At 44.9% G+C, this 67,500-nt stretch overlaps 4 protein-coding genes and 1 long non-coding RNA gene across 5 annotated transcripts in view; 3 read left to right on the top strand and 2 right to left on the bottom strand.

Annotated features, from left to right (window-relative positions):
• The window catches only part of osbpl3a (oxysterol binding protein-like 3a), a 14,192-nt gene extending 8,386 nt beyond the window's left edge, over positions 1–5,806 (bottom strand). The window contains exons 1-11 of the mRNA XM_080532603.1: positions 5,677–5,806; positions 5,298–5,414; positions 4,507–4,560; positions 4,259–4,372; positions 3,997–4,149; positions 3,781–3,874; positions 3,465–3,568; positions 3,203–3,283; positions 2,049–2,205; positions 395–519; positions 177–302 (exon numbers count right to left, since the gene is read on the bottom strand). Coding sequence (XP_080388729.1) covers positions 177–302; positions 395–519; positions 2,049–2,205; positions 3,203–3,283; positions 3,465–3,568; positions 3,781–3,874; positions 3,997–4,149; positions 4,259–4,372; positions 4,507–4,560; positions 5,298–5,414; positions 5,677–5,736 — 1,185 coding nt within the window. The 5' untranslated portion in view covers positions 5,737–5,806. The remainder of the gene's footprint in view (positions 1–176; positions 303–394; positions 520–2,048; positions 2,206–3,202; positions 3,284–3,464; positions 3,569–3,780; positions 3,875–3,996; positions 4,150–4,258; positions 4,373–4,506; positions 4,561–5,297; positions 5,415–5,676) is intronic.
• Positions 5,807–11,331: 5,525 nt separating this feature from the next.
• Positions 11,332–12,459, top strand: LOC308157144. The gene is made up of 3 exons (XR_013937433.1): positions 11,332–11,402; positions 11,915–12,025; positions 12,324–12,459. It is a non-coding gene; the product is annotated as an uncharacterized lncRNA (long non-coding RNA).
• A 20,225-nt stretch (positions 12,460–32,684) lies between these two features.
• On the top strand, positions 32,685–35,264 carry tril (TLR4 interactor with leucine-rich repeats; the record flags this gene model as incomplete). Its single annotated transcript, XM_080533089.1, has 1 exon — positions 32,685–35,264. The coding sequence occupies one exon, from the start codon at positions 32,685–32,687 to the stop codon at positions 35,262–35,264; it is 2,580 nt and encodes an 859-aa protein (XP_080389215.1).
• Positions 35,265–39,974: 4,710 nt separating this feature from the next.
• LOC308157210 (cyclic AMP-responsive element-binding protein 5-like) lies at positions 39,975–49,381 on the bottom strand (the record flags this gene model as incomplete). Its single annotated transcript, XM_080530720.1, has 9 exons — positions 39,975–40,091; positions 40,299–40,514; positions 40,700–41,041; positions 44,296–44,355; positions 44,624–44,753; positions 46,749–46,945; positions 47,566–47,675; positions 49,076–49,169; positions 49,328–49,381. The coding sequence occupies 9 exons, from the start codon at positions 49,379–49,381 to the stop codon at positions 39,975–39,977; spliced, it is 1,320 nt and encodes a 439-aa protein (XP_080386846.1).
• Positions 49,382–64,039: 14,658 nt separating this feature from the next.
• The window catches only part of LOC308157472 (juxtaposed with another zinc finger protein 1), a gene marked incomplete at both ends in the record, with an annotated part of 12,313 nt that continues 8,852 nt past the window's right edge, over positions 64,040–67,500 (top strand). The window contains one exon of the mRNA XM_080531029.1: positions 64,040–64,154. Coding sequence (XP_080387155.1) covers positions 64,040–64,154 — 115 coding nt within the window. The remainder of the gene's footprint in view (positions 64,155–67,500) is intronic.

Raw genomic sequence — 67,500 nt, 5'->3', positions numbered from 1 at the left:
ATAGAGGACGAGGGTAGCTCAAAACGCACAACAGCCATTTGTTCTTAATTAAAGGTTACAGTTAAATGTATTGTTATTATTGCAAATCCATCTTTTCTATGACCAGACAGTGACAACTGGGCCAGTGCTGGGGGGGGAGTAGCCATGGATACGGAACAGAAAGAGGTGAAAAAAACCTCGGAGGAGCTGGAGGATACCAGGTGCTCCTGAGCGTCAAAGAACTCGGACAGAGAATCCGGGATAGACCCTCGACTCTCATTGGACTCCTGGTGGACCAGGGAGTGGGAGCCATCGGGGGAGTCCTGATTGGATGAAGAGGTGGAGGTCAGCAAACTGTGCTCTTGAGGAATTTATTGAGCCATCTTTTGAAAAGTATACACACACACACACACACCGGGGCATAGGTGGTCTTTAGGCCCATGACCTGTGCTGGTGAAGGGGCTTGCAGGTCGACAGTGTGTTTCAGTCTCTCTCTCTCTGCTGATAGAGAACTGTAGGCCGACTTCAGTGTGGAGTGGACTAGAGAGAGAGAGAGAGAGAGAGAGAGAGAGAGAGAGACAGGGACGGGCACCAAGATAAGAAAGGGAGTTTGTAAACAGCCTTCTTTTAACCACAGAGTACGAAAGAGAATGACAGTATATTGACTTTACAGTATATATTGACTTACAGTATATTGACACATAGGGAACCACCATCTAGCCACCACCATTCCCATTGCTTTCCTCGAATGCAAATTGTAACAGTCTTAAGCCTCTTTCCCTGTAATTTCCATGGAATCCCAAGCTGTGTCGACCGGGCATTTTAGCCGTTTACACGAGCCAAATGCCGGTAGATTCCCGTGTTGCTCCCTTTCACACATGTCGGCAATTCCCTGGTTGCGCGATCTACTTGAATCATTGCATTCAATACATGCATTCAACTGGATGCAGAACTGGGGCGGGACGGGCGCGTGGGACTGCCATGTACCATATATAAATATCTGCCTTATCATACCTCCATTTTATATTGAAAAATTGTGATAAATACATGTGGGACGGAGGTATGATATGTGGCAGATATGTGGTGTGTGGCGGTCTCGTGCGCCTGTCTCGTTCCAGCGAGTCTACTCGTATTACCAGTGCTGACCATCACCAAGTTCGCTGGCCAACTAAAGCACTTGATTACCGTTGATATAATCATACTATACTAGTCCATAAGCACAGAATGGGAGAACTTGATGATAAGCATAAAACGAGTTGACTCAATTAGACTTATTGCTATGCGCTGGGGGCTCACTCTACAGCTGAGGAGACGGTGTGTGTGCACTGCGTCTATATAACAATTTGATAAAAGTAAGCTGGCTAAGTAAGTAATCTAGCTAACTATGATTGGACACGAAGTACTATCCAGTTAGAATTATAGAAGATCTAGTTGTGTTTTCTTGCTGGTCTCGCTGCCTGGGTTTGAACAGACTTTGGGATCAATTACAACGTCTCCATAGGCTACATTAGAACATCGCATCCTTTGAAAGAAATGGTGGGATGTAAGGATCTTGTAACTTCGCAAACAATAGCAGAATTTAAATAGTTTAGTTTATGTTCAACTGGAAAAGGTAGTGCGCAGATTTTCGTGTTTTGACTTTGCTGGGAGTTCGTAAAAAAAGCCTTAAAAAAAAAGCCTTTCCACCAAAGAACTGTGTGTATATATATGGCATATTTCATACGTCTACTATGATTGGAAATTAAGTAGTGTCCAGTTGTCGAATTATAATTAGCAGTAGCAATATTCAGAGTCTGGGGCAGTTCTCCCTGCTGGTTGTGCAATGCAGGATAGCTGTGGAAGGAGACTGACCAGGCAATGTTCAGGCTTCCGTTCACACTTACCGCGACACGGTACTTTCCATGGAATTATACATGGTCTCGACCAGGGTAATTGCCCGCGCGGATTTCCCTGGTCAGTCGCATTCATCCATACGCCGACCCTGGAAATTGCATGGAATCTACTGGGAAGGCTCGTATGTGTGAAAGGGGCTCTAGTGACACAGGACAATGACCAGAGCAGGGACTCACTGTTGTTGGCGAGCCTGCAGAAATCCTCCTGTAGATGGGATGCATCTGTAGGCGAGTCCGGGGATTCGAGGCAGGCCTCCTGGCTGTTGGCCTCACTGGTGAAGAGGTTTGGGTGAGAGGCATGGAGACGAGGTGAACTAGACGATGGGCTTGGTACCTTGGGAAAACAGGGGGAACGGTGAATGAGAGAGATGAGATGGGAAGTTTCCCATAGAGCAGAGTGCTCTAGTCAGTAGATATACTACAATACAAATAGATATTGTAGATACACTACAATACAAACTACAATACATACACAATACATATATATTATAGATATATTACACAACTAGTGTATCAGTAGACAGCAGCACAACAGTCCATCGTGTACCGTATTTTCCGGACTATAAGTCACGCTTTTTTTCATAGTTTGGCTGGTCCTGCGACTTATAGTCAGGTGCGACTTATATATCAATATATATATAATTTCATACTGACTGACATGAACCAAGGAGTAAACATTACCGTCTACAGCCGACAGAGGGCGCTCTGGGCCACTCTGGGCTTGTGACAACTATATGCTGCTGCTATACCACTGAAGAAAAAGTATAGTATAGTGGATAGTGTACATAGCCTTTATTTATGTAAACCAGCTCCAGCTTTTTTTTCTTTCCTAGCACCAGGGGAGCCACCCCTCCTAAATGTCGTTGTTTGGTACCTGTACTATAGCAATGACAATAAAGACCATTCATTCAAGAAAACATTAGCTTGTTGAAGCTAAGCAAACGGTAGCTTGGTGAACTTGCTTACTGGTAACTTGCTTGTTGGACTCGCTGGCTTGTTATGTTCATTTAGCCTATTCAGCCTCCCAGGTATGTTCTTTATGCTATTGTGTTGCTGAATAACTGTTAATGTGTTATGTTAACATACCGGACTTCTATTCAGCCTGTTGTTCTGTGTGCTATTGTGTAGTTGAATAAACTTGCCTTTCCAGATTAAATGTCTGTTCTTGGTCTTGGATTTTGTGAAATATATTTCTAAATAAATGCGACTTATAGTCCAGTGCGACTTATACATGTTTTTTCCTCTTAATGTCGCATTTTTTGACTGGTGCGACTTATAGTCCGGAAAATACGGTATGTTTGAAGGTGGCTGAAAGGCAGTCTAGTCTGTACCTGTAGTGTGGCTTTGCTCTCTTTTTTTCGCCACTTCTTAGGGCCCCTCTTCTCCCTCTTGGGAATGTCGTATGTGGGAGACTGGTATTCCAGAGAGGAAAGGGAGATTAAGACAGAGAGAGAGAGATTTAACATACAAGTCTCAGTATGGTCATGGTAGGGCTGTAGTAAGTGTGTGGGGTCAGGGTTAAGTGAGTTAGAGTTGTGTGTGTGTGTGTGTGTGTGTGTGTGTGTGTGTGTGTGTGTGTGTGTGTGTGTGTACCTGCAGTGCACTGATGGCTGGGGCTGAGTAGGTGCGGTGGAGAACCTCCATACTTTTCAGTAGCAGGTTAAGCTCCAGCAGGTATGACTCACACTCCTCTAAATCTGAGAGAGGATGGAGGGACAGGAGAAGGTGAGGGAAGCCAAAGAGAGAGACAATAAGTCAGGTAAGGCCTCTAGAGGGCAGACACGCAGACACGCAGACAGACAGACAGGCAGACAGGCAGACAGGCAGACAGGCAGGCAGGCAACTAGCCAGAGGAGGCAAACTAGAAAACAGACCAGACTAGACCGACAGACAGACATGTTCTCTTTACCTTTGCAGCACTGGTCCATGTCATCGGAGGAGTGAAGCCAGGCACTGACCTTCGCCTGGTGAACAACAGATGCCTGCTTAGTGAGAGTTGCACGCTGAAAGAGAGAGAGAGAGAAATAATGACATTGTAGACCCATTAAAAAACCAAGCTTATCAAACCACAACATCTGATCCTTCTTCAGTTCATGGTGTGTGATTGGTTGGGGTGAGAACATACCATCCTCATGGAGTCGTTGAGGTTGGGTGAGGGGGAGGAGTGGGTGTGGAACAGGTGTCTCTCATGGGGGTACATGGCGATTTCATTCTGACGGAACACGCGGTGATGTCGCAACTTCGACACCCAATCATCAAACACCGCCCGAGACTTCACCTACGTGCAATACAGAGTGACAGTTAGTGTGTGCGCGTGTATGTGTGTGCATGTATGCGTGTCTCTGTGTGTGTGTGTGTGTGTGAGCAGGCGCACAAGTGGGAGATACCTTGAGGTGATATAAATTGTCCTCTGTATCCAGATCGATGCACATGGCTTTCTTCTTGATTGACATCACAGACAGGCCCACATCAATGCAGCCATGCAGCTTTCCCTTCTTGAGCTGAGAATCAACAAAAGGTTAGAGAGAGTAAGAGAAAGGGTGTGTGTGTGTGTGTGTGTGTGTGTGTGTGTGTGTGTGTGTGTGTATGATGTATATGACTGACAGATAGAGGGCACTCTTGAGTAGATACATACATCTGCTCCATGCTTCGAGTACTTCAGTATGCCTTTCTCCAAAAGGAAGTATCTCTGGATAAAGAAAAGAAGAAGAAAAAAAGACATGTCTGTCCCATTTAATCCCCTTTCCTTCCATGGCAACTGTTGCCATAGTTATTCCTTGCTTTAGGCTAGAGAAAAACACTCACACTCAACATTGGAAACTATGCCGGTGTGGACACACTCGTTTTACACTGATAAGATATCTTCCCTAGAAACTGTCCATTCAAATGTCACCACAACAGCTTAATAAAAGAAGTATCTTATCAGCATATTAGACATTTTAGAACAAGAGTGTCAGGTAGCACATCTCACTTTCTCCTCACGTCATGGTGCTACAGTAAAACTACCCATTTTCCTTTTTCTTAGAGGCATGTATACCGGACAGAATAGATGAACAGAGACTTATCATGAGGCTGTTTTGAATGAAGTACTTATGGTACAGTCAAGGTATGGGCATGCAATATGGGCTGTCAGTTGGACATCAGGGGTGAGGTAGGGAGGGGGCCCGGGGTAAGTGAAGTGCCAACTTTATGCCATCCCTTCATGTGGGACAGGTAAGGGAGGGGTGAGGGAGGTGTAAGGGAGGGGTGAGGGAAGAGCAGGGAGGGGTACGGGCAGTAAAGGAGGGCTGACAGGTAAGGGAAGTGCCCACCTTGTGCCAGCCCTTCATGGGGGAGAGGGGAGGGAGGTGTAAGGGAGGCGTAAGGGAAGTGCAGGGAAGGGTAAGAGCAGTAAAGGAACATGACGTAAGGTAAGGAGGTGCCCACCTTGTGCCAGCCCTTCATGGGCCATTTCCTCCTCTTCAGCAGGAAGCCCTCCTGTCTCTCAGGCTCTTGGATATTCCCAGGTATACCCCGGAGCCCCTCCACAATCTCCCAGCTGTCCTATAGACAGACAGAAGCATGGGATTACACACACACACTTGAAAAATTCATGCAAGTGTCAACATGAACCATGTTGCAAGTGAACCATCCCTTTAACAGTGCTCTTGAGTCAAGGCACATGCATACTGCGAATAACATTTCAATTAAATTTACGTCAACGGACGTTAGTTCCGTTGAGATAAACAACGTTGAAATGCTAATATTAGCTGCAAGCTGTTTAAGAGCTGAATTCATTCAAAACATAATTATGACACACACACACCTGACACCTCTCATGTTTGGACGAGCCACTGCTATCGCTGCAAGTTGGTGATGATGTCATTTTTGGGACTCTGCAGGTCTGGTCTCGATCGTCTCTTCTCCACGGAAACCACAACAGGGGTCACGACAGCGTCACAAGGAACATCACTTAACACTGACCTCAGGCGGGCATCATGACAGAGACAGCTAGAGAGAGAGGAGAGAGAGAGACCAAGAGGAAGGGAAAAATGGCATAGGTGACATGGATCAAGAAAGACAGGTACCACAAACAGGTAAATCGAGAACAATGACAAACCAGAATACCTCTCTGATCTTAATGTAGCTACCTTTGACCACAAGCGGTCTGACAGTGCAGAATACCTCTCTGACACACACAGACAGACACATCACTGTGTGATAAACTGCAGTGCACACTGTAAAACTCACATGATCCCCATCAATGTCCCAACTGCTGACCATCACAGGCACAAACAGTGAGTACACAATAAAGCATTACACAATCATCAGTCCTTCAAAGCAGTGCAGAGGTCTAGCTGTCAGTGCAGAGGTGTAGCAGCATTGGTTGCTAACACTACAGTATCTTGACCGAGGCTTCAGGCCACACTGCACCCCCACTGGGTTACAGGCATTTGTCTTCGGACTGAATCATGGGATGTACCTCTCTACATGTCCACATTCTTATTGCAATTTACAAAACATGTCAACACAGAGTTATCTTGATGTATACAACATGGTTGGTGAAAAAAGTAGTGAAGAATATTGTGTCCCAATTCTTAGTGTAATTGAAAACACATTCCTCTCCTCTCAACGACCGGCATGTCCTAACCTGGTGTGTGTGTGTGTGTGTGTGTGTGTGTGTGTTTTACAGAGCCACTCCGGAAATAAGACAGCGATACTTCATACCTCTGCATAGTGTGTCTTTGAAAATTGATGTCTGGCAGAGCATGTTTTTGTGCAAATACTGTAAGGTAGATGAGCAAGCATGCATAGATCCGTGCACACTTTGGTGTTTCAGTGTGCTCTCTAGTTCCTCTGCAGGATCTACTCACCCTGTGTGTTGTGGTTTGTCTGTGTCTGTGTCTGTGTCTGTGTCTGTGTGTGTGTGTGTGTGTGTGTGTGTGTGTGTGTGTGTGTGTGTGTGTGTGTGTGTGTGTGAGTGTACTGTCTGGCTCCCTAGACTGTATTCAGAGTCAAAGCCATGCCCATGAAGACATGACTCATAAACAGGAAAGAATGTGCCCTCTGCTTAGATACCCTCTACAAAATACAACTACAACGCTAGGCTACAGCAACACTTTAACACTTTATCATCACATTCTAATCCATAGATTAGATTAGTGTCCTCATCTGGACACTAAGACCTCTACTGCACTAAAAGGCATAATAGTGACATTGCATTTCCACAAACTATTCCATAGATATAGTAGATACTATAGATATCTACTTATAACACACTCTGCAGCACCAACTCTGCATTTGCACACCAAACTGTTCCATAGATCACATCTAAATAAAACAGAACTAAAAAAACAGACTTACAAGTGAGAACTACCATTGCCTTACCATATGTACACAGGCTTTGCTATACAGCACAGTCTTTGATCTTGACAGCAATCAGGTAAACTCTTCAAACATCACAGTAAGTTCCCAACTTACCTGTTCTGTACACCGCTGAAGTGTGTCTGGACTGTAGTAGGTGTACAGAAGAGGTGTACATAACTGAATGTTGTAGGGTGGCCTTACATAAAAGTTAATCATTAATGTCACTACACCTTGTCAATGACCTAGTGGGCTAGAGCAGGATCAATGCCAAGCCCAAGCGACTGACGCTAATAATACAAAAGTTAAAAAAGCTATGAAAATGTGTGTCAGTAACAGCATCAGCATTCATGTCAGCTATAGTCCAACCCTTACACAAGAGACAAACGTGAAACCTTCTTATTAAAAAGTATTGTTGAGGGTTAGGCCTACATGAGCATCTGCCTGAGTTTCATCAATCGGGTTGTGTGTACATTTCATTCTTCATTGCTTCTTGTACTGTATGTCTCTAGGCAGCTATCTGTCTGTTCAAAGCACCAGAGTTGAGGTGGGGCAGTGGCATCCCTGCTATGCAAAGCTAGGTAGCTCCACAGCAGATCTATGAACCATATTTGCATAAAACATAGCCATCTCTCTGATACGCATGCCAGGGACATTGTTTAATTCGCATTTTATCCAAAACACTTAGATTAGAAAAGTAATGAGCAGATCGGACATGATTGTGTAGGAAGTGTTAGGCCTAAATAAATAGACGTGACAGTTCTGTAGGCCTACACCCAGTATCCATCTGAAACATGCTCAAGTTACATGAGTAGAAACCATCAAACTAGAAGTTGCCCTTTGGCATATTATACTCATCTAATAAATCTCGATAAACTAACTGGGGGATCAAATAAAACTGACCTTTAACACAGGCACACCCATAGAAATCCAGTGGCCAACTCTGACCAGCTCACTCTCACTGATAACTATGATTCAATTATGAAAGTAATATTACAAAATACCGTTTCTCTGTACAGATGAAAAAAAATGACATCATTAACCCCTGCTCTACATAGTTGCCATGGAGACAATGGATGGAAGGGCGGGAATAGATTCCGTTTGTTTTTGGCTTCAAGGAAAATCTGAGGGCATAAAATATGGGTCTATTTATAGATCCGGCGCCGTTACCGGCTGAAACGTGATTTTTCGTTTGCTCTCGATACCGACTGGGCTGGACTTATAGGGCATATCCTCAATAGTGGTCTCATCATTTTGAGAGACCACACAATGATTTAAAAATGACTAGCCTATCTACAATATCAGTCAAGGAACCAGCAACCAATAAGACCGCTCTGCATTTAGCAATCTTACAGTGGGTGTTTTGTAAAGAGAGGGAGTGAGTGATATATGAGTCATGAGCCATGTTGGAAATTTCCGCACTTTTATGTCTCAATAGAATTTCCCCGAAATTAAATAAATCTGTGTCTGTCTCTACCCTCGACTGACGCCAAACAAAAATATCGTTAGAAAAGTAACTCACAAGAGATCTCTTAACGTTTTATCAAAGTCACCTACTTTGAGCGACCATAATCGCTATTCAATTCCCTAGTCAACCCAAGTTATTTGACAGAACACAAAACATAACTCAGCATCTAGGCCTTCACTGGAATATTTCTGATATCACTCAAAAGTCATGGCTGCGAGCTCACCACGACCTAACGTGCCATTGATAATCATCATCTTCATCATCAAAGACATTTCTGGTGCACAATTAATACAAACAATTGATATGGTTGACAGGCGATTAATATGCTGTTAACAACGATAGAAGCAGCGATAAGATAGTGTATGCGTTTAGAATGTGGAATGTGCAGATCGAATCCCAGTGGACTTCCGTTTGCCAGCAGCATTAGCATACAACTTGTCAGGGCAAAGACAAAATGTTCAGATAAATAGTCCATATGCGCTACAGTTGAAGCACGACCCAGTGCGAATAAAACAGATCCTTCGTAGGCTACCGAAGAACAGACCCAAATCGTTGGACTAGACTGACAGATGACCCTCTGCTGGCGCGCCGTTAGTTAGTCCCATTAATAATTCTATCGACAGATTTTTTCCCCAATGACTTGAATAGACCGAAATCAAGAGAGACGCGACGCGAGCGCTCTACAAACTCATTCGCAGCGTTTCAGATGTAAAATATGACTGTGAATGCAAAGAAAGCAAACCCTTTTGAAATGGTCACATAGTTATGAAAGGAAAGCATGAAGCTTACATGTTTAGATGGAAAACTTCAGTTCATGGAATCCAGAAATAGTTGTGAGAAATTCTATGGCTCCGTGGCCGTGCGTAGTGTGACTGTGGATGCACGCATTGTGGCGAGGGAGGGACGAGGCTAGAGAGCAGGAGCGATAGAAGATTGTCCTAACCAATGACTCGAGTAAGAAAGAGAGAACGTCACTTAACAAAGGTAAGGGGCGGCCACGTGACTTCTAGAACCTTCCAGTGACGTGGTCAAAAAAAAAACTTCCAGGTGAGCTGAAAGCCCACCAAATAGACTGGGGCGAGACTAGCGCAGCAAATGCCCTTGAATTTCCTTTGACAGATATGACAATATTTTTTATAAACCTGGATTGGTGTTGATGTCGCAATTTATTTAGTAATATATTAATCTAGGGATGTCCATCACCTATAGCCTACAATCAAAAAGAGAAATAGGCTAAGAAAAGCACATAAAATAGATAACAGAAGTTGAATTTGAATTAAACAAAGACCATGCACTCACACACAATCACTGACTTTTAGAATTGTCCATGTCATTCCTCCTACATTGGCCAATCATTCTAAACTGATACTTAAGGACACTTGCAAACTGTAATGTTTATTGGTCTGACACCAACTCACACCTATCTTGCCAGAAGGCAAATCTCTCCACAAAGGCTGCACTACCTGATAAGACATGTAGGATAAGCAAACCCATTCATTCACATTTGATAGTGCATGAACCCAATTCCAGAAACTGAACCAAGGACATTTCTAGAAACATATCACTAAACTCCCCTGGGAAAGACTGTCACTTCTTTAGGAAACCAATGGCTAAGAGACAGTGGTGTCCTCACTGTCTCTCTGTGTGTCTGTGTGTCTCTCTGCAGTGTTACATGCAGTGCCATGTTTTACACTCCTAACTTGCTCAGGCAAGTAATTTGAGCCTCCAAAAATGCTGCTTTTGGAAACTCTTCCTATTCAGATGAGGAGGGTTCCCTTCTGCTATTTTCCCGGCAGTGCTTTAGTCAGTTTCGCTACTAGATTTGTTTACACAACTAAACAAATGGCCCTCTTTGCATGGCATGAGAATGATCCTTCCTGCCTCAGCCTATTGCCATGACAACACAGACAGGGAAAAAAACAAAACAAAAAAAGTTTCTTTGAAAGGCGAGCAACTGTTGGGAGGGGCCAGTATAGACTTGCGTAGGCGGATTTGAGCTCCACAAGGAAAATATGTAATTTGCCTGTGTTGTAAGCAGGACTATGCAGAGTTTGCGTGTATTTCTGTGTGTGTGTGTATTTCTGTGTGTGTAAATGGACTGCACTTATATAGCGCCTTTATCCAAAGCACTTTACAACGGCCTGTCATTCACCCATTATACAACAGTTAAGCCCCTTTTCCATTACAGGGCCAGCCCGGGTCGACCCGGGCTGGCCTGCTTCTTTGGCGCTTTTCCATTTGTCGGCCCGGGTCGGGTCGGGTCGGTTCGGGTCGCTTCTTTAGCTACCCTTCTTAACCAGGAACCAAATTTAGACCCGGTGTAAGTACCGGCCTGCGAGGTTTTTCCTCGCAGTAATTTCCGGCCTGCGAGGTTTTTCCGACCCTACCAGATCCGGTCATAGGTTCAGCCCTTTCCGGCCATAGGTAGCGCTATGATTCGCTGACGACGATGATTTCCGATCACATGATGACCGCCATTTTTACCCATCAGTAATTTTGGCTGTTTATAGATCTAATCTCTGTAGCGACCTTAAGATACATGGATGTTGCGCGCGCACCTGCGCGCGACTGAGAGAGTTTAGGTGAAAACAAGATGGAGTTTGAGTTTCATACAGCACTGAAGTTTTACATGATGCATGGTATGTATTTTCCTGGCATACCCAAGGCTGGACACCTTAAATCAAGGATTCTAAAGGCGTCCAAGAATTACTTGATGAAAGGTAAGTCAGTGTGAATAACTATGTTATATCCACTCTTGAAGCCACTGCTTGAAATGGCGAAAATGGCGAAAATGCGTAGGCCTGTATCAAAATTGAGTGTCTCATTAAGCATCTGCTAACTATTGTGTGCATAAAACCTGTGGCTTTATATTTGCACTTCTAAATGAATGCTGTATTTTCCTGCTGCATCAGGTGAGGAGTTGTACTATAAGGACAAATACAAGGACAAACATCGCTTGTTGGTGTGCAACAAGGATGGAGTTCGTGATGTCCTGATGGTAACTTTCTTATCTGACTTGAGTTCTTGTCCATCATCTTTCCCAATTATGACAAGATTATCATTGTTGGAGACCTCAAAACCTACTTATTCAATCTCGCCTTTTAAATGTCTGTCTTTATTGTTGTTTCATCTGTTCTATTGTTGTTTTATCTTATTTGCTCTCTGTGAAGCACATTGTGTCACATTTTTGTGAGAAATGGGCTATACAAATGAAGTTTGATTTGATCTGAAGGAGTGCCACGACAACCATGGGACTGGGGGTCATCCAGGGAGACGCCGAACGCTGGAGAAGGTGACTGCGTCCTACCTCTGGTCCACCTTGCGGGAGGATGTCATAAAATGGGTGAGTTTTTGATGTTATTAGTGCATGATGTGTGAACATTGTAATTTATACACTGCCCATTAGCAATGATCTTTTACTCAAAGATCTCCAACTCTTGTGTAATTCTCATACTGACCACAATCTGATTCTGCACTGGAACACCCAGACCATCATACAGGCCGCAGCCCCTCAACCACAGCGGTTCTGCACCTAAGGCACTAAGCCCAGCAGCTGACCACCACCACCAACATGACGCCTCAACCACATCAAGAATTCTCTGACTCTAGATAATTTCCTCTGAAATGTCACTGTTTTAAAGGTTGATGAGTGCCCCCGCTGTCAACATCATGAGAAAATAAAGACAGTTGCACCTGTACTCCATCCCATCCAAGTGAAAGAGGCATGGAGTGTCCTGGGGATTGATCTCATTGGTCCACTTCCCACCACTGCAAAGGGCAAAAGGTAGCTACTGAATGTTGGGCAGAAGTATGTGTAACCCCTTTTGGTTAAAGCTAGTGAGATAAGCTGACATCATGTATTGGATAAGTCAATAAAAGTTATGAAGCAAGTTTTTGGTGGACCCCATGAGGAATAGCTGCTGCAATGCTGTAGCTAATGGAGAACAATCTGCATTTTTCATTGCAGATACTCTCTGACTGCAACCGACCTCTTCACCAAGTGGGTTGTGGCAAAACCCCTCACCACCAAAACAGCCAATGAGGTGTCCAGGAAGATAGTCAACATTCTTCTTGACTTTGGACTGGTAGAGAGGATCATTACCGACCAAGGACGGGAATTTGTGAATGAGGTACAGTTATCTATATAAGACACAGTGTATGTGATGTGTGACATTTGATAATTGTAATTTAATCAAATTTAATTGCATACACTAATGCACCTGCAGGTCAACCGTGGTGTTTTTGAGGCTCTGGGTGTCAAACACTGCATCACGTCACCCTACCACCCCCAGGCCAATGGACAGGACGAGCGCACAAACCGCAACGTGAAGACTGCGCTTGCCAAGTACTGTGGGGAGGGACAGAACGACACATGCTATATTTCAGTTAACCTACACAATGTTTTTACTTGATTCCAGCTAATTTGTGAATGAATACGTTTTTGTTTGTGTATGGTTAATCCATTTTTATGTAAATATGGTTTCATGCTGTATTGATTTACAATAAATTCATTGCATTTCATTAAATCGTGTTGCTTTACTACAAAAAACACATCTGATTGAGGAAGACTACAAAAGATTGAGAAAGGATTTGGTAAACCAAGTATTTCTTGCGTCATATGGTAAGAAGAGGGGTGTCCATAGTAATTAATACATCTCTACCATTCTCTGAAGAGAAAGTGATAAAAGATAATAGGAGAAGATATGTAATGGTTGACCCTATTACATTAACCATAGCTAAAGGTAATGAATCTTTTTTTCATTTCATACCCTAACTCTAACCCACTCTACCCATAACTAACTCTAACTCTACCCATACTCTAACGAATTAAAATGATTAACAAGCATAATGGCACAGAGAATGCAGAGATGTGTATATATACAAAGGGTTGAAATATATGTTATTATTATTATTACTTTATTATCACATAACAGCTATTTGAAGCAAACTATGGAAAATGTATAACTGAGTAGTGAAATACTCAGAAATAGTGAAATACATTCTTAGAAATGTCTACTGTGTCATGATTACAAAGATACCACTTGAACACACACACTGTGACACATTGGTCACACGCGCGGGCACACACGCGCGCACGCGCGAGGCGCGCGAAACACACACACAACACATAGTTTCAGATCTACTAACGGGTCTTCGTTGTCATCGTTGTCATAGCGAATCATAGCGCTACCTATGGCCAGAAAGGGCTGAACCTATGACCGGATCTGGTAGGGTCGGAAAAACCTCGCAGGCCGGAAATTCCGGTACTTACACCTGAACCTTTTTGCCAGGCTGCGTGTGACGTATGACGCTGCACACCGTTGATTGGTCAATGGATATCGTCACAACATCGTCATCGTTTGTGTTCACTGTACACCTCTAACCGCCATCTTTAAATACCACATTCGCTCTTGGAAAATGTCACTACAGTTTCTGTAATAGCTTATTAATAAAGATTCGAAAAATTATGCTGACCATCGTATTATCTTAGTTTAATGTCATTTAATATCATAGAACTTTTATTTACAACAAGCATAACACAAAAATCGCTATTATGCACCGTCTTTGCCCGTACATACATCTACTGATGCCTCTGGACACATCTTCAGTGATGTTCCTGGAATCATCGGGCGTTTCGGGTCTTTCAACATCATACACCCTCCTCCAGGTGACCCAGCCGGGGCTGATCAGACCCCAGCTTGTGTCCAGATGGCTAACTAGCTACCATGACTCCATGGCTCTCCTCTTTTGAGCCACAGCCATCTAGAGGCTCTCTCTGCCGCATTGGTGGTACTGCGGATGGCTCTCCTCTTTCTCTCTCCATCGATGCCCAAACTGCTGAAGGCTCTGGCCAAGGAACGGGCTGCAAATCCTCTGCAACCAACCTCTACTGGGAAACACCTTGCTCTCCAACCAGCCTGCTGGCAGTCACTGACCAGTCCCGCGTACTTGGAGAGCTTCCTCTCAAAGGCTTCTTCCAAGCGGTCTTCCCACGGGACTGTCAGTTCCAGCAGCACTGCTTGCCTGGTGGACTCAGACAAGAGAACAATGTCTGGTCGCAGGGTGGTGACTACAATGTGGCTGGGGAACTTCAGCTGATGTTCAAGGTCAACCAACAGCTGCCAGTCTCTTGCAGAGGTCAAGATGCCTGCAGATGTTTTCCTGGCAGGGGTTGGCTGCTCCCCAGCTCTGACAAAGGCGATGGTTTTCTTGGAGGGTCGGAACTGCTTTGCCCACACAAGTCCTGCGCTGATGGCTTCATTCATGAATAACACCGGCTGTGAATGTGGTAGAAACACAATACTCCTTTGCTAACTTCACCATCGGTATACGGTCATTTTGAGCCCTTAACCACCGCGCTGACACCCCGAGAAGTTATGCTTTTAACCTTAAACTCAATGAACCGGGAGTTCACCCGCTGCTGCAAGCGTATCAACGCGGAGATTGAATGAGCCCCGCGTCAGTCAGCCTTTCCGTAGAAATACATCGCTCCGTTATATATCTAACGTTACATGTTTTAAGGCTGATCTGTGCATGATAGTGCTGCATTATGTTGATCTATTTATATCGATCTATTCTTGCCAATTCCTTATTACCAGTGGAAAGGGGGAAGGCTAAAACACTTTGAATGGGATAGATAGGACTTTCCGTTCAATGAAGCATTGATACTCACGAGTTCATCTCGCTTTTCCCCCCGTTGATGTATTAAACAATCTAAGCAATCTAATCAGAGCAGTTGTTATTATGTAATATTATTGATGGATGTGCCATTTTTGATGGACAGCAGTGAACGGATGACTTGATGTGAGCATGTATTTGACTAATGCCGATAGTAATAAATCAAGTAGAGATTCCGACCCGTGTTGAACATCTTTTCTTGTCATATTTTCTTGTCATATTTCCTTGTCAAATCGTGTATGCTGTGCACCTAATCTATCCTGAGATGACAACGCATTTAAGATCACAATCCTCAATAGATTGATTCCATCGTTATACCGACAAGAATATTCTACAATCTATCAGCCTTTCCGTAGAAATACATCGCTCCCTGTATAACGATATATATATATAACGTTACATGTTTTAAGGCTGATCTGGGCATGATGGTGCTGCATTTTGACATAATTCTTATCGCATTTCCCCCCATTGTGCTGTGCCGTTCCGTAGTCCAGAGCTTCATCATCCCCCTTCACCCCTTTCCATCCCTGGCGTCATTTTATCAATGAACGTGGTATTATACATATTTACATATTACATATTTGTTGTTATTTATGGAAGTGTCCGGTTGCTGGAGGAACCAGGACGCCGGCTACACTGCACAGTTTAGCCCGAAATAGAGAGAGTGCTGTACACCCCGAGAAGTTATGCTTTTAACCGTAAACTCAATGAACCCGCTGCTGCTCGCAGCACCGCGCCAGCTGGTTGAAACTCCCGTTGACAGCGGGGGGAGAGAAAAGTTTTCCCAAAATAACAGCAGTCGCATAATGATGCTAAAGTACTAGCCACTTGATATGCTGAACATAACAATGATGCTAAAGTAGTAGCCATCTCATATGCTGAACATAACAATGATGCTACATTTTTACATTTTACATTTTTGGCATTTAGCAGACGCCTTATTCCAAAGCGACTTACAATCAATACATTTGAATACTAAGCATGTGAATCAGCAGTCCACCATTCGTTGTAGGAAGAGTACTCTAGCTCGGGCCGGGGGCCACTGATAGAAGGAAAAACCTTTTCCCTATTATCGCCTTCTACTAAAACTTTATTTTTATTTTTATTTTTTTTACTGGAGAAACTGAGAAACAGTACAAGGGGGGCAATAGAAGTTCTAGGGACACAGTAGAGGGGAAAGCGGGTGTCTTTAGGAGACGTAGAGGTGAGGGTCGGAAGATGTCTCAGGAGGAGCAGTTAAGATGTAACCTGAAGAGATGGGTCTTCAGTCTACGACGGAAGATGGGTAGTGACTCTGCCGTTCTGACAGCCGTGGGGAGCTCATTCCACCAGCGGGGAGCCAGTGTTGTGAAGAGACGTGATCGGGCAGCCCGACTTCTGTGTAGAGGAGGAGGGGCCAGTCGGCCAGCCGAGGTGGAGGAGCGGAGTGAGCGGGCAGGGGTTTGGAGGGTTACCATTTCCTTCAGGTAGGCAGGGGCTGTCCCTTTAGCTGCCTGGTATGCAAGCACCAGGGTCTTGAATCTGATGTGAGCTGCTATCGGGAGCCAGTGCAGGGTGCGAAGGAGAGGGGTGACATGCGAGTATTTGGGGAGGTTGAATACCAGCCGGGCAGCAGCATTCTGGATGAGCTGCAGAGGTCTAATGGCTGAAGCGGGGAGCCCCGCCAGGAGTGCATTGCAGTAATCCAGGCGGGAGATGACCAGTGCCTGGATCAAGAGTTGCGCTGCCTCTCTGGTAAGGAATGGTCGTATCCTTCTGATGTTGTAGAGGAGGAATCTGCAGGAGCGAGCCGTTGCTGCAATGTTCTCCGCACAGGATAGTCGGTTATCCAGGATCACTCCAAGGTTCTTGGCTGTCAGGGAGGGGGTTACAGTAGAGTTCTCCACTGTGATGGAGAAGTCTTGGAGAGGGCAGGCTTTCCCGGGGATGAAGAGGAGCTCAGTCTTGTTAAGATTGAGCTTGAGATGGTGGTCAGCCATCCAAGTTGAAATGTCAGCGAGACATGCTGAGATACGGGTTGCCACGTGTACATCAGACGGGGGGAAGGACAGGAAGAGTTGAGTGTCGTCTGCGTAGCTGTGGTAGGAGAGCCCATGTGAAGAGATTACCGAGCCAAGAGACTTGGTGTAGAGGGAGAAGAGTAGGGGCCCTAGGACGGAACCCTGGGGAACTCCAGTGGAGAGGGTTCGTCGATTCTCTCCAGGTCACCTGGTAGGAGCGGCCCGCCAGATAGGAAGAAAACCAGGAGTGTGCGGTGCCAGAGATGCCCAGGTCTGAGAGGATGGAGAGAAGGATCTGGTGATTGACTGTGTCGAAGGCAGCAGACAGGTCAAGGAGAATGAGAACAGAGGAGAGGGAGGAAGCTTGGGCAGAGTGGTACAGTGACCTAAAGTAGTAGCCATCTCATATGCTGAACATAACAATGATGCTACAATGACCTAAAGTAGTAGCCATCTCATATGCTGAACATAACAATGATGCTACAGTTCATAAAGCAGACAAGTGAAGGCAGTGGTTTTAAGGGTTCAAAAAACATGACTTTATTATGTGTCACGACCCAAGAGCAATGTGCGTACATTGATAGTCAATGGGCTCGTTCCCACACAGCGCCGAGGCCGGACACAGGTAGATTAGCTCAGGGTTAGCTGACAGCACTCAGGTAGATGTTTAAGGGGAAATGGCTTACCTGGCCTGGATGTATCGTGGCGTGGTCCGCGGGGATACTGAACAGCCCGCACGTTCGTTCAGTGGGGTCTTCCTTCCCGTTCAGTATTGACATATAACAAAACAAACAAAACCGGACACGACACAACACGACCTCGGGGGTAATCCACTATTCCACACGGTAATAGTCTTGATGATAATTGTCCAAGGGGTTCTCTTCTAGGTAAGGCGTCTCAATCAGTATTACTCTTCTCCACTCTCCACTCTCTCGACTCTCGACTCTCGACTCTCTCGACTCTCAGGTAACAAATGAGCACCTGTCATATACCTTTCGAGAGACCCGCCAACAGGCAAGCCACTCCCCCATGTACCCTGGGTAGCCAATCAACAACCCCCTGAGCTTACCATGACACCTAGGAACAGTTGGATCGTGACATATGTGTAGAACAACATATGTGCAGAACAAAATCCAATAGAAATGATTCAAACATGCAGACAATCAGGCAGTAGCCATCTCATGCTGAACATAACAATGATGCTACAGTGAGGTAAAGTAGTAGCCATCTCATATGCTGAACATAACAATGATGCTACAGTGAGGTAAAGTAGTAGCCATCTCCTTACGATAGCCCACATAAGTTTCTTTCTCTTTTCAGCATTCCTCTTTCGAGTATCCTTCCTTCTGTCTTCGCTCTTATGTCTTCTCTCTTTTCTCTCCAAAAAACCACGGTTAATAATATACCACATGCCGAGGGAAAGGCATACGATAGCTTCAAGTTCCTCCATGTTGCTATTGTTGCTGTGTTGTGTCTCGTGAAAATATATGTCACCACCATGGCGCGCTTTTATGATGCGTAACTCCGCCTACTATCGCCTACTCCTCCTACTCGTTCCTGGTCTGTTGTGTATAGTGGAAAACCAGAACTGTTCAAAAGCGGGCCGAAGCGACCCGAACCGAACCGACCCGAAGCGAGCCGGGCCGCTGATGGAAAAGTAATTTGATTGGACAAGAGGCATTCCATGAGTTACGATATATAGTATAACAGCACTGGGACTTTTAACTCTATGTATCACTCCGCTGCACAGGTGTTCTACTAAATGACCGTTAATTAGACTACATTAACGGTCATATAGCCTAGGCTACAACAGAAACAGAAGATGGATATATTTCCAAATATAAAATTTGACTTAAATTATGAATCAGAAGGAGAGGACGAAGGTACTTCAGTGCAAACCCCCAGGTGTGCTGATATGACACCGGCCGACCTGGACAAATTGGAGAAGAGTAAAAATGAAATTAACACCGTAAGGCAAACAACATGGGCCTTGAACTGCCTCCAGACTTGGCTAAGCCTTAAACATATAGACATCAACATTCAGTCCACTGAGAAGGCAGAGCTAAATACAGTCCTGAGGCAGTTTTTTGGGTCCATCCGGACAACTAAAGGGGAGCACTACAGCATCGTAGATGAAGTTGAACAGTCCCGTTGCGGAACTATTTTTCCTTGACAGAGCCAAAATAAGTGATTAAATAAACAAACAAATCATAATCTGTTGTCACTTATTACTGTTAACTAATAAATTGCTCTGTAGAACTGTTGTATAAAAGCAATATCACACTCGAGGTCGTGTGTTATACTGAATATCAGCACGGCTGTGATTGTCTTCGGTACTCGGCCTGCGGCCTCGTACCTATGACCGAATCCCAGCCGTGCTGATATTCAGTATAACACACTCCCTCTCGTGTGATATTGCTTAATTCACACACACATTCACACACCAATGGCTGCAAGCTACCATGCAAGACGCCGGCCTGCTCACTGGGAGCAATTTGGGGTTCAGTGTCTTGCCCAAGGACACTTCGACATGTGGCCAGCCAGGGCTCGAACCGCCAATCTGCCAACCTTGCGATCATTAGACGGCGGCTCTACCTCCTGCGCCACAGCCGCCCCATGTGTGTGTGTGTGTGTGTGTGTGTGTGTGTGTGTGTGTGTGTGTGTGTGTGTGTGCGTGTGCGTGTGTGTGTGTGTGTGTGTGTGTGTGTGTGCGCAGGCTTGCGCATATTTCTGTGTGTGTGCGTGTTAGTGTGTATGTGTGTGTGTGTGTGTGTGAGAGAGAGAAATAGATCAAAGACTTCTTGTTAATCCACACATACTGTACCTGACCAGTGTATTAGTCCCCATGACGATGGCACACCCTGACCTCCGACAGACTGCCACCACAGCTATCTTTAGATATGTGAATAAAGACAGCGATCTTTGGCATTGGACGTACACTAGTGTTTAGTTGCTTTGGCTAACGCATTAAGTGTTGTTTCCCTCCAGGTCCAGCTGTCATGGCCTAGTTGCTTTTTACAGGAGGTTTGACAGAACGGTGACACCCACTGAGACGTTAATAAAGCTGTTCTACCTGGTTGGCACACGCAGTTACATCTAGAAACATTGCTTAGACCGACTTTGAAAAACAGAATGTTGTCATAACATGTGAATTACATTTTATTTTTACATATTATTTTTATACTTTTTTTTTTTTTTTTTACCTTTTATTACAATTATATTGCGTTTGTCACTACAGTGTCTCTAGGCAACAACATGTTTGACTGCTGAACTTTAAGTTCTGTCACTTTATTGAAGGTGTTTGATCGTAATAATTTAGGAAAAACCTGTCAAATAACAGTGTTTGACTGCTGAACTTTAAGTTCTGTCACTTTATTGAAGGTGTTTGATCGTAATAATTGAGGAAAAACCTGTAAAATAACAGTGTTTGACTGCTGAACTTTAAGTTCTGTCACTTTATTGAAGGTGTTTGATCGTAATAATTTAGGAAAAAACTGTAAAATAACAGTGTTTGACTGCTGAATTTTACGGATGTTTTTGGGTGAAATAACAGTGGTTTTCTGTAAAAAATATAAACATATTTTTCTGTAAATTAATTGCTTTTCCACTTTATTTTAATTACACTATTTTACTGTAATTTGACGGTAAGTGTTTGGCAACTTTTGCTGCCAGACTTTTTACCGTTTTTTTACTTCTTTTTTTTTACAGTGCATGTTTGAAAGGGTTTTGTTTTGTTTACCTCCTGCGTTGTTTTCTCGCGCCCCGCCGTGACTATGTGTTACTTTGACTTTGAAAAGTCAGTTATGACACTAAAAAAAATAAAAAATAATAACAACGTTGATGCTAAGCCACTGACAGTGGCAAACACGGGAAGAAGCGATAGTTTACCAAACAAAGCCACTTTCGCGCGGTTGTGAACAGACGCCAATTTGCGCGTGCAAGAAATGGAGTCCTGTGATTGGTTGAGAGAAGATTAGCTGCACAGGTGGGTTTTATCGATTAGTAGTATAGGTTTTACTTTTGTATAAAATGAATACTGTAAACTATTGCGCTTCAAGGACTTTATAACTAGCGTGAATGAGTGGTTGAATGATGATGCGTCTGCAGACAAACAATCACCCGATGTTAGTAATACAGTTGTGCCTACAGAACAGGCACTCACTGGTGATGATGAGGATGAGGATGATGTTGGGCCAGGGGACAGTGCGTCTCAGACGGGTTCAAGTGGAACGAACAGCTCAACCACGTCCGGCGCTCTGAGGAGAGCGACAGCTGAACACGCATGCACTTAAAGCTAAAGCTGCTGTTTTGAGCCACAAGCATGAAGTGGACATGGAATTTGCAAAGCTCGAGGCAAGGAGAGAGAGGTTGGAACTTGAAAGTGAATTGGCAGCCGCTAATGCAAGAATTCAAGTGCTGGCGGAGGGCAGCATCTCATCTTCAAGGAGGAAGAAAAGCGTCCCGACATTTACAGCATCCACACCAACAGAGTACAACCCAATAACTCCAGTCCATACCCGCGCAACCAACGTGCGCACAGCGATACCGTCTCAGCAAACGAGACAAATTGCAAATTCGGCCTTAAGTACAAATGAAGAGACCCTGGTCAGTGTTATGGAAAAACAACATAGCATAACAGAAATTATGGTAAAACAATTACAGCAGTCCCTTCTTCCTTCAAAGGAAATACCAGTTTTCAATGGTGACCCACTCCAATACAGGTCGTTTATTAAAGCTTTTGAACATGGCATTGTGGCGAAAACTGATAATAATCAAGACAGACTTTATTAGAGCAGTTTACAAATGGACAGCCAAGGGAACTAGTTCGCAGCTGTTTACATATGGATCCTAGAGGGCTATAAAGAGGCCAAGGAGTGGAGTGGAATTTTGGTAATGAGTTTAACCCTCTATGGCACCTTGTTGCCTATAGGCAACATACCCATTATGGCCTTTTACATTCACACAATGCATCCCCAGTTATGATGCAATACTTAGAAAAAGAGGCAGGACCATAAGGAACCAAAGGCAGTGTTTGAATTTGTCACGTCTCTCTGGAGGCCATGCAGCATCCCTTTCTTCCAGACCTTCCCACAAGGATCAGCTTATGGGGCTTTTCCACTAGAGGGCTGACCCGGGTCAGCCCAGGCTGGCCTGCTTCTTTGGCGCTTTTCCATTTGTCGGCCTGGATCAGCACGGCGCGGTACGGCAGGCTTCTTTAGCTACCCTTCGAGGGCAGGAACCTTTTTGAGACCCGGAACCGTTTTGCCAGGCTGCGTGTGACGTGTGACGCTGCACACCGTTGATTGGTCAATGGAAATCGTCATCCCATGTTCATAGATTTCATCACTAACCGCCATTTTTAAATACCACAACAGATTTCGCTCTAGGAAAATGTCACTTAGGGCCAATCCCAATTCCCTTTTCTACCCCTATGGCTCGTTTTCGAGTGTCACTCGATTCGAAGGCAAGGCCTTCGAATACGTCACAAGCCCTACCCCTTGAAATCTAAGCCCTATGAATTGGGACAGCCCTTCACGGCGCCTACGTCATCAACAGTGGTTTAGACGCGGTACGGGTGACGCGTTGTGTTGCCGGCGAATTCTCACATCTCCTGTGACCGGAGGAGATAGCAAAGATGGCGGCTGTTAGCATCACAAACACTATGCTAACAACACTATGATAACATCCTCCGTAGTATCTAGGATAAACGGGTTATTTTGATAAACTGGACACATTTTGTGAATATATATGGTTACTTTCTCGCCTGAAAACATATAAAAACTTCATAAAATGACATTAACACTTGTAGAGCCAAATTACAGATTGTAGCCAATGGCGGCCAAAATTGAGGATTTTATATTTGTAGATGATTCGCAATGCATCCTGGTATCAAGGGGTAGCGTACCCCTAGCCCTTCGAAGCTAGTCTGGTCCTGGAATCGCTCGAAACGAAGTAATAGTTAGCCCTCCCCCTTACCCCTAGCCCTCGATGAAATATGAATTGGGACAGCCCTCCCCCTAAACGTGAACGCGCAAATCGAGCCATAGGGGGCTACACTGCACAGTTTAGCCCGAAATAGAGAGAGTGCTTTACACCCCGAGAAGTTATGCTTTTAACCGTAAACTCAATGAACCGGGAGTTCACCCGCTGCTGCTCGCAGCACCGCTTGCTGCTGGATGAAACTCCCGTTGACAGCGGGGCGAGAGAAAAGTTTTAACAGGGAATTCGCTCCGCGCTGTGTCGACCGTGATAGGAGTGTAGTATCGACACCATTCAAATGGTTTTGGATTCCCTGTCCTCTCCCCTATCCGGACACATTTGAATTGTTATCCTAACCCACGGTAAATCACAGTTATTAACCCGCAAAGGGTGCCTCCAGGCACCGTCTTTGCCCGTGAATAACACCGGCTATGAAGGTGGTACAAACACAATACTCCTTTGCTAACTTCACCATCGGTATACGGTCATTTTGAGCCCTTAACCACCGCGCTGACACCCCGAGAAGTTATGCTTTTAACCGTAAACTCAATGAACCGGGAGTTCACCCGCTGCTCTAAGCAGCAGCACAACATGGAGGATATCAGCGGGGGGACAGACCATTTCTACCCGGAATTCGCTCCGCGCTGTGTCGACCGTGATAAGAGTGTAGTATCGACACCATTCAAATGGTTTTGGATTCCCTGTCCTCTCCCCTATCCGGACACGTTTGAATTGTTATCCTAACCCACGGTAAATCACAGTTATTAACCCGCAAAGGGTGCCTCTGGGCACCGTGTTTGTCCGTGAATAACACGGCACACAATGATACTACAGTTCATAAAGCAGACAAGTGAAGGCAGTGGTTTTAAGGGTTCAAAAAACATGACTTTATTATGTGTACATAGCTTCCTCTCTCTCTTTCTCTTTCTCTCCAAAAAATCACGGTTAATAATTAGTGTTGTTCCGATACCGATACTAGTATCGGCATGGCCACCGATACGCACAAAAATGCTGGTATCGGTATCGGCGAGTACTAACAAATAATAACACCCGATACCAAACTCTTGTTCAAACGCAGCACGTTGCGTTTTAGCCTGACACAGCCTTCCTAACACAGACATGCCCAGGCATGCTCCTCTGCTGGAACGCTATTGGCCCAGAGCAGCTGCTCTCAACCAATGGCGTGGCAGCTTTTCACTATCGCGGAAAAACAAACATTTGTCTCACGTTCGTTTCACTCAGTAGGTCAGAGACGTGGTTTAAAAATATAGACACTTTATTTACATGCTTCATTGGAAACAGCACAGCATTTACAATAAGACATGGCGATAAAACAAACAAACAACGTCACAGCAACCGAAGTGCATGGAATACAGATTCCAGACATAAAACTCAAACTTCAGACCATGTTTCAATATACGATGTGTGTGCTGCGACCAGTGTGTTTCTAAACAAGTAAGTTACAGAGCTAAAATGCGAGATGCGGTGAGACAAATGTTTTTTGTTTGTAAATGTTTACTTGCTGTTGCACTACTTGTACGGTTTTATATCTTAAAGTTATTTTGTTTGTAAATGTTTACTTGCTGTTGCACTACTACTACGACTGTTTTATATCTTAAATGGACATTGCACTGATTGGCATCTGTGAGAGACACATTTCAGATTTTATAAGGGGTTGATTTTCTTGTCACCATACCAGGTAGACAATAAAAAAAAGTTCTATAGCATTCACTCTCTGTTGGTATTTTTTCCTGTTTTACAAAGGTTTTGAGCAGTGCCAGACTAAGTGTTAGCAATAATTTTACATCGAGGTGAGTATGCGGCTCAAAAAACATGTTTTTTTGTTTTGTTTTTTCAAACGCCGTGGTATCGGATCGGTACTCGGTATCGGCAAGTACTGCACGGTCAGGTATCGGTATCGGTATCGGGATCAAAAAATGGTATCGGAACAACACTATTAATAATATACCACATGCCGAGGAAAAAGTATACGATAGCTTCAAGTTCCTCCATGTTGCTATTGTTGTGGCTGTGTTGTGTCTCGTGAAAATATACGTCACCACCATGGCGCGCTTTTATGACGCGTAACTCCGCCTACTATTGCCTACTCCTCCTACTCGTTCCTGGTCTCTTGTGTACAGTGGAAAACCAGAACTGTTCAAAAGCGTGCCGAAGCGAGCCGACCCGAGCCGAGCCGGGCCGATAGTGGAAAAGCGCCATTAGACATTTCTCTACACAAACATCGTCTGAAAACATCTTTTCCTGGCCTTTTTCAATCTGGAAAAAAATATATTCATAATAATAGCTGAGTAAAGCTTACCTTCTAATAGTTTAATTTACTTTATTTGCTAATTAAGTAATGGAAACTTGTTAAAATGCAAATGTTGCCTTGAGGCAACACCGTACCATTATGGTAAGTTGCAAATGTTGCCTTGAGGCAACACCGTACCATTATGGATTCACCATGACACCATGACACTGGTCAGGCGCACCTGTCAGGGGGCAGGCGTGCCTCTCTTGGGGCACCTCTCGGGCGCCTCTCGGGGGCACTCTCCATGCCATTACTTACCATTACTTACATGTATGTACTTTAGCCACTTTACTCTATTATACTGAGCCAATTACCACTATTGCACTATTGCACTATTGTCTATTGTATTCCACCCCTGTACATTGTACCGCACATTTAAAATCTTTTATCTAGTATTTTTTGTATAGATAGTTATGTCTAATCTTGTCGTATTATATTGTTATTTCTTGTTTTTGTTTACTATGCACCGTGCATGAGAGGGAAATGCAATTTCAGCCCTCTGTGTATGTCTGTACATATATTAGATTAACAATAAAGCTGATTTTGACTTTGACTTTGACTGACCATTATGGCACAGTGTTGCCTCAAGGCAACGTACCCCAAAAAGTACCCCCCAACAAATATTTATTGAAAATGTCTTTAGATTATGTTTATTTGGTCTATTCTAAGACAAAAAAACACTCCAATTTTTTTTTGCCCAACTGGATTCATAATGCGTGCCATAGAGGGTTAAGGCGGTATACTTCATCAGGGCAATGACATAACATAGACAGCCTATCTTTACACATGTTATAGCCTCAACTAATTCACATGAAACCTCCACCCAACCTTACGTCTCTGACCACACACGTGGGACAATCACACCAGTGGAGGCAGGGGGAGGTAGACATTGGAGGATGGGCTCATTGTAATGCATGGAATTACACATGGATACATACATACACATTGGGCAACTCACGATAATTCACGTCACCTCACACCGTTGGCTTATATTCAGTGGAAAGAGCACCATCTACTGGTTAATTGTGGCTACAGTCTAGATACAATTGTACTGTTCAATAAAGTAAATTGTCATTGGCCCCCAGTAGATGATATGAGAATCCCAATACTGAACAGGAGAGATCACATTAAGACTTTTGCTTCTTAAAAAGCCCATGTATTTGTACTGTCTCTCCAGTGACAGCCTTCTCTCTCATCCACCTATCATAATAGTGCCAGCAGAGTGAGTGGAGTCACATGAACTAGACAGAGTACACAAGGACACAGAAAAGGATTGCAATGCTGACAAAGATAACCACCCTTCCCGTGTGCTATAAATGGTAGCGCGATCAGCAGAGGGCGCTCTTATACAGGGACCATTATTGAGTGATCACTCACAGCTGCAGTTCAGATGTTGATGGTTCCTAACGTCCATACCAGTTTGTTACCATGATGATCAGCTCCAAACACTAACATGCAGCGACATTTTGGTTATATTCTCTCTACTCTGTAACCAACCACCACTGGCTGATGACTTTTATTGTATTGCCATGAGAGCAACATTCAGCCGTGTGTTTGCGTGCATGTGTGTGTGTTTGTGTGTATGTGTGTGTGTGTGTGTGTGTGTGTGTGTGTGTGTGTGTGTGTGTGAATGTGAGACTTTATTTATCCAAGTGTGTTCCTTTTTGAGTGCTTGATTATATAACATTGTGTGTTTGGGCCTTATCTCACTTGGACGGCATTGGACTGGAGATTATAAGTATCGTGTAGCACCCTTGATTGCGTGCAGTGCAGACATGAGACGAAAGGTTTGTGTTCCCTCTCTCTTGTTCTCCACCCCTCACCCACTTCCCTCCCCTTCTCTATCTCCCCTTTCACTGTACCACTCTTTCTCCCCTGTTTCTCTATCGCTTCCCACATTTCCTCTCTATCTCTCTTTCTCCCTTTCAACAGAGAAATAGCGCGCTCTTTAATTTTTTCCAGATGTCGAAAGCCCCCCCCCCCCTCCCTCCTTCCCAGTTTCTCCCTCCCTGCCCCCGAGTCCCAGCTCTCAGAGGGCTGACTGAAGTCCTGATAGTTCTGCCACTCCACCAAATACCTCCCCTCATTACACTTCTCTACGACACAACAAGACTCCTGAAGGTCAAGAGTGACTGGAATTCCTCTAAAACAGAAACTAGAGCCGGGCTGATGCATTTTCCAAACGTTGCATTAATGTTATTAACCATTTGGACGCCAGTGCATTGGAAAAAACATTACTGTGACATTGTTCAAGGTTGTATTGTAGCGACGGTATGAGTGTTGTTACATTGTCAGAGCATGAACACAAAGTAAACGCAACGTCACTGTGCAGACATCTTGTTGTGAGATGTATGTCTGTAGAGTTTGATCACAACATCGTTGGGAGCGTTGCTTGTTTGATGAGGCTAGTATTCCAGCAGAGAGAAATGGGTGTTATAGATCTCGAGTCTTGAGATGCACCCCTCACCCCTACCCCTCACCCCTGCCCCCCCCCCCCCCTCCTCACCCCCTTCTTTTCTCTTCGCGCCCTCGATGGGAACCAGCTGGGTTGAGCCGGGAGACGTAGGGAGGGGGGGCAGGCATGGGGCCCAGGTGCTCCCTGCACTCTCATTACAGCACTGCAGACAGAGAGAGAGAGAGAGAGAGAGAGAGAGACACACACACACATACACACACACATACACACACACACACGCAGATCATTACACTAAAACACAGACACACGTAGGCAGATGCACACACACTCGCACCCATGCACACAAACGCGCATACACAATCTCACACACACACACACACACACACACACACACACAGAAGTGAGAGCAGAGAGAGAGTTAATTCTGGAGTTTTGTTTAGATCTGTAATCTCTGGTTTGGGTTTAAGCACTTAATGATCCAAACAGCTGCTGCTCATGTAAACTCTCCAACCGCCTCTCTCTCTCTCTCCATTTCTCCCTCCCCCTCACTCTACTCCTCTCTCCCACTCTTTTCCCCCTCTCTCTCATTCCCCCTTTCTCTCCCAGGTCATTACTGTAAAAGGGAATTTGTTCTCAATGACCGACCTGGTTAAATAAAGGTGAAATCTCTCTTGTTCTTACCCCTTGTCTCTCTCTCACCTCACCCCTCTCTTTCTCTCCCTCTAAATGTCATCCCTCTGTGACTCTCAAACACACGCCCGTCCACAGATATGGACAGTCTGTTATTTGAGTTGAGTTTGCTTTCCATTGATTAGTCAGCCTGCTCTGCAGAGTTATGTACGGTAATCAAAAGCACAATGAAAGCATTAATCATTTTCCTGCGCTATCTTCTCTGCTGATTATTCTCATGATCTTAAGATATGCTCGTTTCATGTGGGGTTGACATTTGTCGGCTTGTGAGTCTGTTTCACATATTGTTAATTCCATTAAGGTCCTGAGGTCTCCAGAGTGAAGCAAGCTGTTGTGATTGCAAAACGTTTTTAGACAATAAGCAGCATGTGTTTCCAATTAAGGGGACTTCCGGGACTTTGTGTGAGGGAGATCATTACTTCAGAGCCCTCTCACCCGCTGTGTGTCTGTGTGTGTGTGTGTGTGTGTGTGTGTGTGTGTGTGTGTATAATCGGTGTGTGGTAAATCATCACTTCAAAGGCATCACCCACTGTGTGTGTGTGTGTGAGAGAGGGAGAAATAAAGTAGGTCATATATTTGTATGCTTTTGAAAACCCTATTCTGGGTATAACACACACCTATGCGACACAACTGTGTCAGTTTGAGTTCCACTCGACAGTTACAAAGGTACAGAAGGTCTCCAGGTCAGTGCTGCTTGTGAAGATGTTACCTGAAGGCACAGATTTCAGAGAGGTGGGGCGGAGGGACTGAAAGGGGATTTTAGATCAGTCTCATTAGAGGTAACTTCATCCTACTCCCGACAGCTCTGTTTGGCTTTGGGTTTCCTACGGCCACTCTGGGTGGTGTTGTGTCAAAAACCGGTTTTTCACAGGCTTAGTTCAAAAACACGACTCATTATTCTGCTTACTTTATTCACTTCACCTACAACAGAGAAACCTTACACTCTTGAAACTACTTACTGTGTTCATTCACACGCACAGACACACAGACACATTCTCATATTCAATGACTTAAACATCCTCTCACAAATAGCCACCCCCCCCCCACACACACACAATCACACAGACATACACACGCACGCACACACGCGCACACACACAGACACACAGGAACATTAACTAATAATGATAAACAAATAATTCAGGATCGCTCCCACATTAACAAAAACAGCCACACTCATGTGCAGACAGATATTGTATAACACACACTCTCACTCACTCACTCTCTCTCTCTCTCTCTGACAGAATTGGGTCTCTCGGTCTTGAGCTCTCATCTGCTCTGTTGTTGATTGGACAGTCCAGGGCTGTGGGGTAGAGAGGGGTGATAGGAGGGGATGTGGTGGTGAAACCAGACTGCGCACGTCTTTGTGTTCAGGCAGTGTGACAGACAGCTCTGTCTGGGGTCCTGAAAGGTCCCCTTTGTGAGAGCTGGGTCAGCTCCAGAAGACCAGTTCTCTGACAATAATCTCTTCATCGGTCTGCCTTTTCTTTTTCTTTTTTTACCTCCCTTTCTCAACCTCCCTTTTCTTCTCTCTTCTCTGAGAAGACGCTCTAAGTCAATCCACAAGTAAATCTGTCTTTTCTCTCTAATTTTTTCTCTTTCCCTTCATTTCCTCCTCTCCTTCTCTCCGGCTCTTTATACACTGACATAGGGAAAAGCCATTTGTCTCTGCAGGTCACTTTTTTTTTTCGTTCTTCCTTCCTCTCTTTTCCTCTATCCCAAACTGTTCAACACCCATCCAGACCAATGGAGAGATCAAGCTCTATGCGATTAACAACTTATACCATAGTCATTCCACATGTCCTAATCACACTTTGTTTGAAGCGTCAGAACGATTCTATTCCATGACGCTGTGCAGACCCCTGACTGGAATTTGGTGAGTCTTGCTGTCTGATCTGAGGCTGTGTCTGAGATCTCAGACAGACTGATGGGCTTCCCCGCATTCTATTCTGTCCAAGAAAATACATACACACATATGCACACGCACACACACACACACACACACACACACACAGCACACAGCGTGAGAGAGAGGGACGGAGAGAGAAAGAGAGAGAAGGAGAGAAAGAGAGTATTTCTATCAGACTAAGAACAAAAATTGATGCGGGGCTAGACAGGAAATGACCTATAGCTGAAACATAGGGGGTTCCCCGATGGACTACATTTCACACAAACACACACATACACACACACATACACACACACACACACACACACACGCACACACACACACACACATGAGGAGATTAAGCCTGCCCTGCCACGGGGACTAATGACTCACCATGATCTCTGACAATAGACATGTGTGAGAATGAGGCTATAGCAGCCTGCTGGGCTCGCCCTCAATGCTGCCAATACAGGGAATTTACAGCTAAAATAGTCATGCATAATAAATACTCAGTTTTCAGGGGTGGTTAAATCAGTGTGTGTGTGTGTGTGTGTGTGTGTGTGTGTGTGTGTGTGTGTGTGTGTGTGTGTGCGTGCATGCGTGTGTGTGTGTGCGTGCGTGTGCATGTGCGTATGTGTGCGTGCCTTGTGCGTTTTACGACCTGTCCTCCCTGGTCGACATATCTGGAACCACAGTCTTAGGGGTCAGTACTCCCCTAGAATTTATATCACAGGAAGAATTGGTGTCAGGCCGTTGCAGTTGGGGGCTTGTGGTTACAGGGCAAGTGCACTACATCATGTGTCATAAAGGTCTGTTGCCATTAGTGCACTTACATACAGGCAGGTTATAATGCATTTTGCATGCAGCAAATCGTACTTAAAATCACACTCAACTCTTCCAAGCCTTCAGTAGGCCTGCACTGCATGCTCCAATGCAGTGAACACTACATGCACTTAATACCCTTCCTTTCAAGTACAGATCCTAAACTAAGATTTGGCACCCCGCCTCAGCAGTCTTAACACACACATCATGACCCGAATTCCACTTTTATAAATGTGAACCATCTGTGCGCTCCGAATCTCCCCAAGGTACCCAGTGGGTTCGGTTTGCACTAGCTGGTGTTCATTGATGGGCACGGCTATATCATCAAATAGCAATCAGATGTGTTTTCTCCTCTCACGCTGACGTGCCAATATAGTCCACGAGATTAAATCATAGTAAGGAATTTGGGAGACTTATTTTTTCTGTTTGTCTTTGAGTGCACTGGACGGACCCAATAGCACTTTATTTTAAACGATGGGAGTCCAAGAGCGAATGTGGAGTCCCCGTGGGGCCTTCGTGGGAAGGAAGGCTTCCCGTCTGCTTTCTCCATATAGAGACTTGCGACCCCCGGGGTTGCGTGGGCGCGCAGAAAACTCGGCCAAAGGGTTCGGACACGTTTTTCTCTCTCTCGTTTTCTCTCTTCTTCTCCCCTTGCTCATTCAACACCATTGAGGCAGGCATATCTCCCTTAATATTGTTTCAAATGACATTTTTGCGTGTGTTTTGTTTCTGTGCGTACGTGAGCGAAGCTGCACTGTCCACATCTGGTCGTGGTGGGGACGGGAGTTAAGGGGGAGGGGCGGTGTGTGTGTATGTGTGTGTGTGTGTGTGTGTGTGTGTGTGTGTGTGTGTGTGTGTGTGTCTGCATGCGTGCGTGCGCTCTGCGCCTGAACCCTGCGTTATGTGGAGGCCTGTAATTTGCACCAGATGACCACTTGGGGGATGGAGGATTTTGGGGAGGTGAGCGTTTCCTCACACAGCACGAGAGTGTAGCGCACAAATTAACTTATTCTGTGGACATGCAGCGCCGTTCAGCAATGGATCCAGACACTTCTGCACAATAAACTTGCCATCTCCATTTTACGGAGCAACAAGTGGATAATATAGGCTAATGGATATCACACACCAGTTGAGAGTGGGGAAGTCGGCGTAACTGCACATGAACAACACAAAGGGAATGCCGCATCAGACGTTTGTGCCAACATCAGCCTTTTGGGAATGGATATCGGTAACTTAGTGGCGGCCATCTGCGTTCTCCTTCTGTCGTGCGACGCCGGGCTCCTCTCGTCCCCGTCCGCGAGGGTCCTCTGCCCGGAGCGCTGCGACTGCCAGCACGCGCAGCACCTCCTGTGCACCAACCGGGGGCTGCGCGCGGTGCCCAAAGTCGCCTCGCCGGTCCCCGAGGACGTGCTGGTCTTCAGTCTCGGGGGGAACTTCATCGTTAACATCTCGGCCTTCGACTTTACACGGTACAGTAATTTAATACGGCTGAATTTACAGTACAATCAAATACAGACCATTAACCCAAAGGCGTTCGAAAAACTCTCCAAATTGGAGGAGCTGTACTTGGGCAATAATCTGATATCAACAATACCCCCCGGGACTTTACAATCCCTGAAGAAATTAACTATTTTGTACGGTAATAATAATGACCTTAAGAAAATCACGCCAGAGATGTTTGGCCACTTGGACAGCGTTGTTAAACTGAGACTCGACGGGAACGCGATTGACATGTTACAGGACTCGGTTTTTAAAAGCTTGACGAATCTGCATTACCTACATCTGGAATCAAACCAGCTGCACCACATTCACAGGAACGCTTTCTCAAAGCTCACCAAACTGCGCTTTCTTAACCTGTCCCATAACAGACAGGCGGCCGTGCGTAATGTAGTGACATTCTCCCAGCTGAGGTCTCTGACCACACTGCTACTCTCTGAGAATGAAATTCAACACGTCGGAAACCACGTCTTTCAAAATCTGAAAAAGCTGTCCAAACTGTCCCTCAGCAACAACAATATATCTCGGCTCGAAAGCGAAGCGTTGAAAGGACTGTCGAGCGTGAGAGAGTTTATGATTGACGGAAACGAGCTGGAGGAAATACCCGCGGGGCTTCTCGACCCTCTGGAACAAATTGAGCAACTGGACTTTAGTCGTAACCGGATTTCCACAGTTGATCCGTCCGCTTTTAAACAGCTGAAGCACCTGAGAGTACTGAAACTCCAAGACAACCGTCTCACGAGCCTCTCTGGCGGTATATTCGCCCTCAACAGCATCCTGTACGATTTAGATCTCCATGGAAACAACTGGACGTGCGACTGCCGCCTAGGTGAACTGAAGCGGTGGATGACGTCGGCACACTCTCAGGGTAAACTGCTGACCGTGTTCGTGCAGTGTCATCACCCAGCGACACTGAGGGGCAAGTATCTGGATTATGTGAACAGCACCCAGCTGCAGCCTTCTGGGAACTGGACCCACTTATGTGAGAGCCAAACTGGCCCCGAGGAGAGCCGAGGAGGGGAGGTCGTTGAGAAGGAGCTTGAGGAGAGGGGGGAGATAGAAGGAGAGGAGAGGAAGGGGAGTCAGAGGAGAGAGGGAGAGGAGAGGAGGGTGGAGAGAAGGGGGGGAGAGGGAGAAGAGAGAGAGATAGTTGATTTGGAAAGAGGTATAGAGGGAGAGCATAGGAAGGTGGGAGAGGAGATGGTGGCGAGAGTGGAAGAGGAGAAGAATAGAGAGGGAGAGGTGGAGGTGGGTATCCAGGGGGACCAGGGAGGACAAGGCGAGTCAGAGACATCTCCATCATTGGAGAGAAGGAAGTGGAAAAGAATTTCCACCAGCTCGAGGACGCGACCCGCCGCTGAGGCTGCTGGGAAGCGTGAGAAAGGGCGACGGGGTTCCGTCCCAGGCAGAACAGAACCTCCATCCCTCTCCACGCCCACACCCCCCACCACCCTGCCTCCACTAGAACATGGCAGCCATGATCCCCATGACAACCTGCCCCATTGCCCAGTCACAGACCTTACCCCCTCTCCGGCCCAACAGGAAGAGGAACGCTTTGACCTGCTCAGAGCAGGACAGGAGGAAGGTCTACCCATGGTCACAGACCCTTGTGTGTTCAACCGCCATTTCATCACGAACGTGACCGTGGACCAGGTGACCTCCAGCACCGCCACGGTACACTGGACCACCAGGGACCACCAGCGCTACACCCCGGGGAGGGCAGGGTTAGATGAGGTCCACTACCGGGTTCTGTTTGACCGGTTTGGAGCCCTTGACCGTTTCCCACGTTACGTTTATGCCCGTGGCGTGGCTCGCTCTGTCACTCTACTTGAACTTAGTCCAGACATCACCTACATGGTGTGTGTGGAGGGTGTGGTGGGAGGGTCTGTGTGCCAAGTTGCGCCCCGAGACCACTGCGCCGGATTGGTCACTCTCCCAGACGGGCATCGCTGGGGAGGGGGACTGACCTCTGACCTCCACCTCGTCACAGTGGCGACCCTGGCGGGTAACGCTGTGCTTCTGCTGGTGATTGGTGGAGTCTGGCTGGGGCGGAGTTTGAGGCGGAGACTCCGAAAGAGGAAGTCGGCGGTGCACGTGCGTCACATGTACTCCACCCGGCGACCGTTTCGTACCGCCATGGCAACGACGGCGGTCTCCACTGACTTCACGTGCTACCAGAGCAGCCGACCCCCACGTCTGGGACCACTAGAGGAAGGAGATCTGATTGAGTTCCCCTGCGACCGTTTCCTAGACAACAGCACCTCCCGCAGAGAAAATGACATGCAAAGGTTCTCTGACTAAACTTTGGGAACCTAGAACCTAGAACCTAGAACATGAATGCACCACCTGAGAACATATATGCACCATCACAAGGAAGATACTTGGGAGAGTGCCTCAAGTGCTGGAGAAAATATGACCAGACCGGGTTGTGTTTGTAAACACAGGAAACCACAGTTAGGTTTGTGTTTATGACCACACAATATGAGAGCCACAGTCAGGGTTGTGTTCAAACAGCTGTGCTCATCAATGCTGACTCAGACTTCCTCTCTTTTCTCCCAGCCTTTTATATTTCCTCTTCCTTTTCCTTGCACCTGTGAGTGTGTCTGTTTGTCTGTGTGTGTGGTGTGTGTGTGTGTGTGTGTGTGTGTCTGTCTGTGTGTGTGTGTGTGTGTGTGTATTTGTGTGCTTGTGCGTGTGCGTGTGTGTGCGTGTTATTTGAATTCAATGCTAATCTTGAACTTACAGACAACAACATATGGTGCTTTGAATGATTTTGTACAAAATGTTATTTCTAATCTGTTGAACATGCAAAGAATGCAAAGAATGATAGCTGCTGGTTGGCAGGAAAAAATACTTGTTTGTTTTGCTTCTTGTTTTTTTAAAAATACTTTTATACTCAACTATATATTTTTCTACAGTAGGAACAAGTAAAGAAATATCCTGGCAATGTGATTGTTTGTACTAACAAAGGCACCATCTGACAAAGGTAGAGACTGGCAGACACCTTTTCAACTCATTAACTGTGATAGTTGAATTCTGCATACTTTGTTTCTATGGCTCACACAAATAAAAGAAGTCCTTCACAGTCATGTACATATTTCCTTACATGGATAAGCAGGTGTGCCGCACACTCTAATTCATTTTGTTTATGGGTGTGTGTGTGTTTTGTGAGCGTGCACATTTGTGTGTGTGTGTGTTTTTGTTTATTTATTAATCTGACCTTTATTTAATCAGATAAACAAATTCTCATTTTCAAAGATGACCTGGCCAAGAGGCCTCGGCAATAATAAATACAAACATATAGACAGAAATACACCGGGTCAACACAAAACAATACATGAGAACGGCAAGGACAGAGAGTGTGTGCGTGTGTGTGTGTGTGTGTGTGTGTGTGTGTGTGTGTGTGAGAGTGAGACACGGTGTGTAGTTCAGTGTATGAAAGAGAGACAGAGAGTGTTTGGTTCATGATAGGGTCTGGCTGTAGTTAGGCAGGCCTTTGTTTGAGTAGACAGGGCGGAGTCCCTCCCACACTCATGGTGCATTCACATACTCCTCTGAAACTATGAGCCTCCCACACTCATGGTGCATTCAATTACTCCTCTGAAACTATGAGCCTCCCACCAAGATTCACCCACGCAGGGTGTTACCCTAACACAAGATGGAGAGTCAGAGACCAGGAAGTAATGGACTGAGATATGAATGAATATTAATATAATTATATATTGCCCATTATAATTAGTAACCTATGGATATTGGAAGCCACATCTGATTTGAATAATTATTAGATAGGGTCTATCTTGCCATTGCTGATAGTAAGTGAGGGAGAGAGATTGAGCAGCATAGTTTCAACCAAATGAGAAAATATATATATATGTTACGGTACATGTGGGAATACGGTACATGTGGGAAAACTAGGGTTAGGGTTAGGTGCTAGGGTGCTAAGGTTAGGGTTAGGGTTAGGATTAGGGGTAGGGTTAGGGTTAGGTTAGATGCAGACACTAAGAAATATAAAGATTATGCTAATGTCCTGTGTATGATAAATACACCCTGTATGAAAACCCTAGTTTTCCCACATGTACCGTATTCCCACATGTACCGTAACATATCTACTTTTTTTTTTTATAAACATGAAACCCAATACATAAACCCAATACAGTCACAATCTTGCGTTGCTGGTTCTTCGGGTCCTCAGTTGTAGCTATCCATATTGTATCCCTTTCATTTCTGAGTCCCATTCATGATACAGGGATCTCTTATCCTTCTCCACATCAATAGTCAGATTGGGTTACTTGTTCACTTTAGTTTGTAGATAGATACAGATGCAGATGGTTGTGTATTCAAAACACTGAATCTGACATTCACTTCAGTTCTAGAAATGTTCACTAGGTGGCAGACTAGACCATTATTTTCCCTGACTGAGGAACACTGTATGAAATCAATGCTGCTGAGTAACCGTTATGGAGTTGGTGGGCATTGGTTGGTGGGCAACAGATAAAGAACATGAAACATGAAATGTTAATGTTGTTTCAACCCTCTATTCTAAAGGCCCATTTTATATTTTAGATTCATCCCCCCTTAGGGGATCGAACAGAACACAAATCACCCTCCGATATCAGAGAATAAGTGCTTTTATTTTTGAATTAGTTTGCAACAATTGTCAATATGTACAAAACACCAATGAAACAAAACCAATCACGATGCAGACACTAAGAAATATAAAGATTATGCTAATGTCCTGTGTATGATAAATACACTCTGTATGAAAAGTATTAGGTGCATTACATGGATTATGTACAATCAGGTACCAAACATCCACCCCTCCCAAGAATGTAATACACAGTATAAAAATGAAGAAATCCTATTCACAGGCTTTGATACAAATTCCTTTTGTATAAACTGTACATCGTCATCACTCTTATTCATGTTCTGTGTTAGAGAAAGGCCTATAGGTGACACACAAGCACACATACTGTAGCATATTACACATATTGTAAAGTAAGTAAGTACACAAATTCATACAGAAATTCATACATGGTTCAAGTTACAAGACTTCCACACATAAAGACAAAACAAAAAAAAACTCAAAATAAAGGTGATAATAAGTCCTGGGACAGTGAGACACACTGCCTCAGACACCCCCAGAAACAAGATGATCCAGTTCAAAGCTGACGATCACAATGTTGGAGCGCCAATGACTCAAGGCTTTAATACAAGTCCAGTTGTTTCATATGGGCACAGATACAAGGACAGGACCCAAGGAGAGGGAGCCACTTCAGACGACTGAGATGCAGGCTGATCTCTAGATGGATCACTGCTTTCTTTTCAGATCCCATGGAAATGACATCAGGAGAGGGAGGGACAAGACTGTTGGAACACAGGGTTCATTTCTGCTTCTGTTACTCTCCATCCCAAATCAATCAATAGCCCGATCCCCCGGAACATCCTATAGGTAATAGGTGATTTCATTTCCCTGTATTGCATATTCTTATCTAAACCATCTACACACATGGCTAAGGGGCATGTGCTAAGCTGGGGCTGGGGATGGATTTGTGATTGGCCATGAAATGTTGCCACCAGCGTTAGAGTGCAGGCTGGTTTCCGGTGTGATGGTTGTGCGCTGCAGTGCCCCCTGCAGCTGAGGAGGTGGAGATGCTGTTGTGTTGGATGGCCTGCTGCTGTGGCCCCGGACATGCATCACTGGGACTTCCTGTCGGGCTCATTCCTGGATCTGGGCAAAGAGACAGCTGTCAATCAAATCTTCTTACAAGTGTGTATGTGTGTGTGTGTGTGTGTGTGTGTGTGTGTGTGTGTGTGTGAGTGTGTGTGTGTGTGTGTGTGTGTGTGTGTGTGTGACCAGTTTAATTTCCAATATACAAACAACAATCAAATGGAATTGTATATGAAAAAAGCCATCTAATCATGCTCTAAAAAACAGTGAATGAAAACTCTGTACAGTTCAGTTAAAGGAAAATAGCTTTTATTTTGACATATACATATGCAAAATACAGCAAAAAAATAAACATATATATCAATGAAATACATGCAAGTTGCCATGCAACTTGTCACATCTAACTGATTTCACTGATTAGGCCATGCAAACTTGATTAACTGTTTAATGGATTCCATTTTCCGAAAAACTGAAGCGAGCAAGCAAAAAGAAAAAACAGTATCAAAATGTATCGAGTGTATGAAGAAATATTAAGATACATTTCAGTATATTTCTGAATACTTGAACATCATTTTTTTCTTTTTCAATCTTAGCTTAAGTCAGTTTTGAAAAGGTGAGATAATAATAACGTCATTATGCTATTTGCTAAGACATATTTATAAAAATCCACGGGTAGGCCTATACAGTATACATTATTTGAAATGACTTGGAAAATTACTTTGGCTTTACAATTCTGGTATTTAAACATTGGCCACTATAAAGCATATTAATGATGAAATAATGTGCACTTCTGTCTTTCCTAAAATACAACATTGCCTCTTTAAGACCTCATAATAAAATCATCAAAATAAATCATTTCAGCTGGGTGTGATATGCGATCACCTACTTCACCAATGCTTTGGGCCAGCCTGATCAGAAAATGATGCATTAACCATAATATATTAATCATATATTTATACCATATATTTATACCATAATATAAAATATTAATAGTAATTGATCATATTTGTATATCTTTTTTTTTATTTACAAAGTGAAGCGGGGCATCTGTTAAACACTGAATCAAGTTAGTATGGCCATCTCATTTTACAAAATATACATTATGGATACTCAACCATTTTACACCTAGAGGAATGTTTTTTTTTCATTCTCACTTTACTCCATGGGAGATTGTGGGGTTATGAAATGTGTGTTTCAGAGATGTGAGTAAGGGTCTGTGTTTGGGTTGGGGTGGGGTGGGGGCAGGAGTGTTGGTCATTGAGGTATAGTGTATACCTGTGTGTTTTCCAGGGGTGGGGGTTGGGTGAAGATTGTCATGGGTCTAGTTTGATGGGGTAGGAGTGTTACTCACTGAGGTACCCCTGCGCCTCTCTCTGCCGGGCAGTGACGGGACAGTCTTTGTGGGTCAGCAGGATCTGCTTTAGCTGGCCGACCTCTGACTTCAGTGTCGTCACCTCATTCTGGAATGACATGGAGGAAACACCATTAACACTGGAAGTGTTACCAGAAATAACTTGAAGTCGTCTTACTTCATATAAGGAATTAATTGTGTGTGTGTTCAGAGCCTGATGTGTGAGAGACTCTGTGTGTGTGTGTGTGTGTGTGTGTTTGTGTGTGTGTGTGTGTGTGCGTGCGTGCGTGTGCTCCTCCAAATATCCCTGCCCTACCTGCAACTGCATATTGTTGTGGGTCAGCTCCTCGGCCTTCTTCTCCAGTGCTGACACCCACACCTTCCTCTTCTGTCTGCACCTGGTGGCCGCTGCTCGGTTCCGCTCCAGGAACTTCTGTCTGCGGTCGTCTGGGTCCTGATCCACGGTCCTCCTGCGACGGCCGCTGCCACCTCCGGGCTGCGCTGGGTGCATGGAATGCGACTGCTGTGGCGAATGCATCTGCTGATCTTCAGGAGACAACTGCACACCGACACAATGGGTCATCATACACTAGAAAAGGGAACTTGGTGACAGTGGCTGACTAGTTCATTCATAGTGATCCATAAAGTGAGATAAACGTGTCATCTGGGTGATCTATGGTTGAACTTGACACAGGGAGGTCAATGGGAGTACAGTACCTGGCCAGGTATGGAGTGGTGGAGGGGCAGGTGAGGGGAGGTCTGGTGGGAGTGGCCAGCGTGCAGGTGTGATGGAGGTGATTGGTGATCCTGATGGTGAGAACCATTCCCCGACTGGTGGGTCTGGTGGCTGTGGCCGTTTCCCAGGTGTGGAGGTGGGGCGTGGCAGTGTTGCTGGTAGGACAGGTGCGGAGCCTGCAGGTGTTGATGAGGATGATGCCGCAGGTGAGGGGGCCCTTGTCGTGGCGACATCATCTCCATCATGTGACCCATGGCGTTCATGTTGCCATTGGGAACAGTTCCCAGGTGGTTGTGGTGGTGGCCCATGGCTGATTTTGACCTCTGAGGAGCCGGAAGGTCAACAACTTGTTTATAACTTGTCAGATTATCATCAAAAAGCTACAGCATGTGAGGTCAACAATAAACATGCATATGAATTTAAATGATAGATTTCAAGATCCTTCTGCTTGTTTATAAAGCTCTCACTGGCATAGCACCAGAATATTTGAAAGACCTTTTGCTAGCATATCAGCCCAATAGAGCTCTCAGGTCTTCTGACACTGGTTTTCTCAGTGTACCACATGTACAAAAGAAGAGATTTGGTGAGGCTGCATTCTCATTTTATGCACCCAAATTGTGCGATGCACTGCCAGTTTACATTAGGGATGCAACCTCAGCAAATATGTTCAAGTCAAGACTAAAAACCCATCTTTTTAATATTGCCTTTAAATGACAAAATAATTAAATTAAGATTATAAAAACCCATCCTTTTAATATTGCATTTAAGTTACAAAATAATTAAATTAAGATTATATAATGATTATTGAGCTGCAACGTTTGCAGGAAAAGCGCTATACAAATAAAGTTATTATTATTATTATTATTATGTATATGCATACATATACAATATGCATACATAGCACAAATTATATTCACACAAAAATACACAGATCTCCTATTTTCTAATAAATGACCATCAAACATACCACTTCATCAAGGAAAACATAGAGAGGCTTTCAAGTCATCATTGCTTGTTCCATTAATTCACAGCTGTGATAACAGTTACACACAAAAAGGTGCTAAATCAACTAGCACTTCATGTTGATATCTTATCAGAGTATCATATGTGCGTATGACTTCACAGTGTATGACATATGACAAAAATAGAAGATGATATGTTTCCTGAAAGATCTAAATAAAAACTGCCCTGCACATTCCCAAACGTCTGCAGCTCTGCAATCAGCTCTCCTTTCTTTCACACTCAGCAAGAGCAGAGCGAGAGAGAGAGAGAGAGAGAGAGAGAGAGAGAGAGAGAGAGAGAGAGAGAGAGAGAGAGAGAGAGACAGACAGACTGTTTCTGGGGCATGACATCACCACACTCTGAACATTACTATCACTCTCGGTTACGCAATATTTCTTTAAGAAGAAGTAGTTTTTTTTTCCGCTCCATTCACCAATGAAAAAAAGGGAGTACATTTAGAGGGTGCCAAGAATGAGGTCATGTAGCTGTCTGTGCCAGTTGTACCAGCCAGCCAGCTAGCCAGCCAGCCACACACACACACACACACACACACACACACACACACACACACACACACACACACACACACACACACATACACACACATACACACACACACACATAGATACACACACTCGTAGCGACAGCAAATGAGTGTTTTAGTTCTCTGTTTACTACATAGAAACCCTGTAACATTGTCGACTATGATTATATCACAGTTACTGGTACGTTATGACACACCAGGTTGCTATTTCTGCCAAGTGATAGCTCCCTCAAAACATGCACATAATGTACTGTATTTAACACACACACACACACCCCCCCCCCCCACACACACACACACACACACACACACACACACACACACACACACACACACACACAGACAGACACAAACACCACTATCAACAATCTCAGACATGTCACTTTCTCAGACTTTTAGACAAATGTACAGTAGATTATATTTAGTTCAGATTAGAGCTACTTTATTTGACTAAAATACTAAATTTACTAAAACTACTGTCACCCTAGTATACTCCTCAAGTCCTCATTTCTTATTTACTCTACCATGGTTGGACAGCCACATCAGATATCAGACTATAACATTGAAGTTAACAGTGAGGGCAGTATTTCTGAAGTCAAAGCTGACACTGATGTGAGAGCATGGAGAGAAAGGAGAACTGGAGACTGGGAGCTCTGAGAGCAACAATGACAAAGCCCAGTCTGTCTGAGAGGGTCATACTAGCCAGCAACCCAGCCTCTGAAACTCCATACGCTCTAGTCTCCAAGCACAGGGTCAGTTTGTGAGCTCATATCCTGTGTGTGTGTGTGTGTGTGTGTGTGTGTGTGTGTCTGTGATGTTTTTTTTCTCTAATATTGATTACAGTGATCTGCATATGTGTTCCCTGAAAGGAGCCCAAATTTAAAAGTTGAGTTAGGCTTGTTTTTTTTGTACAGAAAGTTCACCTGTGATAATAGGATGAGGATTGCCTAGGCGACGCTCCTCCCTGTCCTTCACTACGGTGACACAATTGACATGTACGCGGCAGCTTCAGTTCTCAAACCGTAAGACTGGATTTAACACTCTGCCTTACAATTCATTTCCAGGGATAATAGTTTCCTCACCCACCATTGTCTTTTATATCAGTCTGTGGGGTTGGGAGACTTTGACTATGCCAGCCATTGGTTTTTATTTGTTTATAAAGCAGTTCCTTTAAAACTCCCACTTTACCTCACATCGTTGCTTTTATGGCAGACATGCTTTTGAGAGTACCGGTCCCAAGCTTGGCTAACCCTTTAAATTCCACGTTTAAGACTGTGATAAAGGATTAGTCATCTGAGCAGTGTACGTGTCTTAATTGATTATACTGAGTAGATTGTGTGTAATTGTTTGTAATGTAGGCTAATGTATTGTAATTTAATGTAATGTATTGTTTGTAGTAGTAATGAAATGCATAATGTAATGTTAATGTATTTTAATGTACGCAGGGCTCCCGTGAAAAAGAGACCGTGGCCTCAATGGGACACCCTGTATAAATGAAGGTTTAATCATAAACAGACGTCTGATGGAGAATCTGGTGTTGACTCTGACAAACATTTTGCGCATTTCAGACACATTAACAGATTTAAGCGATTTTAAAGGGAAGAACTTGAGAGAGAAAGAAAAAGGAAAGAAGTGAGGGATGGAGAACTGACTTCCTCTATAGAGCCATACTGTAGCTCTAGCTCAGACTATGTAAAGGTGTAGAATTACACTCTGTTTCCTCTGTTCTGAGGTATGAGATTAGCCAGAAGGTGAATGGGGCCCGGTTGCCTGCCTGTATGTGTTTCTGTCTGTCTGTGTTTCTGTGTGTGTGTGTGTGTGTGTGTGTGTGTGTGTGTGTGTGTGTGTGTGTGCGTGTGTGTGTGTGTGTGTGTGTGTGTCTGTGTGTTAACTTCAGCAGTATGAGATATATGAGATAAAAGTGCCGATGGAGATGAATCCAAAACAGAGATCAACTAATCTATCACCATGGAGACGCAGGCAGAAACAGGAAGGCAAGACAAGGAGTGGGGTTCTGATTTTGGTTGGTACCTGAGGTGAGGAGTTCATGCTCATCATACTGGATCCCAAAGTGGACATCTGTCTCTCCATCTGAATAAAAAAAACAAATACAAAACTTTACATGAGGGTGCCCCTTAGGCCAATTACTGTACTGTTACTTTGGTAACTACAATATAATTACTCAGCTGTTCAGCATAGTTACTATGTAATGATAGTGTTATTGTGTGTGGGGGGGTGTATGTATGTATGTGTGTGTGTGTGTGTGTGTGTGTGTGTGTGTGTGTGTGTGTGAGTGTATGTGTACGTGTATGTGTGTGTGTGTGTGTGCACATGTCTGTGCGTGTTCATCTCTACTTACAGGCATGTGCTGGGCAGATGCGCCTTGCATGGTGGGGTCTGGCAGTGTGCCAGGCATTGAGGCGGGCAGAGGCTGCCTCTGTCTGTTGTTCCTCAGGTGCAGTAAAGAGGACAGGGGCCCAGGGACAGGTCTGAGATCAGGCAAAGAGAGGAGGGTTCATGTAAAAGACATCCCACAACCAGCTCCTCACAGATCCAAAACCAGCCAAATGGAGCGGCTGATATACTGTAGATACAGACAGGTGGAGGGAGAGATGGCAAGATAAGAGAGGTGCAGAACTCCGTTGGATGGATAGCTAATAGAAATATGTGTGAAAGGGAAATTAATGAAATGGAGACAGGGACGAGTTGGAGACGTAGAGACGTCACTCGACGCAGATGAGAGAGAGATAGAAAGAACGAGGAAACAGAGAGAGAGAGATAGAAAGAGAGACGGAAAGAAAAAGTAACAGATTGAAAGGAGTTAAGAGTCATGGAATGCAGCCGGGGTACAGGGGCCGGCCCAGGGTGCCATGTGATGATGTAATGGTTTTGGCTCTCATCCAATCAGACGGCGTGGGCCTCCCTTGCTGCGTTGAGGTCATCACTGATGATGTCACCACTGACTCCAGAGCTTGCAGCGAATTAAAAGAAAGAAAGAGAAAAGAAAGAAAAAAAAAAGAAAAAGAAAAAGAAAAAAAACACACCCGAACCAAAACAACGCCTCCTCACGTAACCATAACAGTCCTCTCGGGCCAACAGCCAGACACTGTGAGACAGGGTCGCCATGGTAACCATGGATCAACACCTGGAGAAACAGTTGAAAACACCACGAAATGCAGCTTGCAATGCTACGCCGTGCCAGCGCTGCACACTCACACACACCGTCTGACTCTAACTGGTTCTGAGTTGCTGTGGCTTCCTGTGACTTGACTCTGCCGTACTGTTGTCTGAAAACTCTGGAGTGTGTTTGCTGGTGTTCCTTCCTTTCTGGTTCTTAAATGTTCAATTTGTGCTATTCACATATGGGCTAGAAAGGGGAAGTGAGAGATCAGATAAAGTCTAAACTTCCTGTAAGTCTCAGGCTCTATGAAAGGATCAATTCAGACTTTTTTTATGGTTAATGGTATGCTGCATGGGTACAGACACTTGAATTCGCCTGGTTTTGAAAAATGTACCGACACCAGTGACACCAGTGAACCCCTCATCAGGCTACAACAGAAGCACAAAGGACAAGAAAAGCTCAAATACCTTGTCGTTTGGGTCCGATATCAGAACTTGACTGTGAAAACGGCACACACTCAAACTCGCACTCAAATCGTCTGTGACATCATCGTCGTCCATCAACCTTTTCTACGATTCTGCAGCGTGTGCAGCCATGGCTCAACTCTCATAGACACACAAGCACAGACACACCAGATATCCATGTAGCTAACTCTGACACGTTTCAGAAAACAGGGCCAGATGTTTGGAGTTGAGAGGAAAGACAGAGACGTCCCCAATCTCCTTGTTCTGCTGTGTGACAACCATACCCATGTAATCCACACCCACACTGAGGCCAGTGAGTCAAGAGTCTCACACAACTGGTCTGCGTCAAAGAAGGGGGGGGGGGGGGGTTAAAGAAAGAGAGATAGGGGGATGAGAAAGAAAGAGCAAAGAGAGGGGGGGGGAGAGGGGAAGATAGTGTGAAAGAGAGGGAGGTAGTGAAGGAGACAAAGGACAGAGATGAAGAGAAGAAAGAGAAATAAAGACAGAGAGAGAGAGAGAGTAGGAAGGTGAGAGAGGAGTGAGTCCATATAGACACGGGGTCTCTTTTTTCATATCCACTGGCCCCATCTCATGGCTTCTCTCTCTTAATCTCTTTTCTCCCCCCCTCCCCACTTCATTAGTGCTCTGATAAATTAGTCTGTCTGGGGAATGACAGTCTGTTCCAGACGGAATGAGTTATAGCAAGAACTAAAGGGGAGGAGGGAGAAAGGGGGAGAAGACCAAAGAGAGAGAGAGAGAGAGAGAGAGAGAGAGAGAGAGAGTGTGTGTGTGTGTGTGTGTCTGTGTGTGAGAGTTGTCTTAGAGAGCTCACACCCCAGAAGAAAGTAAACCTATTTTAATGAGGTAAACATTTTACTGAACTCGTGTCCAATACTCACCCGGAGTGTGTGAGAGTGGAGGAGGTCTGGGTGATAACTGAGTTGGCCTGTGAGGAAGGCACCGCTTGCTGGGCCGCCATACTGCAGCTAAGACCCCTCATACCACCAAGAGACTGGGGCTGGGGCTGGTGCTGACGCTGCGGTTGACACTGGGGCTGGGGATTGGATGGACACGATGACCCATTTTGAGAGCGATTCTGGAGGGGACAGTAGGGTTTCAGAGGAGGAAAGATGGTTCATTTTCCACTGTTAGATCTCCTATGCAAGCATGTGTGCGTGGGGGGGGCGTGGGCGGGGGGGCTCTGATCACCTGGTGTTAGGGTTAGGGTTAGGGTTCCTGCTGCAGGTCAAATATCATGCAGTCGTCTGATGGGGTTTGTGTGACTGTCTGATTCTCACACACATAGACCTGTCACCCAAAACACATTCTTACCTAACCTGTCAATCAAATGCCTACTCGCCAATCAGGGAAAAGCAATGTTTTTTTGTCTGCCTGTTTCCTGTCTGCCTACATTTACATTTTAGGCATTTAGCAGACGCCTTATTCCAAAGCGACTTACAATCGATATATTTGACTAAGCAAGTGAATCATCAATTCACCAGTTCTAGCAGGAAGAGTAATCTAGCTCAGGCCAGGGGCAGTCGTAGTTTTTTTAAATTTATTAATAGACACTGGAGAGACAGTACAAGGAGGGCAGTATACGTCTTAGGAGGCATAGTATAGAGGAAAAGCAGGTGTCTTAGGAGACACAGTGCTGGGGGTGCCTAGGATCTGATCATGGTAAATGTAGTTTTTTGTAGTTATTTGTTGTCTCACCTGTTTGTTGTTCTCCTCCTCCTCCGCCTCGCGGAACTCCTGTTCGATCTCATTGAAGAGGCCCACCTCTTCACAGTTCCTCAGGAAACGTGTCGGCGTCGGTGTCTGGTCTGCACGGAGTGAACACACACACACCAGAGAGAGAGAGAGAGAGAGAGAACACAGCTATGACACACATACACATCGGAAGGAACACAGACATTAGATTTCAAAACAGACCACCGTCATGAGTTGCACTTGAAAGCTTATAGGAAGTGTCTGTACAGATCTATCCTGCCAGCGATGATGCCAGACAGCTTTACGAGTACCCGCTTGACTTGATGTCACACAGCCATTACCATTGGTCGTAGAACACAAGAGGAACAGATCACCATAGCAACCCTTCTCCGTGTGATAAGATCAGAGCCTTGCCTTCCCTCGGCCGTTGTGGTGACATGATATTTCCTCTAGGAAGTTTGATGAGCTGCAGGCCCCCCCCCCCCCAGCAGGAGAGAACGTGGCGGCAGGGGGGGTCAGAGGTCACAGCGATGTTTACACCCGGAGAGACCGGCGTCGCCATGGTAACAGACCAGACAGGGTCCGCAGGCAGCACAGTACTTTGATGTGTAACTCGGTGTGCCAACTCTCATAGACACATAGACACACACACACACACACACACACACACACACACACACACACACGCCAGATATCCATGTGGCTAACTCTGACACGTTTTAGAAAACAGGGCCACCAGTCAAACTCATGAATCTGAATCTGTTGTGCTTTACTTTTCCTTTCCCCGTGTCTTATCTTTTCCGCTCGTATAGCCGACGCTACATGCTGCTACACGCGGCATCCTGTTACCATCTCTTTGTGAGACGCGGCCGTATCCAATACAGCTGATCTGATTTCATAGGCTTTACCGTACCCTCACATCGTCATCATTCTTTCATCAACCACTGATCCCGAAGAGAGGTCATCCGACACACACACACACACACAAGCTCTCACATACGCACACACATGCATACACACACGTACAGTAGGTACACACATGCAGCCAGCACACACGCACGCACACACACACACACAAATCTGATCCAGGCGACACTAAGCTTGAGTGACAGACAGCTGGTCTGACAGATGAAGGGGGAGGTTGGTATAAGAAGACTTGCATTTCACCCAGAGAAATAATCACAGTGTCCAGTCAGACACACAAACTCACTATGAAAACCAGCTCGCTATGAAAACCAGCTCACTATGAAAACCATGTGAGAGGAAGAGAGAGAGAGAGAGACAATGAGTGAGAGCGAGAGAGAATGAGAGAGCGAGAGAGAGAGAGAGAGAGAGAGAGAGAGAGAGAGAGAGAGAGAGAGAGAGAGAGGGTGAGAGAGAGAGAAAGAGAAGATTACAGGGAAGGGAATAGGAAAGAGAGAAAGAGAGAATGGCGTCTAGGGTAGACAAGGCTAGTGTTCTCTTTCTCTTTCATGTCCACCTCTCTGACGTGAGAGGGGGTTATCTCTCTCACCTGAGAGGGGGTTATCTGTCTTAATGGAGGAGAATCTCAGGGTCATCTCATGCTTGTGTCTGTGGATCATCAGGTGGGCATCTGTCTGGAACCGCTGCAGGATGACCAGGCAGAGAGAGAAAGAGAACTGAGCACACTCACAAAGACACAACACATTTACTTGATGGATAAAAATTAAGATGATCATATCGACTACAGCATTACATCATGGGTAAGTGTCATGAAACCATATGCATAAAGGTTACGACTAACTTGAGAGCAGCCAGGAGCGCTGCATACGTAGGGCCGGTCCTGTTCATCATTCATCGCTGTTACAGATCTACACTGAGGAGAAAAAAAGAAAGAGATGAAAGATAAACACAACACATCAGTGACGACCTTCTCACTGCCTTGTGGAAGATCATCAAACGTAGCACCGTCCTTACCTGTACCTACACCTGCTCTCTACGAGTCACCGATATCTATATCAGTATCTCAGTGTGGATGCAGAGAGAGATGTACCTCCTCTAGTCTAAAGGTTGAACTAAAAAGGGAAAGAGTTTCCTGGAAAGGCCCATGGCTGATATAGAGAATAGTGATGATGTCATAGCGAAGACGGAACTAGGCCCATAGAATTAGAACAAGTGGAACGGACATCTCCATTCTAATTCAAATTCGGTGACGGGCCCTACACAAGAGAGGCCAACGGTTCCATTCCATTCTGTTCCGTTCAGTTCTTCTGTTCCATTCACTTTGGCTCCCAGTGTGGGAATACTTCCAGGGGAAGGTTCAAATGTTCCATATCTATGATACAGTTGTCCTGTAGTACGTGTTAATCCGATGCGAGCAGTAGCTGATATCCAGACAGGTGCAACAGAACGTCTCCTAGATGATGGATGGACGGACGGCACTGGGACAGAACCTTATCTTGAGGAAAACGATCCTGTCAGGGTCAGTGTGAGCGTGACACACGGTGTGTCTCAAGTTCAGGAGTGGTCTGTCGGTTATGGGTTGTGAGTGACGGAACCTTGCTACATCTACTAACAGGCAGTTCGGTTACAGCCTACACCTGGTTTTAAAACACCTTATTATGGGCCAGATCCAGACATGGAAGTATGAAAGCATAAGTGCTTTGAAGTCAATAGCAGATTGGCGGCGTAATAGTTTGTTTTGCTCAAGGATATTTCCAATGTGGCCCTATGTGACGATGTGTCATTGTGATTCAATCTAGACTCCATTTCCTTCATCCCTCCGTGGGGTTTTAATAGCACAAAATCCTCAGTTTTGCTACTCTTGGCTTGAGCTCGACATGTGTAGAATGTGATTGCTCTTGTTGGATGGAAGAGCACGGCCCCGGCTTTAAACAACACCAGCATTGAGAGACAGAGAGAGGGGGAAGAGAGAGAGGGAGGGGGGAAGAGAAGCTAACCCAGGGTTGACCCCTTAGCGCTACATCAGCGATATTAAGATGGGAAGGGGAGGAGGAGTAGATGGGGGGTAATCATGACTTATTTGAAGCAATGGCCCTTCATTTTCCGTCCGGACTGAGACCCAGTGTGAACTCCATAACAGCCCCCCCCCCCCCGCCCCCACCCCAGGCATTCCTCACAGCAGTGTCAGAGAGAGGGATTCTCAGGAGAGCTGTGGGCCTTTGGAGGCTCAACACACTGACACTGTCGACCACATGACCCCACTGACTTGACAACAACCTAGATCTTGATAATGACAATGAGGAGAAGGAGTTGGTGGAGGATGGGGATGATAATGATTACAATGATGATGATGATGATGATGATGATGATGATGATGATGATAATCATGGGTTGTGGTGGATTTTCAATTTGAACAATGAGATAATACCTGCCTCTCTCCTTTCCATACATGTTGGCCCATGGAGAGAGGGTCATGTTTTGGTTATATAGGGGAAGGGATATTATGGGTACACACTGTGGGTCCTGATGTTAGAGGAAAGAGAGAGAAGAGATAAAAGTGGAATGGAAGACGTAGAAGAGGTGGGAGAACAGTAGAAAGAATGGAATGGCTAGTCTTTACTGGCCATAAGACAAGAGTGAGGGGTGATCGGTGGGAGGGAGGGAGGGAGGGAGAGACGCAAAGAAGAGGGTACGGAGAGATAGAAAAAGGCGAGTGGCACAAAGGGACTGAGAGCAAGGAGAGGGGGGAGAATGACAGGGGGAGGTATACAAAAGGTAAGAGGCACTGGAAAAGAAGACAGAGAAAGAGGGAGTCAGGGAGGGAGGGCTGTACAGAGGAGCAGCTCATAACAGGTTCAAACCTGCCCCGGAGCCTCAGTCCCCATCCTGCTCCTCCTCCACATGGAGAGGTGACATCATAAGTGTGTTGTGTGTGTGTGTGCATGAGAGAGAGAGAGAGATTGTTTTACGTGTGTGTGTGTGTGTTTGTGTGTGTGTGCATGAGCGAGAGAGAGAGATTGTTTTACGTGTGTGTGTGTTTGTGTGTGTGTGTATGTGTGTGTGTGTGTGTGTGTGTGTGTATGTGTGTGTGTGTGTGTGTGTGTGTGTGTGTGTGTGTGTGTGTGTGTGTGTGTGTGTGTGTGTGTGTGTGTGTGTGTGTGTGTGTGCATGAGAGAGAGAGAGAGTAAAAAAGTTGCTCCAAAGAAATCAAGCATCTGTAACAGGTTAATATGGTCTGCATATGAATCTCACCAAAACACCCCTTGTTTCTTTGTTTTGTTTGAATCTCCTACCTGTGTGCTCTGTAGTTTGGTGTGTTGAACGTATGGAGCTATTTTAGTGCCAGCAGAAATTGAATTGTATTTGACAGATTGAATTGAATATGAGCACAAATTGAATTGTATTTCACAGATCTGAATTGTATTTGACAGATTGAATTGAATCTGAGCACAAACTGAATTGTATTCGACAGATTGAATTGTATTCAATTCAGTTTTCATTATTTTCATTCAGTTTTCAAATTCAGTTTCTCTAAATACAATTCAGTTCTCTAAATACAATTCAGTTTTACTCAAAATACAATTCAGTTTTACTCAAAATACAATTCAGTTCTCAAAATACAATTCAGTTTTTCTCAAAATACGAGTTCAGTTTTAGAGGCACTCATCCGGGGACTCTGGGCTAGGTAGAATAATAGAGCACCGATTCTAATCCCTCCCATCCGAATTCATAAGAGCAACGCATCCGGGTACTTTGCTCTCCCGTCATGTCCACGCCCCTTTTTGTGTGATAGAAGTGTAGAAGTTTGACTGGCGGTCAATGGGAATTTCTGGTCTACTTTAATCCGATAAAATAAGAAAACCGTAGTGCTTTTTAGATATTAGGAGCTCCATATGAACGCGCCTACTTTGGCTACGTCACAGATCTATAGAGGTGAGCTGCGTCGTGATAATCTCCGCCTGATAAATGTATATAAAAGTTGTATTTCATGTCTTGAACGTAATCCAGTTGTTGCTAGTCGTTGTTTAACGTACCCCACTCGTCTTGTGTAAATTCTGTTTGGATTTGAAATCGCTAACACACGGTTTTGTATCAGTTGAAGAAAGTGGGCTAATAGGCTAGGTGCATGATCTCCACTACTTCCTGAAAGGCACCTTGCATGAACATAATCCTGTCTCACTCTATTGGTTTAATTGATTAATCAGCTGTGCACTGTGTGTTCCAACAGTTTACCGCACAGCTGATTAATCAATTAAACCAATAGAGTGAGACAGGATATGTTCATGCAAGGTGCCTTTCAGGAAGTAGTGGAGATCGTGCACCTAGCCTATTAGCTAACCCAAAGTTTAATGGTTGCTAGCATGATTTTGTTAACCGTCCGCTTTTGGTTCTTCTATCAGGGGAGTGAGACAACTAACCAGACTGATGTTGGCCTACCTGATACATTGTGTGTATGTTCTATATGTCACACAGGTATGGAGATGTTTTGTCTGTTTCATTTGAAAACGTTTTTTTATTATTTACTGTGTATTTATTTACTGTGTAATGGGAGGTAAGCTTGATAGCCTCATGATTTAGTCCACACCAGTAGCTATATACAGCTGGTGTGGCTGTTATTGCAACATATTGTATGTCAATACTGATTAATAATATTGATGCTGTTATTTTTATATTTGTTTAGGAAACGAAATATGGGTTTTCTGATGTATGATAGAATATTGCCAAACTGTTTATTTTTATTATCTATGCATCTATGAGCTGATGATGCTGATGTCTATTGTGTATATATATTTGAATACATATTCATATATATAGTGACAGATCTATAGATCGTCTTAAGAGGGGAGCGAGACAACTAACCAGACTGATGTTAGCCTACCTGATGCATTGTGTGTATGTTCTGTATGTCACACAGCTCCACTAAAGTGAACCAGAGACCAAGTTCTGCCTCCGGCCTTGTTATTGCCCCACACACCACCAGAACACAACGCAGGCGTAACACACACGGGTTACATTGGTGCCGTGACCCGGATGCTCTGCCATTGCCAAGCCTCTGTTCGCCTTGACAGCAGGCCAGAAGAGGAAAGGGCGGGGTGGAAGGAGCGCTGGCATGTTCAGGAAGTTGACTACTGCGGATTGGAGTCCCGCCTGTGAAGAAGCCTTTCATACGCTCAAGAAGGAGCTTCTCGGCTGTGCTGTGCTGGCTCACCCAGATTTTTCCATTGTGCTTGTATGTCCTTTGCTGGCTGCCCCACAGGTACACTTGTCGTATCCTAGGTTGTATCCTCGTCGTCACGGGTACAAGGGAAGGCCTGCACCACCTTTGCGATCTGATTGGCTACAGCAGAGCTGCTTGCGGCAATAACTTTCCTGGACATCATGTCAAACTCAGTGCCGTCGGTGTCAATGACAACTCCTCCGGATTCGCAGACTATGAGAGCAGAGGCAGCGATGTCCCAGCAGTGCATACCGATGTGGTAGTAGGCATCAGCACCACCTGTTGCCACCAGACACATGTCCACCGCAGCGGTGCCCACCGCACGGATCCTGCGGTGTGGCCTCGCTAGCCACCGATGGTCCAGCCTGGACCTCCAGGGGGGCTGCGCTCTGGGCCTGGTTGTCCCCGGGAGTGGCCTTGTCACCCGAACAGACAGTAATAGGTAGGGTGTAACGGATCGCCCCCCACGGTTCGGTACGCATAGTTAATATCCCTTGTAAATCACAATGTAGAGTTGCCATGAAAAGATAGACGTGACAGTTGCGTGCTTTGTTTTACTCTAAAGCGCAATGAGGTTGATAGTGCAAAAAAAAATTCTAGAACAACAAGGCTGCATTCGTAAATTCGCTCTGGAATCTGATCAGCATTCATGGAACGCCTCTTGTCCAATCAAATTACTTGGTCCCTTTATGACGTTGGACCCAGTGTGCTCTCCGGCGCTCTCAGAGCAAATTTACGAACGCAGCCCAAGTGTTCATGGCGAGTCCTGCTAATGTTGGCGACAGAGAAGAACTCGAAATGCCTCCCTCGTCATTTAAATCCCATGTATGGGAGCACTTTGGCTTCTCTGTCAATTATAACAATGACGGACATTGTCATTGGAAGTGTGGTCGATAAAAAAGTTACGGTGTTTAAGCGTTGTGCAACGAGAAAGTCGTACGAGCATGGCCACACATTTGCCGCGACCCTGGTGTGTTGACGGGAGGCACGAAAAAGGCAGCTTGACAACTTCTGATAATGTAGCCAATTTTTTCATACCATGTTTAAAGTAAGGTTTCACTTTATTATTTAGTTATAAATAAGTGGCATAAAACATGTTTATTTGTCTGCTTTAAAGAGCCCAGTGATTCACTGCTGCAACCAGGTGCCTCCTCCCTCTCTCCTACTGCATAATTTAAGTTGAATGTGTGTTTCTGTTTAATATGTAGCCTAATGTTTGAGTGTAGAATATGTTATGTATATATATATATATATATATATATATATATACATACACACATATATATATATATATATCAGTTTTGACATCTTGAATGTTGTTGGGTTTTACACAGTAAAAGTGGTGTTTTTACAGAATTCGAGGAAAAAGCTTTTTATTTTTATTTTTATGTTTTGTGTTGATCCGAAAAATGATCCGATCCGTGACTCAAAAACCGTGACACGATCCGATCCGTGAGTTAGGTGATCCATTACACCCCTAGTAATAGGTTTGTCCTCCTCCTTGAGCCTAGCAGCCACCTCTAGCCGGCTTTTGGGATGAAGAAGCATTGCATCTCCCTTATGCTTATTTCGCGTCTGTCTTGAAGCAATGTTATACATGTCTTGGTCCTCCAGGAGGGCTGCTCTCTGTCCCTGTGGGGCTGCTCTCTGAGCCTTGTTGATGGGGGCAGCCATGGCCTTGGGTGGATCCACCGATGGTCCAGCCTGGACCTCCAGGGGGGCTGCGCTCTGGGCCTGGTTGTCCCCGGGGGTGGCCTTGTCACCCGAACAGACAGTAATAGGTCTGTAGTCCATGTCCACCATGTCCTCCATCTCCTCCCTGTCCAGCTGCCAAGCAGCCTGCCAGTTAAAGGCATTTCCTTCACTCTTCTTCTTGGCATTTCTACAATATAACAAAACCCGGTAGTCTCCGAACTGGTTGTCCCCGGGGGTGGCCTTGTCACCCGAACAGACAGTAATAGGTCTGTAGTCCATGTCCACCATGTCCTCCATCTCCTCCCTGTCCAGCTGCCAAGCAGCCTGCCAGTTAAAGGCATTTCCTTCACTCTTCTTCTTTCTTGGCATTTCTACAATATAACAAAACCCGGTAGTCTCCGAACTCGTACTCCAAATCGCTTTTAGATGAGTATTCCGCTAACGTTTCTGGAACGAGCTGCAGAGCGCGATGGAGTGGCAGAGCGCGCGGCTGTTCATCGTGGCTACACCTCTAAGTTCTTGAAGGGTTGGAGGCCTAATCAACCTGTAACGCTTTTTAATCTGTTTTTACAGATTAGTTTTTTTTCAACTGAACTCAAGGATTAGATCTTTGTGTTAACCTGGTCTAGAGGACAAAACCCGGTAGTCTCCGAACTGGTTGTCCCCGGGGGTGGCCTTGTCACCCGAACAGACAGTAATAGGTCTGTAGTCCATGTCCACCATGTCCTCCATCTCCTCCCTGTCCAGCTGCCAAGCAGCCTGCCAGTTAAAGGCATTTCCTTCACTCTTCTTCTTTCTTGGCATTTCTACAATATAACAAAACCCGGTAGTCTCCGAACTGGTTGTCCCCGGGGGTGGCCTTGTCACCCGAACAGACAGTAATAGGTCTGTAGTCCATGTCCACCATGTCCTCCATCTCCTCGCTGTCCAGCTGCCAAGCAGCCTGCCAGTTAAAGGCATTTCCTTCACTCTTCTTCTTTCTTGGCATTTCTACAATATAACAAAACCCGGTAGTCTCCGAACTCGTACTCCAAATCGCTTTTAGATGAGTATTCCGCTAACGTTTCTGGAACGAGCTGCAGAGCGCGATGGAGTGGCAGAGCGCGATGGAGTGGCAGAGCGCGCGGCTGTTCGTCGTGGCTACACCTCTAAGTTCTTGAAGGGTTGGAGGCCTAATCAACCTGTAACGCTTTTTAATCTGTTTTTACAGATAGTTTTTTTTCAACTGAACTCAAGGATTAGATCTTTGTGTTAACCTGGTCTAGAGGGGCAAGATGGAGTATAACAATATAACAAAACCCGGTAGTCTCCGAACTGGTTGTCCCCGGGGGTGGCCTTGTCACCCGAACAGACAGTAATAGGTCTGTAGTCCATGTCCACCATGTCCTCCCTGTCCAGCTGCCAAGCAGCCTGCCAGTTAAAGGCATTTCCTTCACTCTTCTTCTTTCTTGGCATTTCTACAATATAACAAAACCCGGTAGTCTCCGAACTGGTTGTCCCCGGCGGTGGCCTTGTCACCCGAACAGACAGTAATAGGTCTGTAGTCCATGTCCACCATGTCCTCCATCTCCTCCCTGTCCAGCTGCCAAGCAGCCTGCCAGTTAAAGGCATTTCCTTCACTCTTCTTCTTTCTTGGCATTTCTACAATATAACAAAACCCGGTAGTCTCCGAACTCGTACTCCAAATCGCTTTTAGATGAGTATTCCGCTAACGTTTCTGGAACGAGCTGCAGAGCGCGATGGAGTGGCAGAGCGCGCGGCTGTTCATCGTGGCTACACCTCTAAGTTCTTGAAGGGTTGGAGGCCTAATCAACCTGTAACGCTTTTTAATCTGTTTTTACAGATAGTTTTTTTTCAACTGAACTCAAGGATTAGATCTTTGTGTTAACCTGGTCTAGAGGACAAAACCCGGTAGTCTCCGAACTGGTTGTCCCCGGGGGTGGCCTTGTCACCCGAACAGACAGTAATAGGTCTGTAGTCCATGTCCACCATGTCCTCCATCTCCTCCCTGTCCAGCTGCCAAGCAGCCTGCCAGTTAAAGGCATTTCCTTCACTCTTCTTCTTTCTTGGCATTTCTACAATATAACAAAACCCGGTAGTCTCCGAACTGGTTGTCCCCGGGGGTGGCCTTGTCACCCGAACAGACAGTAATAGGTCTGTAGTCCATGTCCACCATGTCCTCCATCTTGGCATTTCTACAATATAACAAAACCCGGTAGTCTCCGAACTCGTACTCCAAATCGCTTTTAGATGAGTATTCCGCTAACGTTTTTGGAACGAGCTGCAGAGCGCGATGGAGTGGCAGAGCGCGCGGCTGTTCATCGTGGCTACACCTCTAAGTTCTTGAAGGGTTGGAGGCCTAATCAACCTGTAACGCTTTTTAATCTTTTTTTTTTTCAACTGAACTCAAGGATTAGATCTTTGTGTTAACCTGGTCTAGAGGGGCAAGATGGAGTAGTGCCTTCCACACGTCCTCAATATTGAAGTGGAGCTTTAGTGCCGGATGATTTTGGTGAAATTCAGGGGGGGTGAATGTAACAGGTTAATATGGTCTGCATATGAATCTCACCAAAACACCCCTTGTTTCTTTGTTTTGTTTGAATCTCCTACCTGTGTGCTCTGTAGTTTGGTGTGTGTTGAACACGCCTACTTTGGCTACGTCACGTCGTTAGGTGCGCACGCGTCACAGATCTATAGATCGTCTTAAGAGGTGAGCTGCGTCGTGATAATCTCCGCCTGATAAATGTATATAAAAGTTGTATTTCATGTCTTGCACGTAATCCAGTTGTTGCTAGTCGTTGTTTAACGTACCCCACTCGTCTTGTGTAAATTCTGTTTGGATTTGAAATCGCTAACCCACGGTTTTGTATCAGTTGAAGAAAGTGGGCTAATTAGAAAACTGAAAGTTTAACGGTTGCTAGCATGATTTTGTTAACCGTCGGTTAATCGTCCGCTTTTGGTTCTTCTATCAGGGGAGCGAGACAACTAACCAGACTGATGTTAGCCTACCTGATACATTGTGTGTATGTTCTGTATGTCACACAGGTATGGAGATGTTTTGTCTGTTTCATTTGAAAACGTTTTTTATTATTTACTGTGTATTTATTTACTGTGTAATGGGAGGTAAGCTTGATAGCCTCATGATTTAGTCCACACCAGTAGCTATATACAGCTGGTGTGGCTGTTATTGCAACATATTGTATGTCAATACTGATTAATAATATTGATGCTGTTATTTTTATATTTGTTTAGGAAACGAAATATGGGTTTTCTGATGTATGATAGAATATTGCCAAATAGTTTATTTTTATTATCTATGCATCTATGAGCTGATGATGCTGATGTCTATTGTGTATATACAGTACTGTATATATGAATACATATTCATATATATAGTGACAGATCTATAGATCGTCTTAAGAGGGGAGCGAGACAACTAACCAGACTGATGTTAGCCTACCTGATACATTGTGTGTATGTTCTGTATGTCACACAGCTCCACTAAAGTGAACCAGAGACCCAGTTCTGCCTCCGGCCTCGTTATTGCCCCACACACACACGGGTTACACATCCATCATCATAATCACGATCAACCTCCTACCTCCTACTCCTCATCATCATTACCATGAATGAAAATGTCTTACAAATTAAAGTAAAAAGAAACTCAAAACAAGAATCTGTCTGCATGACAGCTTTTTAACAGCAATGCACAGTCAGCAAATCTCCATCGAAGATTGGTAGTAAACTACATCAACTGGTCAACAGAATGACGTCACTTAAAATATTAAGAACGACAAGAGAGCTAATAGGGACATATGTATGTATACACATGAGCTATATATACTGTATATAGGCTTTTTTTTTAAGACACAGAAAAATGGCTACGTAATATAGCTTTAAGGAAACCTAGCAAAAGCGGTGACCAAACAGGCTACATCAAAATGATGTCAACGGGCACGCACGATTATCCTGTTGCAAGAGCTGGGACTGTCACGAACACTACACACGCACGCGCACACACACACACACACACACACACACACACACACACGAAAATCTCTAGAATAACGAAATCCTTTGATTTGACAGTCCAACTTATGGTGCTTGACTTTAGCAGTTGTTTATACAATCACTTCCCCTTCTATCTCTACCAAGTCGCCATCAAATCCCTAGACGATACAGTAGTAGACTAATAACAAGACTTCTTTCACAAACAAATCACCAGAGACAGTTACCGTGGGGAACATGACACGGTTGTACATTAGAGGAAACCTGTTCATCTCGACTCGGCTTTAGTAGCCTAGTGCGGTCACACCCCCCAAATAGACATTCAAATAGTGTAACTGTTTATGAACGCCAATGCGGGAATAGCTGCTACACTAACTTTCCCCCCGGCCAAAACTACGCCGAAATCCCCCCCAAAACTAACCATTGTTGTATCAGACTAAGAACTGTTGTAAAACTTTAACACTTTGTCAAATTAAAGTTAGTTCAGATAACTTACCTAACAAGTGGCGAGAGGACAAGCGGCACTGCTGAGAGAGGAACCACGTTGGACTGAGGCAGGATTACAATACATTCTATTTACAGAAGCATTACATCACCCCCTCGGTGACGTCACGTGGGATTCCTGAACTTCTAAATCATTGCGGTCCCGGTTGGAGAAGGCGGGGTTATCAACCGTTTGCACCGGTAGTCGCGGGACAGAGGAGCGGAGTGGGGCAACAAGCGCGGTGGGCAGACGTCCCGACTGCCGATTGGGCGACCGCAGTCAACAGCTGTCTGCCGCGGGACGGGGACGGCAGACAGACAGACCTGGGGACGGAGAAAGGGAGGGGAAGATAGTTTTTTTTCCCCTTGTCACTAGATTTAGCGCCTGGTCAAAAAATTAATTTAGATTGTTTGCCGTATTGCTGAATTAATGAATGTGGCTATATGGTACTAGAGACTATAATATCGGACTTTCGTTTTCACGCTTTGATTTGCATGCCGTTTCTACGGCAATAATAAACACGGTCAGATGACACATACAGGACATTTCGGAGCCCAGCGGTAGAGTTGCTTGCTGCCCCAACCAATAAACTCGTCTGGTGCCAGACAGAATCTCATCGCGGTTAACTCTTAACCGCTGGATGGTAGGACACTCACCGGTGAATTTGGTAACCTAACGGAGCCTCCCACGAGAGGATGGCATGGCTGGCCCTGCTCAGAAGCTCACAATATGCCCTTCAGATAAACAAAATTGATAGCCAATTACACTTTTGGGTATTGCCACTTTCTGAACTTTAGAAGCGTTGAAATATGATGTATTGAGTCATCTTGCACGCTAGGGCTTCTTCAATCTTCACCCTGGTGCTTGTGAAGCACTTCTAATTGACCTCCTTTAGTTTGACAAGGTGGCACCTATCTGTTGATGAATGCTATTTTGACAACCAAATTCCAAAAGCTGCATATTTAAATCAAGCAATTAATAAGTTAATTACATTTCATAGAGGAATATGGCCTAATGGTGAGCAAAGAGTTTTTCTATTCACAGGACACAGAAAATGTTTATTTGCCATATTTGGTCAGACCTTCCTGGCTCCAGTGTTGCCTACAGGCTAAACAGTGATCTGTTTTGTGGCCGAAGTGTGACATCAAACCAATCCCTTCTGACTCACCTCCCATCGCAGCTCTCACCCAAGTATGCTAAGAACGGTTACCAAAGCAACAGTGTAAAAACAGGAAGACTAAGTTTGGTGCTTCTCTTCTGCATATGGTTCTCTGAATGACTGAGATTCTGTGTTCAAGAGGGATATGTTCAAACCAGATTTCCATATGCAGTTCAAAGACATTATTGTGGATGTATTTACTGTTGTATTGTATTGTATATTGTGTGTGTGTGTGTGTGTGTGTGTGTGTGTGTGTGTGTCTGTGTGTGTGTGTGTGTGCATGTGCGTGTGTGTGTCTGTGTCTGTGTCTGTGTGTGTGCATGCGTGTGTCAGAGATTGAGAGAAAGGGAGAGATATATTGAATGGGGGGCAATAAGAAACAGGGGGAACAGAGAGAGAGATGGAGAGATCTACCATAATAATTGTGTCCAGTCAGACAGTATGACTCCCACTGCTGCCAAGGAGCAGACGCCGCCACTGACATTAGAACCACTTCCATAACTCAACTGTTATTATCAGCCATTACTATCTGCCATCTTCACCCAGCCTCAGCCTATTACAGCCAAAATGGCTTTTTATTGCCCATAGATGCCTTCTTGGTGCCTTGTAGCACCCTGCCTGTAAATCTATGAGAGACATACAAAATGGGTTCACTCTATTCACCTGCAGTCAGAGCTTCAACAGAGCTGCTGAGGTATAGTCTAGGGGAGGTGTGTGTGTGTGTGTGTGTGTGTGTGTGTGTGTGTGTGAGAGTGTTTATTTGAGATGCGTGTGTAGTCGGTATACAGTATGTGTGTTTCAGATGTGAGTATCTGTGACTCAGACGCCTCATAAAACTTTGGTTTAGGTCTTTGGCCTCATTTAAAGGATCTTGAAGTCTATCTGAGATAATCCTGACCATCTAAACTATCCAGTAATCTATCCCCCATGTATTGTAATCTGGGCCATCATCCACAGCCACTGGCCTAGTAGATCAGAGACTGCTGATGTCAAACAACATAAATCTGTTAATCTGTCTGTCTGTCTGTCTCTCTCTCCGTCTCTCCCCCTATAACATAACAGCAGATGCTAAGCATTCATATTTACACTGAGTTGTGTTAGGGGCTGCATCACTGACACAACTCTGACGCACCGTGTGTTTGAGTGTGCGCGGTGAATGTGCGTGTGTATGAGTGTGTGCGAAGCAACATCTGTGTGAGGTCATGTTGCTGGCTTTCTGTGAGTGTGTGTCTGTGTGTGAATGTGTGTGTGTGTGTGTGTGTGTTATGTTGGTGATGTCAGTTTGTTTGAGTGCGTTGCAATGTTTGTTCATGTTGTAATGCTGCAATAAGTGTGTGTGTGTATGTGTGTGAGTGTGTGTGTGTGTTCATTATGCTTGGATGGACACAGAGCTGTTTGGAAAATGGCTGGTGTGCTGCCCGATCCCGAGGTTGTTTACAGAAGTCACTGGTCGGTGGTTTATGACACCCGGTTTAACGGTCGATTAACCATAGAACACGAGACAACTGGACCTGGTTGGCCAAGCTTGGTGATTTAAGAGACATTCTCCCCTCTCTCTGGGAGCCAACACACACACACATGGCTGTGAGTTCTCCTGCTCTGCACCAGTGCACTGAGGCATAATGGAGAAACAGTAAACTTTATGGACCTAATTGATACTTTGGTCAATAGGCTGATGCTGACTTTACTGTGCAACACCCCATTGGCCTGCTTTTATATACAGTAGCTACACTCCAAACATCTATACGCATTACACACAGACATGTGCCGTACACATGCATGTGCACACACAGTCAGACACACTAACACATTTGGTGACCTTTTGGAGGGCATAATCATGTTTAAGATTTTAATCAAATTCAACCTAATGCAACTTTTGCAATCTATGTGTATAATAAATGAGGACAGAAATTCTGTCACAGAATGATGATGATCTGTGGATGTGTCAACTGGCCAAACACCCGGTGGAGAGTGCCACTGCCACCCAACGGGCAAGTCATGAGAGTGTCCTCTCTCTCTTTTCTCAAACACACACAACCACTGTGTTTTGTGCATGCTTATGTATGTGTGTGTGTGTGTGTGTGTGTGTGTGTGTGTGTGTGTGTGTGTGTGTGTGTGTGTGGGTGTGGGTGTGTGTGGGTGTGTGTGGGACAGAGAGACAACTGGTTAATCATTATCAGAGCATGTTTATGTTCAGTAGCCTGTCAGTAGCCTATTACTAGTTATATGGCTAATTGTATCCTGTCTTATTTGTCCTGTACTATTGACACTTTTTTATCTTTAATTACGCCTAGTGCCTTATTGTCTGCAAATTGTCTGGATACTGCTAATTGTATCCTGTCTTATTTGTCACTTATGTCCTGTACTATTGTCACTTTTTTTTAATTTATCTTGAATTATGCCTATTGCCTTATTGCCTTGTGCTGCAATGTCAGGAACCGAAGCCTAAGAAATTACTCTCTTACACTTGTGTAATGTAAAGTAACAAGAAACTTGACACTTGAAGAGATACACGGCATCATCATAAGCAAATAACGGGCATTATTAGCCTACAATGGAACTGCAATAAACTAGACTTCTATCTTAACGTGACACACACACACACACACACACACACACACACACACACACACACACACATTCCATTCGTTTGTGGGTCTACGCTTGAAATCAATGCATTTTGGAGGGGAGGAGGGGAGTATTTGGAATGCAGAGTCCCCAATAGCCCCGGGGAGACAGATAGACAGACACAGCCTATCCACAACAAGCAACAGGTAAACATGACGTAAGGCCGTCCGTCTCCCCCTCCACCCACGACCGTCCGTCCCCACCCCCACAGTCCCGCCTGCTCTGCCCAGCTGCGTCCGCCGCTGTCCTGCCTGGCCGCCCCCCGGTGTCTGTCTGCTCCGCTGCTGCTCTGCCCCGGACCCTGACTCTGCACCACCCCGGCTACCGTGGAACCTCCAGTGGATGCACTGAGCTAGCAAACATGACAGGCATCGCTGCCGCATCCTTCTTCTCCAACTCCTGCAGGTTCGGGGGTTGCGGTCTCCAGTTCGAGTCCCTGGCCGAGCTCATCGTCCATATCGAGGACAATCACATCGGTGAGTCAGACCGGGGGGGAGAGAGAGAGAGAGAGAGAGAGAGGGGGGGGTAGCTAGCTGCTATGCTAGGCTATCCTAGTACACCACGGTCCCTTCTGGGCTGTATTCCGCTATGCCTGCTTCCTCCTAGCTTACCCCCACCGATTCCACTCGTCTCGCATTCGCTCTAATTCACGCTGCGGTAGCCGGGAAGCCGATGTGTGCGTCCACATAATGTAGATCGCTTGCAAATGAGTGTATTTAATGACATGTTGTGTTTTGTCATTGATGTAATGTAATGCAAAGGTATGCTAATTTAGCAAGGGCGTAGGTCTCCACGTATAGCATCGGTGTAGCCAGCCCAGACAGCGGTTTTTGCATGGCCGTGTGTTTACATTTAGGCCCAATTGTTGCAATGCAGCGGTGTACATTTTGCAGTTTGTGTATTGGGTATCGCTCGTCTCTGACCATTGTCACCCATATGCATCCGTTCCATAGGCCTACTGAACTTCACCTTTAATATGCATCCAAGTTGAATAGCCATATGTATGTAAATTACAAGTAGGCTATGTTAGCACTGTTTATTACATTAATAGGGAATAGGCGACCTGGAACTACACTGGACTGTGGTGTGAGTGAGTCGAGTTGCAAATGTATTCATAGGATTTATTTTTTATTTAGTAGGTTTGTCAGCTGGAATGTTTTGAGATGGATGAGCCTACTTTAGATTTTAGAAATCTGTTTATTTCCTCTTGAAATGGGAGTGAAATTGTTGCTAGTCTCTGACTCTCTGGTCCATGTGAACAAGCTTCAACTTGTTGCACGGCAGGACTACTCGGCAGTCTGTTGCAGGGAAAAGAGAGTCCTCACTCAACGACTGCGCCTTGCTTTGCGTTACTAACCCATTATTACATTCCACTGCTTTATTAATTTACCCAACAAAGTACAAGCCTACTGAATATGGCTATGCAACAACAAGCACTTCAGTGAGGGTGCGTTGTTTTAACAGGTTATTGCAACTTATTGCATGCAAAACATACATCCAAACACACTGTAACAATAAAAAATCTGAGAATAACATGCAGTGTTTGAGTTCAACACGCACGACATACATCCTGATCGATGTACTGCACTTGGCCGATGCTCTCACCTCCAACTCCGACCTAGGCCTGGCCTGGCCTATAGCTAATTTACCTTAAATATTAGCGTATCACCACAAAAAAGAGAAGGGAATCCTTGTCTGTATAGATAAAGGCAACATATTGGAAAGATAACCCGATCAGTAAACATCAGATCCCCGATCAGGGAAATGCCTGCCCTATACTTGATCGATTACCTGGCTAGTCAAATGTCAGATCATCTGATTATTCTCGAGGCCTACTGTCTATTTGGCCCCATCGCAGCTGTTGTAACGAGTCGAGATTCGCACAATTGACTGTTGATTGATGATGCTGGTAAAGATTAACGTCAACCCGAATATATAATGTCTTCCCAAGAGCGCTGCACAGCAGTCTCAAAGGTCCTGACAACGGGCGCTGTGCTGTGTACGCTGCTGCTCGCTTATGCGAGCCTCGTACGCGTGTAATGCAGGTGGCAGGAATTACGAAAATATGAGCATTTTTATTTTTATTTTTAATTTTTAATTTTTTTGTGTTCGATGTGGGGCTAGTGTTACCAAGGGGTACTGGACGGGGCCTGGCAAGTAGCCCGTTTGCGTCATTATTGATATAATATGTGCGTGTGTGCTGTTTGAAGTAGCCCTTGTGTCTTCAGTTCCATCCGAGTGGACACGAGGACGTGGGTGGGGCAGTAGATGCTCCACTGAGCTTGTCTCCATGGAAACGAGCTGTCACAGAGGGGGATGGGGGTATTCTATTGGCCAAGGAAGAGCACACCTGCTGCCTCTCAGACAAAGGAGGCTCTGCCCCAGCCAGCTGTGACTGTGATGTCACTGACTATGATGTCACTTAATGACAGGAGAGGGGTGCACAGATCTTAGTCCATAGATCTTAGATACGTATATAATATCTATGGCTTAAAATTAATATCAATACGTCTTGATATTTAGTATTTCTTTCCTATAGGCTGTTTGCATTTACCTGAAGTAAGAAGAAATAGGCCTATACAATTACTGTTTATTTCTATGAGAGGCTAGCATACCTTGTTGTGAGATTAGCCCTATGAAAATAAATACATGTACGTATGTAAATGCAGTTACAATTATGCCTATGGCTAGGTCGTACGACACATGTCTGATAACAGGATTAGGTCAGTTACTACTGCACTGCATAACTGACTGACCAACTTAGTGTCTAAAAATATGATACAGGACAATGTTCTGTACACACACAAACACACACACGCACACACACACACACCATCTGGCTCTCTAAATTGCTGACCTTTGACCTTTTAGTCAGCTGAGCAGAACAGGGGTCACCAGTCAGATCACCACCTCTGCTTCTCAAGGACTGATATAATCAATAACAAACAGTCTGATCAATAATCTCATTAGATCTGCTGTAGGAGAGACAGCAGCACATGGGTTTGTTGGTCTTGGCTTCTCCCTTCACTCCTTTACTGCTGATACATAGATAGCAAAACAATATTAACTACAGTAAGGAGCAGCACCCTCATCCTGTGATGTGTGATTGAATTCTTATTGAGTTTCAGCTGACGCATCCAGCTGACATTGACAAGACCTCAGATTCAGATCTCAGATTAAGATAAAATTAAACTTTATTGTAATTGAACGGAGCACAAGTACAGTAGTAGTAGTTTGTGTGTGCACACGCCTCCCCCCAGGGAGAACAGAGCTCTGGGCACAGGGTCGGACATTAAAATTGGAAAACATTATTCATGTTTGATCAAGCGGAAGTGGTTGTTAATTCACAATATCGTCTTGATCCGGTGAATGGGCTGATGGCTTTGATATGGTATGCTTGCCTGACCAGGGGCCTCATTTTTATAAAGCTTTGCGTAGAACTGGCGTAAACAGTTTGCGTATGTACGCAAAGCAAGAACATTTATGCACACCAACATTCAGATTTATAAAACGGTTATAAAAAGTCCCACGCTTGCTTCCCTTTATAAAGCACAATCAACAATAATATCTATGTGCTAGACTGCATCGACAACTGAATCACTTTAAACATGATTCGTCCTACTGTTCACCTTATTATTTATGATAATACATTTCATAACATCCAAGTATTGTTTAATAATTACAGATCCTATTAAATATGATTCCCGATTAAACTGTACAACATATTTGTGGGGTTGTTTTGCAAAAACAGATATCTCCCCCATCTTAAATCATGTTTTTTCTTTTAGATTAGATTAGATTCAACCGTATTTTCATTGACAA

This window comes from Nansenia antarctica (assembly GCF_963989245.1).
Source record: "Nansenia antarctica genome assembly, chromosome: 5".
NCBI lineage: Eukaryota > Metazoa > Chordata > Actinopteri > Argentiniformes > Microstomatidae > Nansenia > Nansenia antarctica.
This window is presented reverse-complemented; position numbering and strand designations above follow the sequence as displayed.